Below are 72,089 nucleotides of genomic sequence, written 5' to 3' on the forward strand. Positions count from 1 at the left end.
GCTAGTTTCTGGAGTATGGGAGATAAGCCAGCCAAGATAAATGAAATCATTCCCCCTTAAAGGGATACAGGGTACAAAGGGGGAACTGGGGAGGCAGTGCAGCTCTTTGTCTTACACACCGTAAAACACTGAGGATAAACAGGCCCCCACTGGTCCCCGCTCTGTATGAGCTTCTGGAATATCTGAGGGTGCTTCTCGGGATGCAGACCCAGCAGGCCACCTCAGTGCATGCAGCCACTGGTTCTGAGCGTTGGAGCGTGTTAAGCCCGCTGGGTGAGGTGGACACATGTCCTGCAAAGCTGCGTGTTCAGCTCTGACATCGACATCATCGTTCACTGCGCTAAAACGTGTTTTTAAAGCTTTGTTTTGCACTCTTTTGGTTAGTTTAGGTTCTTGTTTTGGTGTAATGCCGCTCACCAAATCATGCGTCCAGCCCATAATGGAGAGCGTACTAATCTCTGAGTGTCACACGGTCTCACGACACACAGCCCGTCTGTGTTTGTTAGGCTTTACTATGCCGTTCATTGGTGCTTGGAGAGCTCTGTACATCAGACCAGAACACAGTCACTCAGCTATGTGCTCCTGCCGATTATCCCTGTGCCAGATGCTGCCTTACCTATGGTCCATTGTGCTGTGGGCTACAGCTTATAGATCAGAATCTTTGGGCTACAGCTTATTGATCAGAATCTTTGGGCTACAGCTTATAGATCAGAATCTTTGGGCTACAGCTTATAGATCAGAATCTTTGAGCTACAGCTAATAGATCAGAATCTTTGGGCTACAGCTTATAGATCAGAATCTTTGGGCTACAGCTTATAGATCAGAATCTTTGGGCTACAGCTTATAGATCAGAATCTTTGGGCTACAGCTTATTGATCAGAATCTTTGGGCTACAGCTTATAGATCAGAATCTTTGGGCTACAGCTTATAGATCAGAATCTTTGGGCTACAGCTTATAGATCAGAATCTTTGGGCTATAGCTTATAGATCAGAATCTTTGGGCTACAGCTTATAGATCAGAATCTTTGGGCTACAGCTTATTGATCAGAATCTTTGGGCTACAGCTTATAGATCAGAATCTTTGGGCTACAGCTTATAGATCAGAATCTTTGGGCTACAGCTTATAGATCAGAATCTTTGGGCTACAGCTTATAGATCAGAATCTTTGGCTACAGCTTATAGATCAGAATCTTTGGGCTACAGCTTATAGATCAGAATCTTTGGGCTACAGCTTATAGATCAGAATCTTTGGGCTACAGCTTATAGATCAGAATCTTTGGGCTATAGCTTATAGATCAGAATCTTTGGGCTACAGCTTATAGATCAGAATCTTTGGGCTACAGCTTATTGATCAGAATCTTTGGGCTACAGCTTATAGATCAGAATCTTTGGGCTACAGCTTATAGATCAGAATCTTTGAGCTGCAGCTAATAGATCAGAATCTTTGGGCTACAGCTTATAGATCAGAATCTTTGGGCTACAGCTTATAGATCAGAATCTTTGGGCTACAGCTTATAGATCAGAATCTTTGGGCTATAGCTTATAGATCATAATCTTTGGGCTACAGCTTATAGATCAGAATCTTTGGGCTACAGCTTATAGATCAGAATCTTTGGGCTACAGCTTATAGATCAGAATCTTTGGGCTACAGCTTATAGATCAGAATCTTTTTTTTTTTTTTTAAATCCACTATGCGCCAAGCATATCTGCAGTAGCAGCTTGTATCTAATGACGTATGATTAGTAATAATTCATTTTTAGCTAACATATGTTGGGGGGTATGTCTTTCCAAAGCATCCTTAAATGGTAAGGTGTAGATTATTCTGATTATGTCGTCACACCCCGCTTGCACCTAGCAGCCTTAATGTCTCAACAAACATAGAAATCACATACTGTACCGTGCACAGCCCACCGATGCCCCAGTATCGTTTATTAAAGCAATACTGGGCTCTGATCAGTATCTGCGGTAAATTCATTAACTAACTCTTCCACAAGAAGTTAATTTGGGAGTCTCTCGTTACTCCTTCTGCTTCGACTCCTCGTAATTGTTTTCGATATTTATGTGTATGAGTGAGTATGAATATTTATATATGTTTAGCTGAGTTTTGACTTTGTCACTTAATTATGAAGCTAATTTGTAGTTGTGCTTTAATCAATGTGGCTACGTTCAGGTAAAAGGGAATCCAATCACTGCAAAATAGCTCTGTTCTTTCCGCATGTTGCATTATTGCTTTCTCAATATACAAATCCTCAAACCACCTTTCATGTTCCGGGCACCTTGATGTATGAGCAATGCGGTGAACTGGACCGGAATTTGTGGAAATGATCTGCCTAGTCAGATATGAAGTGGGGGTGGGGGTATTTCTGATACCTGATTGCTGCCCCCCCCCCCCCCACCAACCCATGTCCACAGTGCTGGTGAGATCCTGACTAGTGCTGCCAGATTGCTCTGGGAACAGGAGCCTTTGCTGACTTGTTATGGCAAACCCCCCCCCCCCCAACAAATAGTTTCTAGCCCTTCCACACGAGTTATACAGAGGTGGAATCTTTGTGTTAAATGTCAGCCCCGCCCTATGCGGTGACTTCATTGTCTCCTAATTCCGGTGACACAGAGGGGCCCCCGTGGAGCCGGCCTTGTTGTCAGGGGAACCATGTGGCAAAGCTCCCACCCCCGCCCCCCCCCCCCAACTCCCCTTCTGATACCGATGTTCAATGGTTTAAAAACGACATAATCATGCACATTTCATTGCTTGCAATACACACTAGTGCACAAAAGCAGTTGCGACGTGGAATGCAGGCAGCAGGAGGAGATGTATAGACGCATGCCCTCATCCTTTCACATCGCGAGGTGGAGCGGCGTTACAAATGATGGCGCTGTTCAGCGCGCGCATACTGCAGGTGTGTGTGTGCCGGTTCACTCGCACACCTACGAGGCTGAGAGGAGTGCGGAATGTCCATGGCTGTCCTTCAGCTACAGCTGTTTCACCTTGTGTCATGTTTCCACGGCCATGCCTGCTGACCTTGTTCTGTGCAGTGTTGAGTGCTCTGTGCAGTGTTGAGTGCTCTGTGCAGTGTTGAGTGCTCTGTGTAGTGTTGAGTGCTCTGTGTAGTGTTGAGTGTTCTGTGTAGTGTTGAGTGCTCTGTGCAGTGTTGAGTGCTTTGTGCAGTGTTGAGTGCTCTGTGTAGTGTGGGTGTGTGTTCAGCTCTGCGATCGTTGGGTAGCTTCACTGCTCTTTCTGCATGTCCACAGGTAGACTCTAACAGCAGTCATTAATGATGAGTCTTCATATATAAATCAGAATCTTTAAAAAAATGGGCTTAATTGAGACTGAATTAAACTTTAATTTCAGTATTTCAAAAAGCAATTAAAGGCTAAAATCTGGTATAAACGTATTATCTTTTTATCGCATTATTTTTAACACTAATTTAAAGGCATCATTTCAACTCTTTAAAATATTATTTATCATGTTAATATTACTGACTGTTTGTTAAGACAAAACAAGTTTGTAGATTAGAGGTTTATCATCATTTTAGTCTCTTGCGTCAACAGTGTTTGTGAAAATTGCAAAGTTGTTGGCTTAAACGGTTATTTTCCACCCACAGACAGAAAAAGCATTTCTCGATGCGATGCGTAGTGTATAAATGATCCATGCTCATTCCACAGTTGAGTTTGACCACATGTGGATGCTTATTTTGGCTGATGAGGTTGTTTAGTGCTCTTCCTCTGTAGGAGCCATCTCCTGCAATGGGTTCCATGCTGTGGACACCATTCAAAATGCACTCTGGTTGACGTCTCTTCTCTCTGGGTTGGGTTGATGGGTATCTGGCCTGCCTCACATGCTGTCTGTACCGTACCACACTGTCACATTATCTGTTTACTTGTTTTCTTGGTCTATTTTTGAATCTTTGTGCCAAACTGAGGCACTTAGCCTGGTTGGTACCTACCAAACACACCTGGTCGCTGTCTTGTCACGCCAGCCCTCGCCGCGTCTCAGGGCCGCGTTTCTCCCTATGTCCGTCCAAACATGTCACACTTTCTGTTAGCTGTGCTTCTGCTATTTTGTTTTTTGACTATGATTGTTCGATCCTGGCAGCAGCGTGGGAGGAGAATTCGAGAAAGCGCTTTGTCCTGCTTGGTTTTCTGCCAAAAGTAGTAAAATCGCCCCTCCCTGGGGGCCTGGAGAGGACCAAAACACTATTTGTCTTTGTAAGAATCCAAATGATTGTTGAATGGTACCCATCTCTCAGGAGAAGCTGGAAGGGTTGAGATGCTGGAGCCCTTGTTTTCCCAGGGTCAGCCAAATGCCAGCCCTAACCCTTGGATACCTCATTTCTCTCCTACAGTGCTTTCCTTCCACCAGGCAAACCACAGTACCCTCCATTTTCTTCAGCTGGCTTATCGCTGTTATGTTCGGTGCTGTTGTAGTCCGGTCACTCATCCTTGAGTTAGCTCTAATGTCTCACATAGAGTGCTGTAGTAGTCTTTGTTGTGTTGGCCTGTGTTAGGCTGAATTAGCTTGACTTTGCTAATGTCTCATATAGAGTGCTGTAGCCCTCTATTTATATGGGCCTGTGCTACTGTAGGTTAAATTAGCCTGAGTTACTTAATGTCTCACATGCAGTGCTGTAGGGCCTTAGTTAGCTAATGTCTCACAGTGCTGTAGTCTTCTTGTTATACGGGCCTGTGCTAGCCAGAGTTAGCTCATGTCTCACATACAGTTTTTATACGGACCTAAGTTAGGCTGAATTGGCCTGACGTTGCCTGAGCCTGCTCAGCTGTCCCAGCTCTAGACCCTCATCTCCCCCAACTCCATTAGCAGGTTCTGAGGGCTTCCCTGCAGTGCGCTCCTAGAACGGCTCTTCCAGGCACCACAGGACGTCCACTCTCAGCTCCTTCTCTCCTGACATGATTTACTCACTCACAGCAAGCCCCCTACCCGCAGCATGAATGGAAATGAGTTCTCTGGATTTTTCTTATTTAAGTTTAGTTGAAGGATCAGAAAAGTAAAGGTAACGGAAGTGTCCGTTTTTTTAAATCCGATTTTGCTGTAGTGCAGGATAGGTGCTCTCTGATCCTGATACTATCTTGAGGAAAACTCAAGTAATTAAGTAGACTCATAAATATGAACATGCTGGTGCCTTTGTGTACTTTATTAATGAAATTGCAGACCACTTGTATTTCAGGCCCCTTGTTGGTATTCAGGCCGAATGGGAGCATCACATGTTACCCATGCTGCAGTCTCCATAAAAATATTTTGCAGTAATCACAAGTCGCTGTCCCCCCGTTTAAGCAGCTGCAGGGGGGCACGCACTCTGGAAATTTCTCTGAAGATACTCTCAGCTAAATTACTTATGTAACAATCTTCCTGTTGATTAATAGCTGAAATGGCGTGGACAGAGGGAACCTGAAACCTGCTGTATGCTCTTGCTTTAATGAGGTTCTCGGGGCAGCGTTCATCCGGGTCGCCAAGAAGCACCAAAGCTCACCGCTCTTTTGCTCGACTGTTATTCCTTCTCTTTCTCTGCAAGTAAAAATAACTTCATCACCTGAGCATGATCACTGTTCTCTCATCCATCCATTCATCCATCCATCCATCCATCCATTTTCCAAACCGCTTATCCTATTGGGTCGCGAGGGGGTCCGGAGCCTATCCCGGAAGCAATGGGCACGAGGCAGGGAACAACCCAGGATGGGGAGCCAGCCCATCGCAGGGCACACTCACACACCAGTCACTCACACACACATTCCTACGGGCAATTTAGCAAGTCCAATTCGCCTCAGCATGTTTTTGGAATGTGGGGGGAAACCGGAGTACCCGGAGGAAATCCCACGACGACATGGGGAGAACATGCAAACTCCACACACATGTAACCCAGGTGGAGACTCGAACCCGGGTCCCAGAGGTGTGAGGCAATAGTACTAACCATTGCACCACCATGCCCCCCACTGTTCCTTCAGTATCAGCTAAAAGTTGTGGATGTAAAATCCGGCCTGACCCGTCCAAAGCCCTGCTTTCAGTTTGTCAGGTTTCTCTTCAATTTCCCAACATGCCTCAAACTGCTCCCTCCAGCCTCCAGCAGCCTCTTTATCAGAGGACTGACCTGTAGGTGGAGGACATAATGTTTGTCTTGCCTCTGCTCTGTCATTCCCTTGTTCAGCGATCCAGTGGCCTGTAGCCAGCCGTTTGAATGAAAGGGCTTTGACTGAAATGTGTGCTGTCCTGATGGTTGGAATGGGCTGTACTTTTGTCTGTTTGTCACTCAGGGCATCCTTGTGGGGACAGGTGGCCTTTTTGCTACAGCGAACTCTATGGCCCGAATGAGTGATGTAAGAAAGAACTGCTCTTCATGAGTCAGAAATGGACAAAGAAAAGCCATCAAGACCCCTCCATGGTGGCCAGTGAATTTGCCCGAAAGCCTGACCAAGTCTCGCGGTCTTTATTATGCCTGCTGCATGTCTGTTTTTGTTTCATCTTGCATATTTTCTCCCATAATTCTTGGTTCCATTTAATCGAGGATCGATTAGTATTCCTTCCAAACAGCAGAGGGGGCTGCGTCAGGCTGGGCCAGGCCAGGTTGAGCTTGGGTGGGGGGCTCAGGGTGGAATGCTGCAGCGGCGCTTTTGACTTGGGCAGGAGGCCGGTGGCCCCGGTATGGATTACCATAGCGATAGGCAGCGAGTCGCTTAAAGCAGGATGACTAATTGCCTGACAGAGCTGTGCTCTATTCCACTTGGTCACTGAAATTAATTTCTCTTTTCCGCATCGCGGTGTGAACGAGCCGTGAGATTTTGGTTCAATACTCAAATTAACTGGGAGTCTAAATTATTCCTCTTCATGAGTTTGAGTAGTTTTCATTAAGACTAAGTGTATATTTTATCAGTTTGCATTTGCGAGAAGTAGAAATATAGGCCCACTCTCAATGGTTGGCTTAAGCGCAGTAATCCAGCGAGCCGGGTGAATTCCTGGAAGCTTCTCCAGTTTCTTGCTGGCTTTCTCAGGATCTTCTTTCTCCTGTCTTTTCTTCCATTGCTTCTTTGATTTAGTTTTTTTTTTTTTTTTTTCTTTGGTGAAGAGCCCAAAAATATACGAATTTTAAAGTTGCTATTTAATATGTTTTATCCTTCATATGCAGTGGCTCTCTCAGTGTGATCCATGTTTCTTGACGTTTCCTTCATCTCCTCCGACATTGTGGTGGTTAGTTTGCAGTCCCCCATTACCCTGGGGCTCACGCTGGTGTTAAAGATGGATGCTGCCGCGCGACGTACTGGGTTCTCCCGTTGTCCGTATTCCCTTATGAAGTAGAATATGATCTGTGAGCATGTTCTGGGTTGTGCTGCGATGTGAATGGCGCTCTCTGTCAGGAAGCATTGTTGTGCCTGGGTGGCTGGTGAAGTGTGTCGAGGTGCGGCCTCAGAGGGCTGTGTGCCTGTGGATGGTGGTGCTAGCTGGGTCCATGTCAGGACATTGTGGATTTACCCTTGAACTTCAGGTTCGCCTGTTTGTATTGATTGACTGAGCCACTTACATCTGGATGACTGATAGCCAGTCATTCCTTAATAGCAGATCAGGACGCTATACCCGGTTCCCCCAGTAGAACGTGCGCGTTTCCTTACAGGCCTCTTAAGTGGCCCCATATTAATGGCAACATTCACCTAATTCCTCATCTGAGCAAGTGTTTCCTCACATGTCTTTGCTCAACCCTCCTTGCCTTCAAACAGCTATGCGTGATGTTAGATGTCCTTCGTCACGTTTCGCCTCACCTCTTGCCTGTGGAAACACAGCCTTGCTCTGCACCCTGTCCAAAAACAGGGGACGCCCTAAATGCACGCCCCCTTAAGAAGAGTTTTCTGAGGCTGTGTCCATTGTTCATTAATAACACGGCATTTCCCTGCCCTGGGGCAGGACGCCCCCCTTTGACGGGGCATTGATTTCCTGTATGACTTCATCCGCCTAACGTGGCATTGGCTCCAGTGCAGCATGGGTTTCATCCGCTCCTGTCAGGTGCCGGAATGGCCTGGCTTTCACGACACGGCCGCTTTCCCTGCGAGTTCCGGTGCTGAGACAGGTGTCATGATCCACCGGAGGCTGAGGGATGCAGGGAGCTGCAGTTTCGTGTGACTTATCTCCTCCTCATCCGGTTTTTTCCGCTGCCTGTATGTTTTTGTGACCATTTTTAAAGAGCGCAATATAATTTGAGGCAGTAGGTTGCAGTGCATATTTCCTTGCCGTTTTGAGGCGTCTTCACAGCAAAGGCTAATTTTATAATTGGTTTCACTTTCTCACGTACTGGCCCACGTGGACGGACGTGTGTCTCGCGGCGATCGGGACCTCGTTCTGCTTCTGACTCAGCTTCCGTCCAAGAGCATCCACATGCGGGAAAGGCAGCTAAGCAGCACCGCTGCGGGTAGAGAGAGCGAGCAGATCCAGGGCTTCAGCTTTTCGGAAACACAGCTGCTACGTTGCCGTGAGTGAGGGTGTCATCTTGTCAGCTGTCCTCCTGCCAGCAGCAGATCCTCGCATTTTCACGTGGGTGTGGATTGACATTTCTCACACCACCAGGGTTTCAGAATGCATGCTGCCACGAAGTCATGTGGGGGCCCAAGACCACTAGGCGCGCTCGTTAATATTGCCGACATGCTTAGTTCAACGTACAAAAAAAAACGAGGTTTCCAAAAAGGTGCTGAAAAATGTCTTTGAGGAGGAACAGAGTAGATTATTTCCGCAGTGCATTAAGTTTGAGGCCCCCAGCTTCTTGCCGGAGAATCGTATTGCTTGTGATGATGTAGATAAATCATTTAAAGTCTCAGTCATAGATATTTCCTGACAAAGAAGATTAACAGTAAGAGCGAAGCAGGAGGAGAAAAAAAAAATGAAAGGCGAGCTTCTGCAGATAAAAATGATTTGGCGTTTTCGGCTTCCTTTTCTGAGATGGCTTAAGATAAATATTCACTTATTAAAGCGTAACTGAAATTGACTATGCCATGCATCAGACTAATGGCCAAAGGCCCGGTTCAATACGGCAGACTTGGGGAAGGTTTTCTTAATGAAAGAACTGACGTTTTCTATGTTCTGGCTACATTCATCAGACTATATACATGCCAATGTGAACGGTTAGAGCCATCTGTTAAGTGTACATGATTGGTCCTAGAGGTTTATGGAAATAACCCGTTTAGCAAAATAGGCCGGCGATAATCCATCCGTACAGAAAAGATCCATACTGGGTCTGTGTTTCCAATCCCGCTTGAAAGCATGGAGTCGGTGTGGTGAGTGGAAACAGTACTTCGCAAGGGCCAAGGACCTAAAGGCACGCCAATAGAGACGGGCTGGTTCAATATGGCCAAAGCTGCTCAGTTAGTGCACGGAAATTGGGTGCGTTTTCTCTGAATTTTCTGAAAAGGAGTTTCAGCGGAATGGTGCTCCAAGGCCTTAATACCACAGCAGCTGCACCCACCTGTTAAAGTGGAGGAGGGGCCCTTAAGTCACATCAGGTTTAGCTGCTTTTGTATTTTTGCTCAAGGGAAACTTGATTGGAGTTTTACTGTGTCTAGAGCAGAACATCACTGTAGCGCAGTTCTTTAGCTACAGTGCTACACCTGTCAGGTTTCAGAGAGATGTTCAAACGCCAGGCACAGGGATGTGCTGGGGATTGAGTTATGCCTGCCTTCTCTACCTTAGACATTGGGTTTGATCTAACTTCTCTAACTTCTGCCTGAAGGCATCCTTAGTCTTCAGCTTGGACTATATTCAGGTCACTCCTTGTACATCGAATGATAAACTTGCCATCGATTTCTTGTCATCCTCACATCCAGGCTGAAGTCTTTAGGTGGCCGTCGGAGGCCAGAGTGGGGAGTCGGGCCCTGGGTTTTTAGAGCCTGATGTCAGCTGCTCGGGCTTCACAGAACCACCACCCGCAAAACTGGAATGGGGCCCCCGCTGCCTGACCCTCTAATTAGATAATTGGGAGCTCAGTGTCGCTTGGCTGGTCATGCTGATAGAATGCGATCAGAATGAAAGTGACGCCCCAACAATGAGACAATGTGGCAGAGGCGAAGCTCGCACTGCGACCCATCAGAACTTTCGCTGCCTCTGCGGACACAAAGGCATTTATTCAGTCCTAGATCCTGCGCTGGCCCACAGGCGGCCCACAGAACAAAGACAATGTTTAATCAGCAGTACGACAGGCCCCATTAAGGCCTGCAGCTCCTGCTACAAAGCATTCAAAGCCAAGTAGCGTTATGAAGCTGCCTCTTCATTCAGCCCCCCCCCAAAAAAAAAAAAAAGGAGAGTGGGGCTGCTTTTGAAGTGGTAAAACGTTATTAAATCAGTTAACAGGGAAGGAAAACCATAAAATGAAATAAATAGTGACCCCCACTGCTTTCTCCTCTAGGCAACGTGAACGATCGCCCTCCTGCCCTCCAAGAACAAGAAACATTTGAATAAATCATTGGCTGGAGCGTTTTAATGGTTTTAACGCTTGCAGGACGAGCTGCGGCGTGTACCATGCACATTGGCTCCTTTGGTTTCCATGTGGCTTTCTCTTTTCTTCCACATGGTTCTCAGAAACTCCTTGGTGCCCTTTTATTGGCACTCGAAAGTGACTCATACCTCGAGGCTTTGGGGGCTGTTGGGTTTTGGTAGAGAGGATCTCCCCTTACCACTGGGCTCTCATGGGCGCCATCCATCTCCAGCAGTCGCCGGCAGGCCCCGCCCCTTTCTGTCTACAACTCGCTCACCCTGTCTCGATTAGTCCCTGCACTAAGAATCTTCTGGTGTAGGGCACAAGGCACTTGCTGCCCACTGTCTTCTGCTCTGCCGTTTCAGGTTTTGCCTGCCACCACCCTGGCTGATCTTTCCAAATCCAAGTCCATTGTTGTGGATTCAAATGCCCCTAATTTTGAGAAACACTGGAATTCATCCACACTTCCCAGAGTTGTTTTTAATTGCCTTAGGCAGATATATGCTTTGTATTATCCTATTTCAACTGTGGATGAAACCTTTGGAATCACTGTTTTGGGTTATTTCCTCAGTGTTTATCAAAGCGTGGGTACAGTGTGAGACACCAGGGGGTGCTGTATGCCATGCAGATGTTCGTTTTAATCACCAGTAAATCAAGTCACCAAACACGCCAGGACTCCATATCCATTTTAATAAATCCAAAGAGTTAGTTAATGCAGTCTATATGGTGACTCGTTTTGTGCAGAGCAAAGCAATCCAGATCCTAGTTAGCGAAACCTAAATTGTGATAGACTGAAGGGTACAGAGTTTTTCTGTGAGAGACTGTAGTTCGTTAGCCTTAGCTACTGCTAAAAAGGTTGCGCCCCTCCTGACATTCGGTCATTTCCTCCGGCACTGAGCAGCGTGCACTCGAGCTGGGGTTAAGCCTGTCCCAGATACTGCCCTTCTTCTCCTTTCTACCCAGATGCATCGGAGGTCCTTGCCTTTCCGGTACACCGGGATTATATAAGTTCAGAACAGGAAGGATGATAAGGGACATGTATCATAATCCATAGCTTATCCGTTCTCTGTCTGTCACTAAAGGTGATGGCAGTGATTTAAGAGCAGCCACTGATGGAGCCCGATGGCACCTGTAGCAGGAGCACAGTTCTTGCCAGCCTGTTATTGGTGCAGACTCTGGGCGTTGGGTCATTTTCGCAGGTCGGCCCGTTTTCTCTCTCTCCCTCTCGATTCTGGGCAGCCGCTCTGGTAATGCAGCTGTGGCTGAAAGCCAACCCTAGGAATCTCTCTCTGCTTTTTACGGCGCCGTGCCTGGCCGAGGTGACGTCACCATGTGGGTGAGGTCGACCGCCCCTCCCACGGTTCCGGAGGCGGCATCCCACCGTCTTGGCCCAGGGGCCGTTTTTGTGTCTCGCTGCGGTTAGCCGCCGGGCCGGTCACCAGGGGCACCCGCCTCCTGCACCGACCCACGGCTTCTCTAACAGTCTCCTCTGACTGAGGCCAAATAGACGGCTTATTTGTTTTGATGAGGGCCGAAAGCACAGCTGCCCTGGTACCCTGGTAACCTTACACCAGCTTGTGTGTAGGCCTGTGCTGATGTGAACGGCCTTTGGTGAGTATGCACGGGGCCTGCATTGTGCGGTGCCGACGTGCGCGTGCAGTGCGGCATAATTTCACTTTCTTAATGAGCGGAGCTGCACGCTACCAGCTCCATTGCTCTCTGTTTACCGCAGCCAGGCTGAGAGGTCGCCTTCTGCTGGCAGGACCGCCTCTGCTCCCGTCTCCATGGACTCTCCCCTTCAGACCGCAGTCGCTGCGCTCACCGGGAGGTGCCCGTCTCGAGGAAACGGCGGAGGTTAGTGGGAGTCAGCTGGCACCGGTCGCTCCCACCGGGCCAAGTTGGCACGTACGCCCCAGCGGTAGCCATAACTGGCCCCGTCTAGCCCACGGCTACGCTTTGTTCATTTAGCTCATACTTCGGATCTTATAACCACAGGAAAATTAAGACTTTTTCCTTGTTAATTCATGGTGTGGTTCCTCCGTCGCACTTAGGACCTGAATGGGTGCAGGAATGGGCCGCTGTCTCAGTGGGTGAGGAAATGTTCAGGTGGGCCGGAGTTGTACTGGGGGCTCGGTGGTACTCAGACCTTTTATGGCTCCATTGTCAGTCTAATAGAGTGTAAAAGTTTATCCTCCTCCTCAGTTTAACAGCCTTTATGTAATCTCATAAACTAACATTAAACAGACTATAGAATTGCTCCAGCCTCTGTCGTCACGTCTGAGGAAACCTAGGGGGCCGTGAGTGATCTGGTGCCTTGTGCGGTTCTCCCATTATTTTCAACCCCCCCATCCCAATTCTCCTCTCCCACGTGGCATTGCATCAGGCCAAGGACCTAGCATAGGTAAGTAGTTTGCCTGACCCTTCTGGCCAAGAGATTAATTAATGCTTTATGTAAATGGGCTTTTACCGCGCCTACTTCCTTCCCCTAATTATTTCTGTTATGGCGGTATCAAGCCCCTGCCCCAGTTCTGTGTTTAAACAGTGCTGCATGCCTGTCCTGTCCTCCCAGTGAGGCACTGTCCTGGGCCTGGGCCCAATTCTCTCCGGCTGTGCTGTGGATTTTTGTAATATTCTTGTTTGTAAAAGCCCTCTAACAAAATAAATCACTGTATTATAGTGTAGGTGGGCAGCTCTTCTCCAGACTGCATGGTTAGTCTGCAGACTCAAGGTTAGTGCATCTGATGCCTGGTCTCCCTGAAGATGAAACACACAAGGATCTTGGAGTCAGTCTGTGATGGACTTCAGTCGAATAAGAGACCAATCAGGCAATTGGCCTGTAGCTAATTATAGCTAAGAGAGGGAGTGGTGCTGTGTGGCACTGTAAGGCCACCGTAGAGACATGGAGGGCACTTCCAGAAGAACAGGATCCCATTTGTAACCGTGTGCACGTATTAACTCCCAAGTCCTTCAGCAGATTTTAAAACGTAGAGAAAAGAAATGAAGCAGGTTAAAGCTGCGCTTCGTGTACTGCGTGAGCTGTGGGAACAGTCACTGGTGTGAGTTTAAGCGGTGGTCACCTGCTGTGTGGGTCGCAGGCTCACGTGGAATCACACGCACGGGCACCGGCGGCATCTCCTGATTGTGTACTTAACACTGCAGCGCATCTTCTGTCCGTAATATGAATCGTCTCCATTAGATTAAAGGGATTGCAAGGGGGCGGGCCATATGGCAGTGTAATTGGCTGTAATACCCCGTGGTGGCGGGGGTAAGTGGGTAACCAATTTCTTAACCACTTAGCAGCACAGCTGAAGTGAGCGCTGTGCAAACGACAGCAGCCTCCGCATCCATCATGAGGAGTGCGGAGCGCATTGTGGATGAGGCAGGGCCCGCCGATCGGAAGAGCCTGTCCAGAGCAGGATGGCCCTTTCCGTGATTTAGGACCGGGGCGCCAACATTAATGCGTGTGTGTACACTTGCGTACGGTATCACTGTCACCATCAAACCTTTACAGGGCTCCTCCAACCCAATATCACCTGAATCCACACATGCGACATTTCTGAGCTGCTGTTTCTCCCGCGGCAATGTTAATTAGGGGGTGGTTTAGCGCGTGCATGTCGGAGGGGTAAACAGCCCGGCTGTTACTGAGCCAGCCGGCGGTCCTCGGGCCGATCCCGTACCCCCGTCTGTGCATCTCTACCGGAGCGGCCCGTCGGCACAACCTGGAAAAATTATGCAGCGTAAAACCATCATCATGTATTTTCATAAAGATGAAATATTGGTATCTGTGCTCAGTTACAAGCTTTTATTAATGACGCCCTGTCAGAAGCTAGATGCTCTGCATATTCGCATATTAAACAGGCGAGACCAGAAACGCTCTTTTTATTACTACAAGGCATAAATCAGTTTAAAACATCTCATCATTTATATTCCCCCTCAGCTAAGTCCTCTTTTATTTAAATGAATTGGCACGCCGTCCTCCTGCTGCATTCAGTTCCTGGCACATTCAGAGTGATACAGGAACAGTTTGAATTGATTTACTGTTTTTCTATTAAAATAGCTGAGGCACCCCCCTTAATCCCCCCCCCCAACCCCCCCCCCCCGCATGCGGCGTTTACGGAATTGGAGAAGAGAACACAAATTGTGTTAAATTGTTAGAGCCGAAATGGCTCAAATCCAGCAGTCTTACGTCTCGTTGGATTTCCGTTATGTTGCTGTCCTTAAAATTGCATTTTTCTCTCTCCTGTAAGTGACTCCCATGTTATTTGGCCTGTTTGTTTTTGTTTTATTCCTCTTTGCTCTTCTAACGATGTATTGAATTGTGTACAAAATAATTGAAAGCGTGGAAATATTATTTAATCAATTAGAGGCAAAATTAATCTAGAAATGATATTGACTTTGCTTTAATCACAGAGGAACTCTGCATTTGCTATTTTTTATATATGAACACACACACAGACACACATATATATATATATATATATATAAATATGCAATATATATATATATATATATATATGTATGTATATATATATATATATATATATCAAAATGCAAATATATATAAAATATTGCATTTTTAAATTGCATCTCATGCTCTCTGGTCGTCTTTTTCTGACGAACTTGTTACCGAAAAAAAATAAAAAATACGCAGACAAGCATATAGACGATGATAACGGGCCCGAAAGGGTCAAATTTTACATTCAATTTGTCACATGCCTTAATTCAATAACGATTCTCTGGGCAAGTTCATTTGTGCAGCTGGCGAAATGAGTGCATTTTGGTGAGATTCTCTGTAAATATAACTGCATAACTGTCAATGTCCAGGGATATGTAATGTGTCTAATTTGTTTTGGATCGTTATGGTGCTGGACACTTACAGCACGCAATATTTATAAAACAAATAATTAACTCATCGCTGATATGGTGACGATGCTGAATGTGTTGGAGGTGCAGTACAGCAGGCAGAAAAGCTCCTTCAGCGAATCCCTTCATCCTGGAGCTAACGGCAGGCTGTCAGACGTATTCACCGTGACCTCGCTTTGGTGTAATTATGAGACAGACATTTACAAGGGAAAGGCTGCCGAACAGGTGACCTGCACTGCATATTTCCTCAGAAGTTGAATGGCACCATCTCACCTGTCCCAGTGCATTGTGGACCAGCACTGGAGGATAACAGACTGAGGTTTGCTGATGCACACAGTGTGTGAATCACTAAATACCCTTCTGGCAATTGAACATGATGTGTTTTTCCCCAACCCTGGGGGAGTGGAGCTGTCTTCATCCTGTCTTCATCCCAAAAACACCTTCCCTCCTATCTGTGCTTCATCACTCACTCAGCCTCCGTCGTCCCTCATGGATCTCATTCTCAGGCTTTCCTAGTGCTGCTTGTTCCGCCCCTAGAGGAGGTATGTGTGCTTATGGGGGTTCAGTCTTTATTCTGAACTGCGGCTCACATGACCAGCCAGTCGTCTCGCACCTTTAACACAGAGCTACGATGCTGGCACCTGATGTCTATTAGAACAAGCGTCTTTGAGAGTCTGCTCCCGTCCCTACTCCTGCTGCTGCCCGCCCCCTTGCTCATACAACATGATAGGATTCTCTCCTTTACATAAATGAATAAGCCCCTCGGATTATTTCCAACCCGGCCCCAGAAGCAGAGACCAGATCCCTTCCAGGTCCCGCAGAGGCAGAAGACAGATGAAGCAGACGGCCTTCTCTTTAAAGAGCCGCTCTCCCAACACCGGCAGAAATAATATTAATCTGGACTGGCTGCTCCTTCCATTTACCGCGGGCTCCGCTCCGGGGACAGCAGCCGGCGGCACTCCATACATTTCAAATGAAATATGAACGTTTCTTGTCAGAACGCTTCCATTTGGTAAAAGCCGCTCTCGGTAGCGTTCTGTTTATTTTTAATAAAGTGCAAGCGCTGTTTCTGAGGGGTGTGTGAGGGGGTGCACTGTACTCCCAGTGTTGGAGAGGCTGCCGTGCCCTTGGGAACCTATCCGGCTCCCCTCCTGTTTCCCTCCTAACAGAGGGCCCCCCCGCTTCCCTCCCCCTCGTGCCTTTCTCATGCTGCTCTCCCCGATTCCTCGAACCGCGCTTGACCTTCGGGGGCTGTCGTGTTACTCCACTTTGACTCCCCCTCCCCAGGGCCTCTCCTTTGTTCCTCCCTGGTCGTCCTTTTGTTTTCTCCTCTCGCTCAATGCTGTCCCCTTCCCTGTTGCGTCAGTCATGCACCTCAGCCTGGCCCAAGAAATAGTCCATCCAGGAGAGCGAAAGCGGTGACCCTTGTTTAGGGCGCAGCTGTTCCTCCCTCGGTTAGTGTGAGGCGGTGCTTTGGACACACGGGCTGCTCCACCCACCCTTCAGTGGAACCGTAGACTCACTCGATGGACTCTGTTGACTCTGTGGGTGAGGGCAGAGATGAAGCCGAACTCCCAGCTCCCAAGTTCTTCATAATAATGATGTCCCTCGCACGTTCTTCTGTTGTTCTGATAGAGGGACCTATTCGGGGTCCCCTTTGCACCTCCTCCACCCCCCCCACCCCCTTGCTCATTTTCTGTCTATCGAGTCTCTGTAGTCAGCCAGGACCTCCTGTGCAATGAACAGGAAACGGGAGATTTTACAGCAGCAGCCTGACGGAACGGGATCACTTCATTTCTGAGCCTGACACCTTCCATATGCTCCGTTCCAAACCGGGGCCAGGGGGGCCGGGAGATTGGCATCGATTTCCAGTGTTCACTCAGGTGAGAATAGCGGAGAACTATCTGAGCTGTGATCAGTTTTTAATGGGTCGATTTTCTGAGGTAATGTTTTTTTTTGAGGGGGTTTGACCAGGGGTACCAGCTAAATGTTAGCCGCGACCTGCTTCCTGTCCTTGCTGTCATCTGGGGAGGTTCCTCTTGAAGCTGCGGATTCCTCCTGGGGACCTGTGAAGGAATCTCAATACCACCCCTCCCCCCAAACACTCTGGCACCTTATCTTTATTCCTAATGACACCCCACAGGAAACCTTGTGTATTCAGTCTGAAAAACAACACAGACCCGCGCAGGCCGGTCCCCGGGTCTCAGGCCCATGCGACGGCCTTATCTGAGCGAGGGGCGACAACACTGAGATTTAGGGCAATTCTGGGTCACAGGGGCCGCTGCGGGGCCCAGGCCTACTGGCTTGATAAGCACGCGGCTCCCAGCAGATACGCTGCACACAACAATGGCCCATTAATCACTGACAGCTTCCCGTCCCCTGTCTAATAGGGATGTGGTGGGGCGGGCGGCAGGCGGCGCGGGGCGGCTCCGTCTCGGGACGGCTTCCCGGACCCATTATTAATTAGTCTTCTGGCCCAGTGGGCCCAGGTCATCATTCGCAATGCCAGTGCACCCAGGCACCCTCTCCTCAGCCTCCTCTCTTCACGCTCAGCTGAGTGTAGGAATGAGTCGCAGCAGTCCAGAGCAGCTGAGCTCTGTGAGAGTCACGCCGGCGGCTGCGGTTCCTGGAATCCCGCCGCCTGTCCTAACCGCACCGCCGGCTCCCCCTGCCACCCGCTTCCGTTTCCATCCCCTGTCGCCATTTTACGTCACAGAATTCGTCCGCGGCGGTTTGAAATCTGTCCACTTCTCCGCTGATTTGTACTCTCTCTTCCCCGGTCGTCTGTGTCTTTTGGGTTCCTGCTGCACCCGCGAGTCGCCCGGCACGGCGTGTGGCGGCCTCTCGCCTATATGCTTCGCGAGAGGCCTACGGCGGCAGGCCGCGCACCGTCATTCACAGGGTCTCCAGGCCTGCTGCCGCGAAGGGAGCTGCTGGTGGCAGCCAGCGAAGAGGAATGAAGATATGAGGCGGTCCGTGTCCGCGGGAACTTGTGTGACTGTGGGGCCCCCTACCCAGTTGTTTCCCAAAACACCCCCCCCCCCCAACCAGGTGCAGACAGCTTTCCCAGCAGGCCGGTCTGTGACTAGTGCCCATATCCCCGCATGTGTGTGACTGTCCTCAGCCAGGTCTCCTAAAAGCCACCTCCACCAGCACCCCAAAGTCAGGCCCCGCCCGCTGAATGACTTATGGCGGGTTACTTATGCCTTCAGGAGCAGATAATGCATATTCTGACATGCCATCATTCATTATAATATTATCATGCATATGAAAATTGAATAAGTTAGATTTCAGTGACTACAGCGCTCAGTATTTCCGGCCATTGTACAGCCGAGACTGTCTCTTTGTCTTCAAGGGTCTAGGCGATGTACGCCCTCTGAAATTAGTTTTCTTTTTTTTTCCCTGACATATTCAACACATAAATGCAAAATGACCTGGGAAACTTTAATCAGCTGCCTTTTTGCTGACTCCGGGGGGAGGGGGGGGGGGGGGGTGGCACCCAGCTTGCTTGATGTTTGTGTTAAACCCGGGTTTTACGAATGTCCTTATGGACTTGCTTCTGTGCTGTGTCACGGCTGTGCGCGATGCTCTTTGGAAAAGCGGCCATTTCGGTGACATTGAGTCACTTCGAGCGTCGCTGTCGCCGTCTGTTGAAAGAGCATTTGTGTTTACAGGAAACTGTCTTGTTGTTTTACACGCTACAGGAAGAATGCCTGGTGTCGACCACCCTCACCCCACCCCACCAGAGAAGGTTGTCTGTAAAATCCCAGAAGTAATGTGCACACTTGTTTTCTATTGTTTGGGAAGCGGATCGCTCCCGTGACCCCATACATATCGCTCAAGACCTGAGGAGGGACGTGAATCTGGGAGGTTTGGGCGGGAAGGAGCCGCGTGCCGATGGGCTCTTCGCTGGAGCAGCCCCCCGGGACTGTGCTGGCCATGGGATCCTTTCGACAGCAGTGTTTAAGAGCCGCGCTCTGGTAATTTACTGTCCCCGTGGTGCCTCCGCTATTGCATAACATAGCTCCTTAGTAGCCGTTTTTATGTAAAGTAATGTGCAAAGCTTGCAATTTTCCTGCTTTATGGATATTTAGTGATGCAGTTCTGTATCCCGCTACTGGATATAAGAGCCTAAGTCCTGTCCTTTATCTGCTGTGCTCCCCTGGGCTCTGACGTCCCAAAGTGGCTTTTCTTTCTATTCCTTGACTTCCCGGGTGTCACCTTGGTGACCCTGCAGTGCCGTTTGCACTGTCTGTCCACGCGATTGTCACCTCCCTCTTCCCAGCATCCCGGAAGGGGAAGCTCATGCGAGCTGCCCGCTTGCGGGGCACAATGGCCCCTGCATTCTTAACGTCGTCCGTTAGATCACACTAAGGCTACCATAAGGCTGTTCAGCGGCACCACCTGTGAAATAATTGGGCTTTTTTAGAGTCAGCTGTGTAGGAGGGGCTTGCGAACAGAAAGAGAAGTGTCAGTGTCAATAAACGCTTTTTTCTTGTCTCTTTCCGTCCTCATCTCTGTCACGTTTTATTTATCTGTGGGGTTTCGGAGATGAGAGCAGCTGGACCTGCTTGCTTGAGCGCATTCATTTAAAAAGTTGGGGGATGGAGTGTTTCCCCCAGGGCGTGTTTGGGTCCCCCGCATCAGGCATCCGTGCCAGTCCCCGCTTTTACCGCCCTGGCATCGGCCACACTTCCCTGCGTCGCAGGGCAGCGTTACGACATCATTTTTACGGTCTCGTCTGCTTGCTTTTCAGACAGCGTTTGAAGAGATGGCTGACTTTAATTTTTTAAAGCGCTTTCGACATAAAAGCCGTTCTGTTTTTATTTGTCTTTTGTTATTTAGCTTGTGTTTCTTTTCATCTGAATTGTACTGCATGTAACTCTTTCCAGGGTTCAAGTCTCCGCCCTGATTCCATGTGTGCGGAGTTTGCATGTTCTGCCTGTCGTTGAGGGGTTTCCTGTTGGTACTCCAGGTTTCCCCCCCACAGTTAAAAAAACTTGTTGTGGTATACTGGAGATACTGTAGGCTCCGGTATAAGCTGAAGGATGGATGGATGGATGGATGGATGGATGGATGGATGGATGAATGGATGGATGGGTGGGTGGATGGATGGATGGGTGTATGAATGGATGGGTGGGTGGATGGATGGATGGGTGTATGAATGGATGGGTGGGTGGATGGATGGATGGATGGGTGTATGGATGGATGGATGGATGGATGGATGGATGGATGGCTTGTTTGCATAAGTTAGTAATTTTTGCTACCTCAGATTTTTCCTTAAATGCTGCCAAGAAAAATAAAAAAGAAATGACGCGATTCTTTGAAACCGAGCAGTTCTTTTGCTAAGTGTCTGAGATTTTGTTATCCTCAGTTACTGGTAAAATCTATTTCCGCTACCATTATCTGTGTAAACTGAAAGCTCTTGCTTTGACCCAGTTAGCCGAAATGTGAAAACTGCGATTTCGGCCGTTACAGCTCCGAATTATAAATCCACTGCTAAAACAGGTCTATAAAGTTCACTGCAGGGCCTGAGCTTTGATCCAGTGACCTGCCTGAATCCAGTTTTCAGAGTGTTCCTGCTTTTATTCAGCTTTATGCCTCTGATGCTGCTTACAGTTTGTCACTGGGAACATTGTTGGCTGGGACCCTTCTCGTGTATCCTCAGCCCTATCTCTTTCTGTCCGTTCACTCCTCTCCTGGCTAACTGGATCCACTCCAGAAATCCCTCCACCTTCAGTTAGCGCCTAGTGGGACTTGTGAAGGGCAGGTTTCCGTGTGGAGGTAGGGTGATAGTTTGGCCCCAAGGACGACACACCCTGAAATTTAGGAAGGAGCCACTGGAGAAAGCAGAGGCCGGTGGCCTTCATTCGGCACCTTGATTCTGCGAGGTTCCCTTCCACACACTCTGGGTGAAGTGCTCACCTGAGGAAGCGCTGAAGCTGCGGAACAGGAAATGTAATTACTCGCAAAAATTCTCTGAATGATTATTTGATGTCTTAATCAGAAGCGATAATGCAAGGATAGTTATGATAAATTATCTGTTTGTCTGTTTCAATATCGTGTCAATATGACTGAGTGCACACAAAGGTTAGCAGTGTAACATCAGGGAAAATTATTGCCCAAAACTAAGGCTCATTCCAAAAGTGCATCAAAGGCTGTTTGATTTACTGTCGGTTCAATGGCTGCTGCCGTGCCCTTACATCTCTCGGGTTGTGGCTTTGATTCTTGCCTTGGCTCTTTCTCCCCATGTTTGTGTGGGTTTCCTCTGCCTACTCTGATTTCCTCCCACTATCTCTAGATGTTTGGTTTAGGTGTATTAAGTGCGCTCGTGTATGCATGTGTCTATGCTGTGATTAACTGGAACCCCATCCTGGGTATCCCTCTGCCTTTTTCGCTTCATGCTCACTGGGATGGACCTCAGGCTTTCCGAGATGGCGAACAGGATCAGCAGTCATGGAAGATGGATGGAGTACTTGTCACACTTGTTGAAATCATTTGGCGAATTATAGCTCACGCATGTCCTTGCTAGTTTTTATATTTTTAAAAGAGGATATGTAGTCCTGGTAGAGTTTCTCCGTCTCCATGTAACATGTACTTGTGTGTCCCTCTAACGTGGCTGATGCCATGGGGTGTCATGGAAGCACTGGCTGCCACTTTGTGGGTGGAAGTGAGGCATGTGCCCAGATTGCGGACCTCTGCCCATCACCGGCCCACCTCCCCATGGTTTGTGGCCAGACAGACAGCTGCTGACCTTGCAGACATGCCCCCTGCACCTCTGAGGTCTTGTGATTGAGTTCTTGACATACTTGTCCTTCCGTCTCTCCCTAAGCCGCTCGGGTCATTTTCAAACTGAATTATTAACCATCTTGCGCCGGAGCTCTGAGCGAGGTACCAGCCCCCCTTTCTCAGCCGCCAAAAGGAGGGACGTGGCCCCAATCCTGGCCCCTTGGAGATGAGCTATAGAAGCCCCTGCTATGTTCTTGAAATGCTAGGCTATCGCTTTGTAAACTTGTACACAGAAAACAGGGGCTGCATCCCCTTGGCTGGTCCTATGGTGTGACGGTTAAATGCCTGACCGCAGATGAAGCGCTGGGATCCTGTCACCGCAGTGTGATGTGGTGAGCTGTCACACTCACTATCTCTGCCTCCGGGAGCAGCTAGAAGGGAGCCTCGTGACGTATAATGTTCTTTGAAGCATGAGTTTGACGTGACCCACATTTTCCACTTCCCCGAATGCTGAGTTTCAGAAATCCTGGCCGGACCCCGAAATGAATCGCGCACACATTCTGGTGAAGAAAAAAAAAAACCTTCTGAGTCATTTCCAAGACACACGGCAGCTGGGTCATCGTACAATATCGCACGTCACCCCTGCTGGTCCCAGGGTGGTGGGCAGGGTGACCGCAGCCGCTAAGCCCTGGGCTACGCGGGATTGCTCACTCTTACTCAGCGTATCTGCTTCGTCGTTGTACAGTAGTAAGCTCCACCTCAGCTCATCCTGTTTTCCAGCATCACTGCTTCTCAGAATCGGCACACAGGAGGCCTCAGCCCACGGCAGCTCTACTACTGTTTTGACTTGCCGCTGAGGAAGTGACTGGGTGAAGGTTTGTATTTGTTGTGCTGGATGCAAGCTCTGGTAAACCTGAGGGTGAAGGAAGAGGGGAGCTCATCGACTACAGGCTGCGAGCGCCGCAATGATAAGGCCGGCCTGAGGGCAGCACAGGCCACTGGCGGCTTCCAGAACCTTCCGCCTTTCCTCTCCGCCTCGTAGTGAAGATGCTGTTTAAATAGGAGCCAAGTTCACCTGCAGTTCCAGGTGTCCACATGCAGTAGAGGACATCTCTAAAGTCTACATACACCATCTTTAAATGGAGAGGGCCCCCCTCCCACTAAGACTAGTGCTGGTGAAAAGCGATCTTTGTGAAATGGGCGGAGGCGGAACCAGGGCAGTGGGCTGGAGTCTTCCTGCAGCTGCTGGGCTGGGACCCTTCAGACTGATGAGCGTTAATGACTTTACAGCTAAACAGCTTCTTCCGCGTGCCTGCCGCGCGGCACCACGCTTTCATCTTCTCGTTATCTACCCGTCGTCCCCAAACACCATGCCAGCTAAGTGCTCCCTTTTACTTGCAAATGTTATTGTTTTTAAATTGCGTTATTACGCTTAATCTCCTCTTGGCTGGGAGGCCGGGAGTCTGGATGCGTCTCTGAAGCCTTTAGCGGCTTTGCCCCCACGCACAGAGCCGTCACGCGCTCGGGCCCACACATACGCCCGTACACGCCCCCACAAAGACAGAGCCGCTCCACAGCATACATGCACACACATACCATACTTCTCACACACACGGATCAGTTACACTCACATACTCCAACGCTGTTGCACATAAACAAAAAAGATGTCTTTCTGGTCCGCTGATACGTGAATTTACCCGTATTGTACGCTCTGGGAGACAGTAGTAGGGACCTGATTTAGGACGATCCCAGTACAACTACAGACCTTCACAAGGATGGTGGCGCAGTGCCCGTAAAGGCCTTGTTACCCCGAATCTGCTCCTGGAGACAGGAAGCGACATGTGGGGCGTGATGTGATGGTTGGACGGGATACATTTACACCTGCTGTGACAGTAAAGGTGTGGCACAAGCGTGACTTTTAGCGCTCCAGCAGTTTAAGAGCCGGCCGTGTGTATAGGTGTGTCCTGCCTTCTGAATAACATGAAACAGCGGTTTTAGGATCACATAAAGCAGAGTCGAGGAGATAAAAACCAAAAGAGCATGCGAATCAGTTGCCGTGACTACGTGTTTTGGCAACGACAGTGATATTGATTTTACTCTGTGGCTGACATTCCGGGAGCCTGTGTGACGGGGGAAGCTGGGGGGGGTGGGTACCTGGAGGCAGATGCCTTTGCCTTTGTCCTGGGCGGCCCCCGTCACGCAGTGTGTGAGGGGACTGCCCACTCTGCAGGTGTTACTGCCTCAGCTGTCACTGATAAAGCCTCAGTTGGACACAATTCAGAGCTGCAAGTCGCTGAAGAAATAATTACAAATGAAATCCAATTAACACGCTGGGTTTCACATTTCACATTTGCTACGGAGAATAAACTCTTAATCAGGATTGAAGACAATTAGCATGAATAATCCCTTTCATTGAATTCAGGGGAATTCCTTCAGATTTAAAAATTCCCTGTTTCGTTGTGGTTGTGTGTCCCGTCAGGTATAGTATGGGAGATATGGGAGCATTATAATAATGTAATCCTTAGTGTTGTATTCCTCCTGTAATTCTGGTTTATATGTGTTCAGTGTATCTAGTTCGGTTTTAAATTTAAGGCACATACTATTGCTTCCTGAGGGAATGGTTTCGATAAGAAAAGTTGCTTCGTTAATTATTTTTCGATGATTTTTGTGGAGGCTGCAGCCAATGGGGCTCTCCCGGCCCTCTGCTCTCCCGGCCCTCTGCTCTCCCGGCCCTCTGCCCTCCCGGCCCTCTGCCCTCCCGGTCCTGTGCTCTTTCGGTCCTCTGGTCTTCTTGTCCTGTGCTCTCCCGGCCCTCTGCTCTCCCGGCCCTCTGCTCTCCCGGCCTTCTGCTCTCCCGGCCCTCTGCCCTCCCGGTCCTGTGCTCTTTCGGTCCTCTGGTCTTCTTGTCCTCTGCTCTCCCGGCCCTCTGCTCTCCTGGTCCTGTGCTCTTTCGGTCCTCTGGTCTTCTTGTCCTGTGCTCTCCCGGCCCTCTGCCCTCCCGGTCCTGTGCTCTTTCGGTCCTCTGATTTTCTTGTCCTGTGCTCTCCCGGCCCTCTGCTCTCCCGGTCCTGTGCTCTCCCGGTCCTGTGCGCTCCCCGCCCTCTGCTCTCCCGGTCCTCTGCTGTCCCGGTCCTGAGTTCTTTCAGTCCTCTGGTCTTCTTGTCCTGTGCTCTCCCGGTCCTCTGCTCTCCCGGCCTTCTGCTCTCCTGGTCCTCTGCTCTCCCGGCCCTCTTCTCTCCCGGTCCTCTGCTCTCCCGGTCCTCTGCTCTCCCGGTCCTGTGCTCATCCAGTCCTCTGGTGTTCTGGTCCTGTGCTCTCCTGGTCCTCTGCTGTCCCGGTCCTCTGCTCTCCCGGTCCTCTGCTCTCCCGGTCCTGTGCTCATCCAGTCCTCTGGTGTTCTGGTCCTGTGCTCTCCTGGTCCTCTGCTCTCCCGGTCCTCTGCTCCAGAGAAGCCCCCCAGCTTTCCCTATGTGCACGCTGGGTGGCTGTGCTGACCTGAGCAGAGGTCAGAGTCTACCTGCTAGTTATTTTTTCCAGCTCTGTGTCTGCGACAGCAGGTTTCTGGTGCTGTATGGGGGGAGCTGCGCTGGCGTGGGCGTCTGGTGTCGGAAGCGAGAGGGACAGGACCGCGCCTCCTTCCCGTCGGCAGATGCTTCTGAAAGTCGCGCGCCACCACCGCTGCCGTCTGGCCTTTCGCAGGCAGGGTGGGGATGAGATCGCGGTGATGAGCGGGATGTAGCAGTTCGCCCAGGGCACCAGCATCGTCTGGCTTCTGCACAAGCCCGGCTTACGGTTTGCACCACATCCAGCACGAAGCTCACCCCGCACTCTCAGCAAGATGCCCATTCTGTTATTTTCACTCCTGCTGCACACTTGAAGTCGGCCGCCCCACTTGTTCAGAGTTAGGGACTCGGCTCCCGAATCGCGAAGAGAATAGCAGAAAAGGACAGTGGCGATGCTCTGCTGCGATTAAGTGGAAATCCAGATTAGCAGGCTGGGAGCCCAGCGGGTCCATGCACTCCTGTGCTCGTCTCTCCCGCACGGTCACTTTATCATCGTAAAATAAAATGATGCAAATTTTTTTTTTTGAAAAAAAAAAAGCTCCTTCCTGAACGGAGTGCGACGCCAAGGCGTGGAAAAGCAAGCAAAAGAAGAAAAAAAAAGGCACACGCACACAGAAGGGAACCTTGAAGGGGTTTGGATCAAAGATCAATAAAGACGAAACAGACGTGAGGCTCTCTCTGCTGAGGCGTTCTACTCTGGAGTAAATACATGCATTTAAATCAGCCGCAAGGAGGCTTGGTAACAATGACAAACGACGCTGTATGTAATTTTTTTCTATTAACATAAAGTAATATAAACTGAAGGTTACTAGTCTATAGACAGAGTTAGTGGCTAATGTTCCATATCAGATGTGGACAATGTCAGGACTGAATACAGATTAGGGTGTGCCCTTCTCTCCCTGGGGGAATTAAGCTTTGACATGGAGTGGGCTGCCAAGTGTATTATTATATCTTGCTTGTGCCAGGTCTGTCTCACCTGAACTGTTAACCCCTCTGCTCTCCCAGAAGTCCCCTCTTGCGGACCCTCCCCCATCCAGCGTAACCCCACCGGAGATTCCTCTCCCCTGCCCTCCTCCCTGGGGCGAGTGTGATTTAAGCGCTGTACCATCCGGAGACCCAGGCCCGGACAGGGAGGAGGGTAAATGGAGGGCTTGTGGCGCTTTATTCTTACTGCAGTGCTTGCAGTGACGTCTAGCACGTTTTCCGCTCTAATACGGTGTGGAAACCGCGAGTGAAGAAACATCTGGAAGGCCGAGCCAGACCTGTTATGGACGTGGCTTTCGGAGCTGGCCCTTGGTGTGATTTCCTGCGTTTCAGCCGTCCTTGTTAATCAATATTGGTATTTTTCATGTTTTTGCGCTGTTATCTGTACAAAGTGCCCCCCACCTCCCCAACAGAAGTCAAGATGTCACATTCCCTGCTGTTTTCTCTTTTGGTTTGTATCTATTTACAGGCACCTCCCGTTGCCCTACAGATGACGAGGAGTTTTTCCTGCCATAGTCCTTTTTTGCTGCACAGATGCGTCTTGGAATAACCCCAGGTGATAGGCCTGCCACAGCTAAGGTCCAGCCTGCTTTTGAGTCTCACTGGCAAACTGTGCCTGGGACCTGACTGGGGCCCAAACCTCCAGGAGATGAATTTGCAAGTCTGTAGTGAAAGACAGTAATAAACTAAGAAAGCCAGTGCCAACGAAGTATTTGTCTTGAACATGACAATAGCCTTCTCACAAAGACAGCGAATGACCTATGACCTATTACCTTCACATAGCCTTTGTCGTCACATGTTTAGTGGTTCCATGTAGATTTGGATTTGTCTTGTTTCTTTACTATAGGGTTAACTTGGTCGCTCAGTGAGTACACCGCTAGGGTTGCAGGTTTGAATCCCACCCTTGAAATAGGAGCGTGGGGTTTGCTAGTTCTCCCTCTTTTATGTTCCGGATTCCTCCCACGATCGGAACACGTTAGATCATATGTGTACCGCTGTAGGCTTTTTTGCACCCTGTGCTGCTCGGCATGAGTTACAGGCTGCCTGTGACCCTGCTCTGGATTAGTTGTTATATGTAAACTAAGGACAAATCAAAAATAAGCCTATATTCTTGAAGATCATACATATGTCCATTAGTGGGAGAACAAGGTAAAAGGCCGAACAGGCTGGAATGGATTTGTGGAGACACAGAGAATGCATTTAGCAGATTTCAGACACCGTTGTAGCATCCAAAGATATCCCACTGTAGGCAGTTCACATGTTCAATTGCCACTGAGTTTATTTTATTAGTAGTGTTTTTTAACCTATGCAACTACTGCTTTGAAAGGTCTTCGTTTTTCCGGTCTTGGAATTCCGCAAAATATTTCTGCTCTGGGGTGACATTTATCTTTGTTAAAAACAAAAATAAGGCCTCCAAAACCATAAAGGAACTTGGGGACAAAGGAAGGAAACTCAGATACTTCCCAGGAACATAAAATCCTCGCATGATATTGCCAGTTCATGCTGAACATTTAAAGGCAGTTGACCTATGGAGGCATAGAAGAAACGATGTGAATACAACTGCATTTCTGCATTCTTTGATACCATATGAAGCCAGTGTGATTGAAACAATCCAATCAGAGTTTTCACAAGAACCTCCTTTGTTACATTTATGCTCCGGGTTGAGGAACATCTGATTTATCCCAGTTTTTGCACAAGTTTTGTTTGACAGCATCCAAGTACTATAAAAATATTTATTACTAAAAGGAGAGTTCTAATGAGAAGGGGAATTCAGTGATCTCTGTAGCCTGCTACATTTAAACTGCCACCTTTACCTGCCAAAATTCACTGGTGTAGAGTTTCAGTTTTGGACTCCAGTGTATCCCACTAAAGGACGTTTCTGTGCGTCTGCCCTATTGTGCATCCTAGAGTCGATGTTTTGTTGGAAGTGGCTGGCAGTTTCGCCCGTTGACACATCTGCTCCATCCTGTGGCTTCACATGGAGAACGAGTGTGAACCGTTTTGGAAAGGGAACTTTGTGGGAAACTAAGCAAGTGATATTATCTGTGCAACAAGAGTGACCGTGAATTGTTGTGGTTGAAGGTTGCAAAATTCTGCATCTCAATTGAAATGAAAATTCATGGCTTCCATGAAACAGGGCAGCCCGGCTCCAGGCCTCGGAGGTGTGGACTACCATCAAGTCGCGAGTTGATTCATCTCTGTCTACAGTTCAGATACTGGTTTAGCTTATCTTGTCCCTGTTGAGCCATGTGTGACATCTTAGATTAGATATGGAGACACGGCATTGACGTCATCGCCCGAGCAGAGCTCTGGAGACCCCAGTTTGTTTGCCTCGCCTGTCTTGTCAGCGCCTTCGTTTTCCTTCTGGTTTCCTTTCTGACAGGATGACATGTATAGGGGTGACGTTCAGACAGTGTTCAGGGCTTTTATCTGCTGGAAAATACAAATAGATAAAAGTAAGTTCCTGTGTCTTGATAAAATATCAGGGAGTGCTGGGGGTTTGTGATTCAGCATTGCATAACTTAAGAGAACCTGCTGGATTTTAATGGACTCGTTGGAAATGCCCGCCCAGTAGATATCAAGATCAGTCTGTGGGAATGTGGCAAGCTGGACAGAGACCTTCTGAGCAGAACTTAAAACTGGCCACGTTCTGAGCTTCTCTTCTGGGTGCCGTGAAGTTAGAAGCACCGGCAGGCTGTTAGCTGCTAAGTGGGTAGTTACAGCTCACTCGTGTCCAGGGAAATGGAGAGCAAATGTGTTTAGTGGGCAGTGAGGAGTCACCTACCCAGGGCTTGGCCAATCGCTGTTTCAGACTTCGCGAGATTGTCCTCCTCACTGCTCTTTGAATCGGATCCATTTTCTTGGGAGTCTTTCAGGTCAATCTTGCTGCGCAGATATAGAATGTGTTATGATGCTGAAAAGAAAAGTTTTACAAAGGAATACATTACGATGTATTCGAGATTATTACGACAAGCTTGTTATGAATCATCTTGCAGTTTTATTTTAAGATTCTTTCATGGAACACCTTTTGGACGCATTTCGTTGCCTTTTCGGGACTTGCAGACCTGTGCTGCTCTTGAAACCTGATCCTAAACTCTTGTGCCTTATTAAATTAAGACACGGTTGTGGTTTTGAACCTTAGATTTCAAGCATATGCAGTTTATACTGATCGATCCCTTAAAACTGGGTCTCTCGTGTTTTATTTCGTATCCTAATCTCTCTTGTAACTGTCCATCTTCGACGCTCTTTTCCACAAGTGAGCTTGGCGCTTCTGACAGGCAGCGTGACCCGCGTGTATTCCCCTCTGTCCAATGAAAAACAACCCTGAGTAGCCAGCAGGAAGATGTCAGCATTCCTGGATGCTTCTGGCAGGAAGCGGGACCGCTAAGGGCCCAGCGGGGAGACGTTTCCCCCGCGTTTCCACCCGGCTTCAGGCATGTGTAGACAAATAGCAACGGAACGGCCATAAATACGGCAGATAATGGGTTCTTCATGCGAGCCGCGCGCTCCGTCCCCGGTGTGGTGATGCCGCGTGCCTCACCAGCCGTCTTGTTGGGGCGGCTCATTGTCGCTGTCATATCGGGAAGCAGAGAATCGCACGTCTTATCCCTTTTCTCATTCCGCGTCGGCTGTCCAAATCCCAGCGACATCTGACGTGTTAAAATCCTCGGTGCAGTTAAATGCTCCGTCGGCCAGGGATGGGAGCGTGTCCCCATGTAATATGTGGTTCCGAACAAGGACTAGATTTGGCAAATCTTCAGATCTCTGGAAATCTAAACCAGACCGTAGTTCCATTCTGTCCCATTTCTCAGCTGCGGATTCAATTACTTTGACCGTTCCGAGCGAGGTCTTCCTTGTTATTACCGTTCTAGTGCAACACTGAACACACGTCTCTATAACAAAAGCCGAAAAGGCCTGAATCGCTGTTTTATAAGCAGGGCGTTGCATCATCTCCTGTTACGTTCGGTGCCTTGACAGTCAAAATATTACATATGTGTTTGGAAGAATGACGTTCATTTTTGCTCGGCTTGAATTTATAAATAAAAGTAACCTGACCTGTAGATCGTTGTGGGAAGGGAAAAGTGCTTTTAACGAGGGGCCGTTTTTATGATGTTTAACAGTAACCAGCATGTCTCCAGCAGCCAGGTCCTGACCTCCTGTGTCTTGGGTTACTTCAGCGTGGTCGGCGTTTGGTGCCGGGGTTCTCTGCAGCATTACTGCACGTGTTCTTGCTGTCTGTGATGCTGTGTGGCAGGTGTTATGGGTGGAGCACCTACAGAGCAACCTGTGCTCTACCCCCCCCCTTGCAACCTCTCCCCGGCCCACCCCCCCTGCTGCACCGTAGCACCCGGAGCAGCCTGAGACGACAGACAGCTGATATGCAAGCTAAGCTATCATGTCAGTGAGCTGTCAGATAGGGAAAGCTGTGGTTACTGTGGATAGGCGTGGAGGCTCTGTGCCCCCCTGGCTTGGCCTCATTGCACACATGGTGGACACTGTCCGGCCCGGCCGACCCTGCCTGTGGGGGTGTTATCAGCTGCACGCCTGCCGTCACATCCACCGCTCAATTAGTGGGTGTGCTAACCTTGCAACAACTGGGTGACATCCTCATTTTTCATCCGCTTGCTCTCTCCTGGACAGCGCCCTCTGCGCAGCGCAGGAGGTGAAGAGGTGACTGCGTGTCACCCAGGAAAGAGACTAATGCAGTCTGGGAGTCGTAGGATTTTTAACCGGTGTCCCTCCCGCCTTCAGCCTGCTCCTGGTAGCAGAGAACTTGCCCAAATGTGTCCCTTGGAGGGTGCAGGTGTGCCTTCACCTTTGGGGTGGGTGGGGGGAGGGTCGGGACTCAGCAGTAATAATAGACTCAATATCCAAGACTGTGGGACACTGCGGATGACAGCCATGCGTGTTTCAGACGTAGGAATCGCTGTGCTTCGATGACATGGACGCAAGGCAAATATCACTCGGTCGCCTCTGAGTTGCAAAATCTGATACAGCTTTTAATATTTTAGCTCTTTCTAAAACATGCATCTCCTGGGTGTTTTTAAATAACCCGGCATTCAGAAGTTCAATAATTTGCCCTTCGACACGTTTACGTGTCATGACCTCAGATTAGATTATGCATGTACTCTCCTGTGCGGCAGCTCGGAATTTCAGCTGTGATTTTTGTTTGTTTTCAGTGACTGAGAGAGTCGGGGTGAATCACACCAAGGAAACCCTTCGGAAGGCATTTAAAAAATAAATAAATAACGCGGAATAGCAAAACAAAGGGCAGCGGGTGATGCTGTTTGCGTACTCGGCATGTATATTTATAAGCGGGGATCCTTATTGAGTCCTGGGTAGGGAACGGCCCATCCTGGCCTGTGCATTACAATAAGAGGCGTGGAGGCCTGCTCCGCTCTCTCCGGGAGGAGACGTGCTCATTAAAGAAACATTAAAGGCAGCATGCTCTCCTTTATTGAGATCTCCTCCTGATGCTGTTTGGCTGCCTCTCCATGCACTGGCCCCTACCTGATGCTGTTCCCTGTTTGATCTGCCTCTGTCCTCTTCCTCCTTGGGAAAAACGTGCCTTTTCCATGAAGAGCATCCCTTTTGGTTTTTTTTTTAAGGCCAAGCTTGGAGCTTCTTGTTAGCTCTGCACAGATTAAGGGGTCTGCTATCTGAGACCCCGCCCCCTTTTTTGTCCCAGGTCCCTGGCATAGTCCACTGATGGTTGGATACCTTGTTTGATCTTCTCTTTCACTTGTGGCCAACAGGTGCTGTGCCATTTTCCCATCAAGGCTTCCAGTCGCTCTTTAGAAGGCAAACAGAGTTAAACCTGTGCACCCATGGTGTGTGAGTTATCCTGTGTCCAAGCCTGCATTCTGGGCAAGACAAAGCAGGGTGTATCAAAGAAGATGTGAGGACCTCTATGTTTTTGTTGCTGTCCTTTTCGGGATGAGCACTGTGAGTCTTGGGACGTCCCTTTGTTGCGGAGATGAGGTCTTTAGCAATGTGGCAGGACTTCCCATGTCCTGTCACTTTCGGTGTATTGATTGACAGAAAGTAGGGTCCCCAGTCACAAGAGGCCTTTGCCACTGAGGCCAGTCTCATTCCAGCAAATCAATCTCCATCCCTCACGTTCACACGCATTTTGCTCTGCCTGACGGAACCTCCCCTCATCCCCGCTACACCCCGGCAGCCCGGGCAGACCCGCAGATGATTAAATGGATGTAATGTATATGCTTCCTGTTTGGCTGTGGCACAGCGCGGCGCCTTCCTTTTCATCCCGGATGTCTCAGTTATCCATCATGTGGCGGCGTGATAAATGGCAGCTGCCGGACGCTTTGCTCACTGCGTCCCGGTGCCAGTGAGGAGCGGCGGGGCGGGGCGGGGGGGGGCTGAGCCGCAGCGAGGGAGGGAGGACCAGAGAGTGAGAGAGAGAGGAAGTTCCTCTATGGAGCAGAACTGGCACCCTTGACCCGGTAAGACCAGTGTTACATAACGGAAGAGCCTGAGGGTTGTCATGACGGGGACCTGGGTGACCTCGTCAAGGAATGCGATGCACAGATAATGGGGCTGTTCTATTGTCTTTTCTCTTGTAGTTTTTTAACTGTCCCATCGGATGTTTTTTTGTGTTTTCTTTCTTTCCCAGAATGGCAACTGTATACTGTGTGTTGCAAAAGGGGAGGGGGGTTTTAACCATTCTTCACTGTCTATTATAAATACAACTTTCACAATAGCTGTGCATGAATCTTTATAACAGTGACAACCTGTGGCTCGTGGGAGAAAGATATCGAACAGAAAATAACCACTCAGAAAATAAATACGTTGTAATATGATCAATAACGCATTATTTATGTTTGAAGTTCACTTTGTCTGGCTATGTGTAGTTTGACAAAAAAAAAAATACAGAAAAGGATTTAAAAATGGATGGAAAAGTGATCTTGGATTGTATTATGGATGGTGCGATGATGGCAGAGCAGTTTGTTTTCTCGTTTTTTTCACCCGAGTCAGACCCTGTCCTCCTTTAGCGTGCCTTTTCAAAAGAGAAACTAATGTGCGTCCTTTGCAGGGTGTGCCGGCGACAGTGGTGCACCTGATCTATCCCCGGGACAGTGATAGTGCAAGCTCAGCACCCCCCGCACACACCCACATCCCCCGGGCAGCTCTGCCGAGTGTCCCGGTCGTTTTGGGCCGCTAGGTGATTCCGAACGGAAGGTGCAGTGTAAGCAAAATCACCTTAAATCAGAGAAAACTGCCAGTTATCTTTTTCGTTGTAATAAGAATATAAATTGAGGCTGAATTTTATTATGAAAAATTGACCTTATCGGGCATGCCCCTTATCTGCCGACCAGACTCACTGATAAGGTTGCATCAGGTAAGGTGACAGATCTGATCAAATCCTCTTTTTGTAAGCGCTATATTTCAGCAAAACAATACCATTAATAATCCTGGCAGGCCTACTGCCACGTTGGTGCCTGCCCGCCCTTTCAGCAGGCGCGAGAGCGTGTTTAATGAGGCCCCGAACCCCGTTTGCAAAGCAGCCTGGCAAACTGCTTCTCCTCTCGCTTGTAGATGGGAATGTAAGTGTTTTAATAAAAGGTCTTTAATAAAAGGCTTAGTACGGAATATGGAAGGTCTACAGATGGATAAGCTTTTGATTCTCCGCTATCATGGCACCTTAATCTTGACAAACACTTCTGACGCAGCTCCAGCGCTTTTTAGAGCTTCTGAATCCCAAGGCCTGTGGCCTCCGGCAGCCGGAGATCAGTGTGGTCGGGAGTGAAGGGAAGCGCCGAGCTCGAAGTTCATACCTCCAGCCAGGGGGCGCTGTGGAGCGCCTCACTCGCATGACACCGATTCCCACATTTTCTCTATCCTCGGGGGTGTCGAACGGTTAGAAGCATTTTGAATGGCCACATCGTTCGCAGCACTGATTTTATTTAGAGACCAGCAGTTCCCCACTGCACCTTTTTGTGTCCCCCGCCACCCCCACAGCGTGGGAACATAGACAGTGTCCTGAGTGCGAGCTAGCAGCAGGGTCCTGTGCCGTCATGCAGGCTGGGGGAGGTGGGCCGGCTGCAGCGCCCGCTGCTGCTTTTCTGTTCCTTTGCCGGAGCTCTTGCGTGAGGCCAGGGAGGTGGCCAGGAGGGCTGCCCAGAGGTGTGCCTGGCTGGCAGGTGGCATTAAACGAGACCATCTGCAAGCCTGCGCCCTGTCAGGCAGCAGAGTGCGCCGGAGAACCGTGGGTGGCCCCAGCATCCGGCGGAGCGCGGCTGGGCACTGCTGTAAGGCTGGTTTCATGGGCTCACGGTTAAATGTGCGGGACCTGCGGCCCCTCCTCCAGCCTCGTGGTGTCCTTTGGTTTTCAAGTTCATATAAAGAAAGGCCACACACCAAACTGTTCCTGCAAAAACTGGAAGACAGCATTTCCCAGCCGTAGGGGGTCCCGGCTCTTTGGACCTGTGCCGATACTGCAGCCGCGGCTCTGTAGCCGTGTTCCTCTCATTTCCCATGTTTATCTTTCAGCTTGCTAACATTTCGACGGAGCCTGCCTTCGGAACTGCTCCTCTTTTCGCTTTCATCGTTAGTTATTGGACTGTCGTTTTATTTCAGATTTTTATGTTCTTCTTCTTCCCTCCTCTGACTGCTTTCATAATATGGTCACAGTGGATCCCATGTGCCTGAATAATATCGTATTTATATGTAACGTTATGATTGTGCCTTGTTTCTCCTGTAGAGGTCAGGTTTATCCGCTCCAGAAATTAATCAGACATACACCCATAACCCCAGGGGCACCCAGAAGTACACACACACACACACACACACACACACACACACACACACACACACGCACACACACACACGCACACATCCTTATCTAGCCGATGGTCTGTGTGGATGGAAGTTGGTACATTGCTTTTCTGAATATTACCGGGTAAAAATAACCAAAGAAGAGAATTTATGATCTTTATATAGAAATGTAAGGAACGAGAGAATGGAAGGATATTTTGAGTGCAGCCTAGTTTGATGGCGACATATAATAGGTGCTTGGAGATGGGTTTGGGAATTTACTCCCAGTAGGCCCCCCTGGGATGGCCGTCCTTTGTCACCCTCCTCCGCCTTTGAATAAGGGGGCTTCTGTCAGTGTGAGATGGTGTGGCTCTCCCCCGCATGCTTGTCCATAGCAGGACACGCACACACTGGGTGTCAAGACTGCAAGAAAAAGTCTCCTCAACTCAGGCAGGGCATGCAAACTCACACAGGACAGCGGCAGGATCTGAACCCCCAGGCTTTCAGGCAACAGCGCTGCCCACTGAGCCGCCACAATCTTATGTGTTTAACCAAACGAGATCTTAATTATGACACTGGAGCTTGTAGAGTTCTGTGGTGATAGAGGTTAAGGTTCTGTACTCTTTCTTCCTCCCGTCGCTTTGTGGAAAAATGCAGCTTGTATCAAAGTTGAATATTCATAAAACAATTGGTGCTGGAGTGATGTTAGTTGGAAATGTAAAATGTCCACGGGGGAGCCTTCCTTGCAGGGGATATTCCTTACATCTGAAACTTCAAGGGCACCCTTTAATTTAAAGATCTACTATAAATGATTAATTTAATATCTATGAATATTTTAAATCTCTTGATAAATGATTATGTATGCTATTAAGGACTACATAGATCTGCTGATCAGGAGGGCTGGTTTTGGGAGACTGTGCGCACGGTGTGTCAGATATCTTAGGCTGCTTTTTGAGAATCTGAATTATGTTTGTGTTTGACAGTTAGCGGCGTGTCAGTCTGCTAAGCCTGTCAGGGTGTGGTACTGAATGTAACTGCATTCAAATGCCATCCCTCCCTCACAGAGCTGCCGGGGACTTGAGTCGAGCTGACAGTAAATGTATATAAATGTAGCCAAATGGCCTTTTGCTTTCTGGGGAATTTGCAGTGCCTCTACCAGTGGCTTCCTTGTATTAAAGATAATATCAGATAGGTCTTCTTAAAAGTGTTTTGAAATGCTTCTTTAGGTTGATATTCATGCCTTAGGCCATATGTTTACTATTAGAGTAATAGATTTGTCCTGGAGCAGTGTCTGTGCTCATCTCCTATCTGCTAGATGCCCGCCATGCCCCAGGAACAGCAAGAGGACCAGCAGTTTGAAGAGGCAGTGCTGTCAGACCAATCGGAAGCACGTTGTATGTCAAGTATACATGAAATAGCTGAAATAGATCTGAGCAATTTATTAAAACAGGTTTGACCTACAAAGGATATACAAGCACTTCAATGATTAAAACCCAAAGTACTAAATAATAAATTAGAAGAATTTGTTAGTCGTCTTCTTGAAACTAGCTTGCCGATGTTTCTCCTTATCGTAGCGTGTGTCTAATCAGGACTGAAAACGGAGTACACAGCATGGGTAGAGATGAGAGGATCGTCCTTTTCCCTTTCATTTCAGGACAATTACATTTAATTTTAGTCATGAGTAACCAGATAGCTAACCTGATCCCATGTTTGAAGGATTTTGCATGGCACCATGGGTAATGGGAAGTGAGGGGTACTCTGCCGGTCCTCCTGAGACCGCCCGCGGTAGGAATAGCAGAGCAATCTGTTCACTCAGTTTCTCAAAGTCACTCTGCAAGAAGTGAAAAGGTGAGAATCACTTGCTGACATTACAGCAAAGGGTTCAGCGCATCCCTTATGCGTGCAGGCCAGTGCATTACGGCATCCCATACATATCCAGTACAGTTTTATTTGTCTTTATTTCACAGTTTGCATTTATTTTTCATCACGAACCTTGTGGAGTCTGGGATGACTGCTCGTGACATTCGAGAGCCTCTTGGTTGATACGCAGTGTGGTAACAACCTGTTACCTCGTGGGAACATGATTTTTCGCCCGCAGAAGTATAACTTCAATTTTATAAATAATAAAAAAAAAAATCTGTGAATGCGATCAAAAAAAAATAAAAATGCCTGAAGTCTTGTGTTTTGTTTCGTTTATAAGGTTGTTATAATTGGGATTAGGGTTTTTTGCCCATAGAAATGAATGGAGAGTCCCCACAGAGATATGAATACATGGACTGTGTGCGGATGTAAGTGTGTGTGTGGTGGTATGTGTGCCAGGGCTTGTGGCCAGGAAATGTTAGCTCTCAGATACAGCATGGTGTAGCAATCAAGCAATTACGGCGGAACAAATGACCACATTACTCAACAATATTTACCGTTTCATCTCCTGGGTAATACACAGCAGAGCTCTCTTATTTTCTTCTGTGGTAAATATTTTTTTCACCACAGCTGTATTGTAGCGGTTGGCAAGATGTGTTTGTAGTACAGCATCGAGAAACTAGCTGCTGAATACGGGTACAAAGTGACAAGAGTGGTACCCCTTGTGGAAGGAGGCCAATATAGAAATAGGCCAAGATAAAAATGGGGAGGTGAGACGGTTGGAGGGGTTAGAGAAGCTGGTGTCCAGGTCCTGCGTGACTATTTAGCTACGTTTGGCCCATTGTCACTGTCTGCAGTTTTCCCAAGTTTGATCAGTTGGATTATATCAATATATATTTTTTTTTTGTCAAGTGGGTGGCGGTGCTGTTGGGGGTTGGGGGTGGGTGGGTGATTTTGGGATAAATGAAATGGAGAGCTGTGGAAGACTTGGATGATGTAGACATAGCACTTAGACAGGGCCCATTGAAGTCTCTGAATGGCTGTGTGGCTTGGGAGTGGAGCTCAATACCATCTGAAACCTTTTAACTCTCTCAAATGAGATTTAGGTGCCCTTCAGGAGCTTGGGGCTATTCATCTCCCCCATTGTTGCCATTGAAAAGAGCTGTCTTTTACTTCACTACTGTAAGCAATACAACGTCTATTAGATTACACTGTGGGCCCCCTCGCTTTCGAATAAGTTCAGTTGGTACGTCTGCCATTGTTGTTGACGACTGGTGGAAGTGGCGCACAGAATGGGGGTCTGTTTTTAACTAGAGCTGCTATTTGTTGTCAGTTTGTGATAAACGAATGTATGACAGACAGGGTATAGCTACAGGGGAACGGCGTGGTCTGTTAGCTGTCCTGGTAAACTGTGTGCATTATTGCTCTGTATCAACACATATTTTCTATTTATTGGATGGTTGGATGGTCAGTAGGGAGGGGTAGTTCCCTGAACTGACATGTGTGATGTTGGATGTTCAGGCACTCGAATGCCTGCCTTCTTTTAACGTTCAGGCATTTTGCTCCTCTGTGCTGCATCATCCTCCCTGTGGCCTGATGCGGACGCCTCATGCTGTGTCATGCGAAATGCATATATTATTTGCACCCTGGAAGCATCTTGTCCTGCGCCTTTTGATTCTGGTTCGGTCTGGTACAGTGTCCTTCCCTTGTGATACTCTTCATCTGCACTAGTGTCTCTGTGAAGCTGTGATCAATGCCTTTGTGTTGATCTACTGATCAGGTTAAGGGCTCATTGAACCTGCAGGCTTCGGAGATCCTGTACCTTCTCTGGTTAGCAGGATTAACTTTAAAAACCTGCTTCCGTCGGCAGGATGGCATTTTTCTCGATTATTTTTGCGGCTTTTTCTTGCATTTAGAACAAACCCCACTATGTGTCATTCTCTATCTGTAAGTACTGTTCTCCTGACACGTGTCACACGTGCAGGAAATATCCTGTTAAAGGAAGATAGGAAGGTGTTCTGTGTATAAGTGATTTCTCCTGGAGGATGTGGCTGTGCTTCTGAGCTTGTCTGCTTGATTCTGTCTGTCTCTCGGGAGCTGCCCTGTGACAGTGTGCCGTAGCTGGAAGTGATCTGTGCCGCTGCCTTCTTTAACAAACACCCCCTCCATCTGAGAGCTGTGTTCACCGAAGACAACACAGGTTAGGATTGTGCTTGTATCTCTAATATATGTGTTGGGGTTTTTTTTTAACTCATTAAAAACTGTTTTTCTTTTTTCTTTTTGTTAAATATCGGTGGGGGTGGTTTTAATTACGTCTGAGAAAAATCTAGTGGCCTTTGACACCACATAGAGAAGACTGATGTTTGAACATCTGAGCTGCAATCATGCAGCCTATCTTTATTAATATTTAATTTTTTATTCATAATGTTGGAAGGATGGACCGTTGGCCAGCTTGATGTGGGCAGTACGAACTCCGTTGCACCTTTTTGATTTGGGTGCTGTTACGTCACGCAGCATATGCGGCAAAGAGGCACTGAATGACACGCTTCTACTCACCTATTAACTTTGGATTTATAAACGTTAAAGTTTTTCCTTGGGGGTTTTGCGTTGGTGTTAAGGGTTGCAGTTAGGTGCTGTTGCAGTATGGTTTATGGTATTGGTTAGTGGTAGATATGCGGTTCTTCGGAGACCTAGATACCTGCATGCCGTCCCACATAGTAGCAAGATGTAGATGCACGATTGCTATACTGTCAAGCAAAGTAATTATGTGCGAAACCTCCGCCTCATTCAGTCATTTCATTCTACCTAATTCCTTTTCCTCAAAACTGACTCTTTATGCTGTGAATCGCTGTTATCAGTGTCCTGATCACACCCCGCCCCCCCCCCCCCACTTTTAAAGTTTCACGTCCCCCGAACATGTCAGCCGTGGCGAGCACATGAGATGGGTGTGAGATGCAGCGTCTGCGGGCTGGTTCGCCGCGGTGCAGTGCGGGGTAGGACACCGGGGTCTCATCGGCTTTGCTGCGCTGCTGTGGGTTTTTTTTTTTGAATAACAGTCAATAGCAATATGATTATACTCACATGGCCTTTATAAATTATTAAAAGCAGGGCCCCGTTTTAGTGACTGGTTGATTTCAAATTAAATTCTGTGTCAATAATTAATGCGACGGATTAATCTGTAAGCACCTTTGGATGTCAAGTGTTGGCCGTGCATATGGAACATTTCACTCCATACTGACTTGGAGCTGCTCCTTGTGACGAACATGGAGTTTGGAGTCTCATGATTCCCCAGGACAGGCACTGAGGGCATCTGTGGAAGATTCACTCCAACCTGTCGTGGTGTCATGTGCCGTTGCACCTTATTTGCTGCAAGCTCAATAAAAAGCAGAGCGGCCTGACTATCCGTATAGGTTCTGGGTGGCCTGACCTATGCGAAGAGATTTGCTGCTTTATCTGTTGTCTAGGCGAGTGATCTACAGTAAAGTGGGAGAAGTGATTTGGTGCTGAGATGTGATATTAGCCCACAGAGATTTGACACGCATGTACGGTTTCAAATGTAATCCGGTCCTTATCTGCTAGCCACAGGGGTTTCTCACCTACTGCTCAACACGCCTGTTTGCTGTGTGTCAGGCTGGTAGTTAAAGACTCTGACTTGTGATGAGTCTCAGAGGTTCGAATTACCTGACAGGAGCTGTAGGTTCCGAGCTGAGAGAAGCACCTTGCTCCTACTGCAACTAATATTCAGCTGTCCATATGGGTTATAGAGCTACTTTGCTACATTTCCAGTCAGTGCTCTGTCGAACCCAAAAAACTGCTTTCCATAAGACCATGAAGGCCTGTTCAAAGGCAATAAACACCTGTATAAACTTCCTGAGTATGTCATACCTGCTCTGTCACAGCGTACCTCCTGCTTTGCTGGCCATATGGCTCTCCCTCAGAGTTCAAAGGTGTATTTGAAGAGTTCTATTCAGTAGAGAAGAATACTGAGAAAACCTGCAAGCAATGTACCAAAAAAGAAGACTACTGATTTACATGGTCAAGAAGACCATTAAGCAAGAGGGTTGAGAGAACTGCCCAGAAGCATGTCTAAGAAGGGTGCTAAGAAGACTGCCCATCAACATGCCCAGGAAGGGAACCAGGAAGCATATCCCGCAACACCTTCAAGAACAGTGCTAGGAAGGCTGTCCGGCAACATGCCGGAGATGAGAATTGGGCAGACTGCCCAGCAGCACTCTGGAGATGAGTACTGGAAAGCATTCCGGAGAAGAGTGCCAGGAAGACTGCCTAGGAGCATGATGGAGAACAGCATGCCCAAGAAGAATACTGGGAAGACTGCCCTGCAGCATGTCAGAGAAGAGGGTTAGGAAGACTGCCCAGCAGCATACTCATGAAGACTGCCAGGAAGACTGCCCAGCAGCATACCCATGAAGACTGCCAGGAAGACTGCCCAGCAGCATACCCATGAAGACTGCCAGGAAGACTGTCCAGCAGCATACTCATGAAGACTGCCAGGAAGACTGTCCAGCAGCATACTCATGAAGACTGCCAGGAAGACTGCCCAGGAGCATACCCATGAAGACTGCCAGGAAGACTGCCCAGCAGCATACCCATGAAGACTGCCAGGAAGACTGTCCAGCAGCATACTCATGAAGACTGCCAGGAAGACTGTCCAGCAGCATACTCATGAAGACTGCCAGGAAGACTGTCCAGCAGCATACCCAAGAAGACTGCCAGGAGCATGCCAGAGAGCGGCATGTCCTAGAAGAGTACTGGGAAGACATGCCCAACAGCATTTTTGAGAAGATTGCAGGGCTGACTGCCCAGCAGTATGTCCAACAAGAATGCCAAGAGGATCTCCCAACAGCATACCCAAGAAGTGTGCTGAGAAGGCTGTCAAGTACTGTGCGTGAGAAGAGTGCCGATGACCATCCTGCAGTGTGCTTGGGAAAGGTCTCAAGTATTTTAAGTAAGTCCAAGGTTTTTTCACGCCTTAGAAGCATAAATGGCCGAACGAAATTTTTTTCTGTTCGATTTAGATCCAGCATTTGGCTTTACATATCCCTAAGCCCTTTAGGCATGCATTGGTAGCACTTCATCATTTGTCTGATGAAGAGTATAGAAAATTAGCCCAGGAGGCCTCCATGGAAAAGTGAAAAAAGTGCAGAAGTTTAGCGTGAAACAACAGTATGTGGTGTGAAGCTCAACATTCAGAGAATACAAGGTGAAAAACACATTTTATAGTCTCTGAAATTACCACAAGAATTGCAATTGTCTGAACTGATTTATTTGTTTTGTTAGACAAGTTTTTAAAAGTGCTCTCAGGAAGTAAGCACATTATATTTAAAATTGGTTCTGCCTGCAAATGGTAAAATTTTGGAGTATTTTATACTGCTTTTGTATATGGTTTCCTGTTTGGTTTCTCTGTTAGTGCTTAGCCTGTAATCGTGTCACGTCGAGGGTACCGGCACCAGAACAGGCCTGCTGGGACACGGTGTCGTCTTCCTCCCCAGTAACCACGCCGCAGACAGACAGGGCCTCCTAGCGCACAAGCCATTTCTGCAGAGGATTGTGGCTTCGTTTAGAGCAGCCCTCCGGTGTCGTTCGGGCCAAGGACCCAGCTGCTCTCCCCATACCTGAACAGTTCTTGTCCTCGCTCCCCCCCCCCCCCACGCTGACGCTCTACCTGTTTAAGAATAGATTGTAAGCGATGGGAGTGGTCTCCAGGTGACTGTGCTCCTGGTGAAGGACACAGAGCTCCATGTGGTTCCATGTAGTTATTCTCAGATCCTGAAGCACCACCCTTAGCCAGACGCCTCTCCCACAGCTATGTCTCCATGAAGGAGAGGCCTGATCTTACCCACTATCGTTTCCTGGATGACCTCTGCTTTCATTGCCTGATGGATTATCTTCAGCTCATAGACATTAATTTTCCAGCACAAGGCAAAAAAATAGATCTTTCCTCGCAAGCAGGGGGTGTTGTTGCTGGGTAATTTTCTGAAACAACAACAGTGATATCAAATATAAAGCTAGCTGGTGCTGAGAGTGAGCAGCTAAAAGGACCTGAAGGCAACGCTGTTGGTTGGTAACACAAAAAAACTGTAAAAGTGACACATTTCTAAATGACAAAATTTCCAGAAACACATAGCAATTTCTGCAGTTGTGTCTAGGACAAATCAGCTGCAGTAAAAGGCTCATGGCAAATCAAAATATTGTCTTTGCAGTGCATCTCAGAAGCACACACATACACACACACAGACACACACTTAGAAGCCCAGTGGCCTGTACTACGAAGCGGGGTTACTGGCTTATCGGGGTAACTTGTCGGATTTAATGTACCACAGTTTATATGGACTTCATATTCGTTCACTTACATTTCGCCCAGACTACCTTAAATCCGACAAGTTACCCCGATAAGCCGGTAACCCCGCTCCGTAGTACAGGCCACTGGAGTAAATGCTGTTCGTACGAATCGAACTGTCATATGTTTAATCAGCAGACCGAGAGTCAATGCGTTTGCCTCACTTAGGGAGCATCTTTATCTCAGCGCTCTGTGTTATCAGCAGGTGGCCCAAACTCACCCACGCGAACGTAGCAGGGATGAAACCTACTCCGGGGCCTTGGGTACGGTGGATGACAGAAGCTGGTATCGGGTCATGAGTAAGGCCCGCCTCACTGCAGTTCTTGACGTAGCACCGGATATGCGGGCGATATTTTGATGACCATGGAAAATGCTCTGCAGACTTCCAGGCAGGCATGAAGCTGCCATGAGGTTTAATTAAAAAAATGTACACCTTATTTTTGCTCTGCGGTCACTGACTTGCAAGCTCACGCCGGATGCGCAGTGTCATTTTGCACGTCCGCACCATCGGTTACCGTAATTTCATAAAACCATTTGTCTGGTATACATCTTCGCCTGAGGTACGCCATGCCAAGATAATTATCATAAAGGTTGCTGGGAAACTACCAGGCCAAGGACTCTGAAACCCTCAGCGTGTATACAAGAAACCAGCATTGCACTTCAGGAATTGACATGGCACACTGGTAGGAAGAAAAAGTGAAACAAGCAGAAGAACTTTGCACCAGATGTTACGCAGCACTTCTGCAAGCGCTGGCTCATGGTGGCAGCCGCAGTGCTTTAACGGAGCCCCCATGTTAACACACCCTGGGACTCTCATCCAGCCCTGTGCCAGGAGCACCTCCAGGGTTAACTGGGCACTGACACTTGTCCTATTTCTTGAGCTTGCAGTGGCATCGACGCAATGAAACAAATTCCTTAAACCTGTTGTTCTGCGTGGGTCCTGAAACCTTGCTAGTCGATTTTATAACAAATCTTCTTCCCTTATGTAACATGATTTTAAAAATAAAATCAGTTACCCAGACTTTTTTTTATATATATGGCTGCTCTACTTTATCTGGTGAATCAGGGATACGTATTTGGGGTTAGCGCTTCCTGTATTTCCATTGGAGTTTGTAGTCCCTGAACAGTGGAAGGTCCTGTAATTACCTGAAGCTTTCTGCTGTTATGAATAGCAGTGCTGATGAGGTGAGCGTTCTCTTGTTCCCCTACCACACTTTGGGGTATTATCATAAATACAGCACATTAACACTTGTTCCTCTCTGTCAGGATATAAATTAAGTCTGCTCGTGTCCAATGGAGGCTTACCCTTGGTACTAATTAAACCGCGATAATTAGGTTTGTTACATTCAGTCCTTTAAACTGAGCTGCCCCTTTGGAATCCAGTAATGACACGTTGTGGGATTTCCCGATATGTCCCAAAATCTCAGGTACGTAAACACATCAGCCACTTCAAGTTTCATTCAGTAAAAAACATATTTTTGCAGCTAAGCCAGGAACTATGAGTGTAATGTTTGTTGACCTTTATATGTGCATTAATACCGGACTTTCCATATGCAGTGTGTTTTCTGAGACAGACCATAATGTTGAAAGTACAGTAGGTATGACAGTAGGCGAAGACATGGACTAGCCAAAATTATAACCAAAAAGTAAACTGTACTTTTTGGAAAGTGATTTCATTATGGAGATGTCGTAGTGTGTCAAGGGGAAAAAAAGTTTTCCTGAGTTTATAATTAGTTCTAGTATTGCACTGTGAGTGATGTAAATATTCTTGCTAAGCATTAGTCCACTGTCTGTGTACTGAGTTGCCAGTGGGCCAGCTGGAGCCGTCTCCCCTAGAGTCACATGACCAGCTGGAGCCGTCTCCCCTAGAGTCACATGACCAGCTGGAGCCGTCTCCCCTAGAGTCACATGACCAGCTGGAGCCGTCTCCCCTAGAGTTACATGACCAGCTGGAGCCGTCTCCACTAGAGTCACATGACCATCTGGAGCCGTCTCCACTAGAGTCACATGACCAGCTGGAGCCGTCTCCCCTAGAGTCACATGACCAGCTGGAGCCGTCTCCACTAGAGTCACATGACCAGCCGTGAGCTGTCTTGCACCCTCTACAGACCGATCTTCCAGTATCGCCTGTAGCCTCCTGGAATGCGCACTTCACCTTTGTTCGGATTTCTCTCTATCTGGTAACTGGTAAGAAGTAAGAAAGCATGTTGCAAACAGATTGATCGTTATGGTTGTTGTTCAAGGACTTGTTCACTTTTAATAGAATTCTATGTTTTTGTCATTTTATTTTTTTCAGTAAATGAGATTAGTGCTTCATGTACACATGACCAAATCTCCAGACTCACGAGTGATTAATTATCTCAAGGACGTGATGACGGTCACTCTCTCTTCCTCATGAGTGCAGCACCTGCATCCACGCATCCGGCAGAAGAGGTTGTGCGCGCTGTGGAGTGAAGGCCCTGGAAAAGCAGGCGTGGGGGTGGGGGTGTTGAGGGGAGGGGGGGCTCCCTGAAACGCGACCCTGGCAACCCCCCGTTGTGCCCACGTCAGTGCCGCAGTGCCGCATGCCCTAGCTGGGGAGCCTCGCACTAGCACATATGCCGGGAAGCCTCTCTCTGGTGTTTTTATCGCACATGAAAGTGGGAGGCCAGGTTTTGTTTACGTTGTGCTTTTTCATTTCTCCTAATGACTGTTACTTGGCTGTCACCTCTCTTTGTAATTTCCCTGCTTTTGGCAAGAAGGAATGATACGTTTCGCCAGAAAAGTCTATTTGGCTAATAATCAGATTCAAATTTATGCCTATTCTTGTAAAGGCATGTCCGTAATGAGGCAGGCACTGAAGGAGTGTTCTTCCCTCTGATCCCGTTCTGGTGTCAGGGGGCAGCCCAGCCCCTGGGTTTTTTTTAAGGGAGGGTCTTTTAGCCGCCGTACCAGACGCCTTCTTCCAGGTGGACAGTACAAAGGTTCCTCCTGCAGTCACCACTATCACTGGCACTGTCCCCGCAGAAGACATGCACGGCGAGCTGTGGGGCTGCTGGCACTTTTTCTTGAAGTACTTTCCAGTCTGTACTGCTAAGGCCACAAAGCTGAAATTTAGACTCGGCGTGTCTGAGTGTCGTGTGAAAGGAAAGGAACCAGGATCTGCCGGTTCTGGCCGCTGAAGGCGCAGCTTTTCCGTCTTCATTGTTCTGTGAGCGTAAGACCAGGAGCAGCCAGTGGGACAGCGGACGGCTGAGGCATTGTTAGGCCTAATTATCCCCTTGGAGCCTCGTATTATCACTGGGGACACAGGCCTGTCCTGGTTCCTGGTGGCTTTTTCCCTTCGGAGATAACCCGGTAAGACCTGTGTGAGGCTGGGGTCCTCTGACCCATCGACCGCGGAGAGCACAAGTGAGCAAATAAAGGGGCAGTGGTCCGGAAGCCTTAATCAGCGGCTGCCCCAGTAATTAGAAGGCCTGTTCCCTCTGACATGAAAATGACGGTGCAGTCGGGACGTGGGGTGGCCTGGTTTTGGGAAGGACTGATGCCATTATCTGGATGGGGGCGGGGGGCTTTCTTTCAGAACGCTGCCCTGTGCTCACGCTGTGCCATGTCCTCCGACCCAGAGGGCAGTGCTTTATCTCCAGCTTGATGTTCGGCCTGCTTCCCTTCAAAGGGTAGAATCACCAATTTTCACGAGTCACTCCCTTCTGTTTTCACAGTGTCTAACCTCCTCTCCCCCCTTGACCTCTGAAGGTTGCTTTACCAGTTAATGGAATTTGACCTTATTTTAAAGCACAGATTCCGAGTTCAAGAATCTGCTCTGCCTTTATAAGACTGTGGATTTTCTAATGAACAGTTCTTGCTGAAGAATGTTGCTTAGTGACTTGCTCTCAGTGGGTGTATCTCTACTGGAAGGACTTATGGCCTCTTAATGTCCTACCCATTCCATGCACTGAAAATTCCTGCGTCACAATGGAAGTGTTGTACAGCTTGTGTAGTATTTTAAACTTAACTTTGTTTAATTCCATACACAATACCCATTTTTCTGATAGATTTAAATGTCAGCCCATATATACAACTACATAGTCATTTTTTATTTTCTTTTAGTTTAATTCTTCTAGCAGGTCCTGATTTCAAAGCTGTCCCCCGGGCTGTAAAATAGATATTTGGGTTAGCCACGGTTCTTTTTATTTTCTAAATATTTTCCTTATTGTCCCCACCATTGATTTATACTTAAGTATCATCCAGGAAGAGATGGCAGGGTTTGAAGGGAAGTCATAGAGAGTGACCACAGGAAGGAGATAAAGCAGGCGATGTGACCGCGATGCCTCCCAAAGGGGTGCCACGGGTCGGGCGAGTACCTGGGGCTCGCATTGTGTGTGCATGCATGTTTGCATGCATGTTACATGCACGGTTGCATGTCTGTATGAGCCCCCCAGGTGCCTTGCCTAATGTCCCCCCTCCCCTTTCCAGGTTCCATGCTTTCATGGTGATCAGCTCTCACACATCCTCTGCCTGCAAACCTGCATCCATTTTCACGTCATCTCTCCAACCTGATTCGTGGGTTGGGGGCATCTCTACATTGCCCCCTACCCCCCCCATAATTCATTTCCTCCGCACCTCGTAAAGTACTACCTGGAGCCTGGGCGTTATGAACGGGCATGCCGCTTTGAGGCTATGCACGAGCTGGGGTGGGGCAAGGGGGTTGTTGATTGTGTCTGGCTTTTGTTTATACAAGCTCCTGTGTTTACAGATGCACTCTGTTCATACAGGGGTGGTGGGGGGGGGTGGTGGTCCCAGAGAGGCCAGTTTTAGCGCTGGCCCCTGCTTTACTGCATCATTACCCCTGCAGCTCTAAACAGAGTCCCCTTGTTTCCGTGCCGACGGCGGATGCGAACGTTATTGGGGTTCTAAGGAGGCGCGGTCCTGTGTTCAGCAGGGGGAAGTGGAGGCTTGCATTAGATTTATGAAATGAACCATTTCAAAAGGCATTATCTTTCCACGGTGAGGTGCACCTTTCATAAATCACGGCAAGCCAGCAGCAGAGGAGAGTGTTTGTTGTTTCTGCTACATGTACATATTTGTGTACGTGCTTGTGAGCGTATGTACCTGTACGAGTACTTTTATATCTTTGTGTTATTGTGTTGTTTACCCTTGTTTACATACTATATACCACCAGCTATAAGCGTTAGAAGTCACTTACAAGGACAGTGCTATTTTGAAACACTTATGTGCCCAGTCATTTTCATAAAAAAAAAATATATATATTTTGCCTATAATCGTTCCTCTTGTTGTGCGTGTCCTCACCCCTGAAATGTATATATCTTCGGAAGCCTGGCTGGCAGCCTGACACGTGAGCGCTAAAGGCGTTCTGTTAGCAGGACAGTGGTGTGGGGCAGTGCAGGAGGGGCCGGGCTGCTAATGATGGGCGGAGCTGGCTGGGAGAGGCCGGGGAGACCTTACGGGCAGGTGGCGCCCGGCCTCAGGAACGCAAGGCCATTCGGCACAGGGACACAGTGTGCCCAGGGCCCAGCAGGAGGCGCCGGGTCCCTGGTGGGCCCCTGTTGTCACCATCCTCCGGAGCTGCCCTTGCTGGGGGAACTGTTCCCATTCTGCAGCTGCGCAGCCGATTCTGCAGCTGCGCTTCTCAAAAGCCGCCTTTCCTGTTGGGTCCGGCGCTCCTACTCTCAGGGTGCGATTTCTGTAGCAGGATGGGCCGGGGCGTCCCCTGCCTGTGTGCTAATGCGGGCTACGCAGCTCTGTCAGGTGACTCCGCCACTGACCCTTAGGGTTCGATACAGTGATGCGCTGCGCGGTACGCAGCTCTGTCAGGTGACCCGTCTGCTGGTGGCAGTGACATTTTCGGGTCACCTGATCTAGCCCCTCTTGTCAAATACCCGGAAATAGCCCCATCCAGTAGGGGAGAGCGGCGGAGACAGGAACAGTCTGCAATTAAATAACCCTTATCCTAATGAGCTGGAGGAGATGCCTTTAAATATCAATAAGATAACTGCTCTTTCGTATTTAGCTAGAAGTAACACAGAGACGATAATGTCATACCCAGACGGTCTGTGAGGATATTAACCTTCTGTAATTTGTTTTAGTTTAGTCTATTTTCCATTTTTTTTTTTGTCGTCTAGCCACCTTTTTCTATTATTCTGATTATGAATACAAGCAATGCAGTGAAATTGCTGTTTGTTTATATGTTTGCTTGTATAGGTACAGCCTAGCTCTGTGGCCTGCTATTTCCCTCGGCGTCTGTGGGCACAGCTGTAGGCAGCCGGCTTTGAGGTGCCATCCCAGGGCTATGGGCCTTCATGGGGGGGGGTGTGTGCATGGGGGGGTGTGTGCGTGGGGGGGGGGGGGGGGAGGCTGTGCGTGCGAGAGGGGCGGCTTTGCTTGGAAACATCCCTTCCGGTACTGTCAGATCACTTTCACTTATTGAGAAACGGAGACTCTGTATGGAATTAATTTATTCCAGAGAATATGACCTCATAAAAGTCTAATAGAGCAATAAAGAATACTGGAGTAATGATTGTTTAAATTGCATTTCCAGAATTTTGCCTTAAAAATGCCTCTCCATGGTAATTAAGTGGTCGGTTCCATTTTTTTTTTTCCTCTCTTGGAGAAATACATTTAATCTCTGTAATATCTGAGCGGCCTAACGATAAGTAAACTGTGTCTCTGCCATTTATTAAATACTAAAAAATATTACTATTAATCTGAGACTCATTGCTCATGTGACTAAATGACAGCTTTAAGAGGTGTGAGTTTCACTTATTTCTGAAATGTATCTGCTAGGTGAGTCCTTCAGTCACTGCGCCCCGGACAGTATTTCCTATGTATTTCACTACCATCGCATACTTGAGGAATGTGTCCCTTTCCCCATAATATTAAAGCTCTCCCCAAATAGTCCCTGGTGATGATGTAACGGTCTGGTCACTGTTAACTCAGCCGTCAGGGATGGGTTCGCACTGGTGAATCTCTTTAGCAGGCAGGTCCCACGTGCCGCTGTGGCACTGATAGAAACTTTAGGCGGGGAGGGTTTGCTGGTGACAGGTGGGAGCGGGTGGGCTGTTACTAAGCCAATGACGGTGTTCCCTCCTGCTGGGTCCTGGTGAGGCTTTCTGCTGAGCAGCACCAGGCCTGTCGGATCAGCGCAGGTATGCCCTCCGATTACGCACTGTGACCTTCCCCCTCCGTGTGCCTTTAGCATTTCCCCCCCCCCCTACATCCAAGCCACTTTGAATAACCTTGGGTGTCCTTTCCTGCTTAACATCTTCCTCTGTGGCCCAGTTCACCCTTCTGGATGCGAGCCGCAGTGCGCTTGCTGCTTTTGATGGCTTCTCTCACCGGGCCCTGAGGTGGGAGAGAAAAAGGCAGAAAGGTCACAGGATAAAAAGCAGAGAAGGAGCTCAGAGTGGCCTTTGCTTTGAGAGACGGCTTCCTGCAGGCGCGCCGCGTCCCCGCACCAGCTGACCGGCACTGGTCCTGACTTGGGGTGCAGCTGAAGTCCAGTGACCTGCCGAAGGGACGCAGCACATTTTCAGCCGCCTAATGTTCTGTGACTGGGTCAGTCATGCTTAATATAAAGACACCGAACATCTCGGGTTGAGTCTTGGACCTGATGCTGGAGCTTTGCCTTTCACTCAGGAGGACTGCCTGTCTCTCTTTGTCCCTACATACATCTTTAGACAACCTGCCACTTTTCATTCCTTTGGTTTTTAATGAAGCTTCATTATTAGTTCCCAAAAACATTCTGGAATGGATACAGGCAGAGCCTGACAGGGGGGTACCTGAGGCTATGGAGACGAATACCACGCTTGGGGAGATGGAACGAGACCATTGATTTGAGCACTGCACTGCAGACAGCCTGTTAAGGACATCTCCAGTCCATACAAATATTTAATTTGAGTGTGTTGGTAGGCAGGGGCAGAAAAGATAATTTACTGCTCGAGTAAATTATTCACCTGACAATTACAAAGAGGCAGCTGTAATTGACACTCTTTCGCACTGAAAAGGGTAAAAAAAAGGTAATTTTTCAATTGCTACACAAGGGCTGCCCAGTTTGAATCTTCAAGGGCCGTACAACTGGCAGTCCAGGAATGAAGAAAAAAAACAATTAAAGCATTGAAAGGCATGGATAGATGGGTAATTGGTCCATTGAAGCCACAGGAGACACCGGCGATGGAGAAAAGCTCTGGAATAAGAAAGAGTTCCACTTCAGCTGGAGCCAAAGCCCGGAGTATTTCAGACACACTGATGTCGATGACAGGGAGACAGGGCCGTTATTCTCCAAGCTGATGTGTGGATCCTCACGCAGGACGCCGGTCTGTCAGGGGGCAGCGGTGACTAATTCATCTGCACCTTTTATCTCCAACTTACTCCCCCGGATTCATCACATGCGGTAAGGAGCCCCTGAATGATCGTAGATGATGGGGACCCTGACCTTAGACGCCTGTGGACGGCCCAGTAACAAATCATCTCGCTCATATGGTTTATCTGTGTTTTTATTTATCTCCACGAGGTCACCCAACCTAAACGGAAAAACTGTCATAAATGTCCAGATTAGATTTATCTCTGTGCACTTGGATAAAAAATGTGAACATTTAGATGTAACTCGTTTGGAAGGAAAACCTAACAGGATTATAAAATGTCATGCATGTAGACACACAGACACACACACACATATGTGCATGTATGTGTATATATATATCTGTGAGTGTGTATAGAATGCACGTCTGCTGTAAAACATCCAATCCTGTCCTTCTGGTAATGTCTGCCCCGAGTTTCCTGTAAGAGCGGTACTTTTGGTATCGGATTTTTTGATCACACATCGGACGCCAGCCCAGGACAACTGTGAGGCAGCCCCCGGTTTGCCCGCAGTGCAGCCAAGTGCAGGTGCTGCTCCTGCATCATTACAGGAAACAGGACGGGGCCTAGGTGTCCCCCCCCCCGTGCCTTTGCGTCAGAGGACGGCCGTCGTCCCGGGGTGTCGGGGGCGCTGTGGCTGTGCTCCATCACCGCATTGTTCCAGACCTGAACGCACACCAGCTGCTCCACTTTAGCACTAATATTGACTCACTCAGCTGGGGTTCCATCACAGCAAAATGACAAAACAATTTCAACAAAGCAAAAGGAAGGCAGAGAAATAGATGTTCGCAAGAAGACTGGATCACACCCCCATTCCTGTTGTTATTACTGCTGTTCGCTTGGATTTAAAATTTCCCCTAATAGTGCCTGGGACGTCTCTGCTTCCCGAGCTGTGGAGGGAATTCCCAGAGTAAATAACACCCCCGCCCACTGTGAAACACACCCCCCCCCCCATGATTTATCTGCAGCACCTGGCGGCTGGTGATACCCCGGGAGATTTAAAAAAAAAAAAAAGAGAGAGAGAAACACGGATTGGGGGGGTCTTGGTGTGACAGAGAGGCCAGCTATGGCAGTCGTCCTATGACGCTGGGGTCGCCCGCTGGGGTCGCCCGCTGGGGTCGCCCGCTGTCCTCTGCTGCATCAAGGAGCCTTAGCATTGCCTGGGGCGTTACCCAAGGACCTCGCTTCTGTCTCAGGAGCAGCAAACACGCTGGGGGAGGGGAATCCATTGTTCTTCTCAGCTGCTTTAAAATGTCCGTATCCATTGCATCATTTGTGGCGTATGCATATATTTTCTATTTTGATCATTTTGCTTTAGCATCCAGCATGAATTGAGACAGCACAGGTTTGATAGGAATATGGAAGGAGTCGATTGGGAGGAGGGAGTTGCTTCATGCTGCAGGTATTCAAATTAACTAGGTTTGGGTGTAATTGGCCTGTGAATGCAGTCAGCGCGTCACCAAAGTGCATTCTGGGTGAGCAATTCACAGATGCAGAATCGGCCTTTATAAGAAGTCGTCTGTTAAGATGGACCCATATAAAATGGCTGTTAAAGAGGCAGCTACGTGGAGAAGAGTCTTAACAGATTGGGTATGGGGGGGGGGGGGGGGCTCATGCGTGATGGAGACCCAGCTGACATCTCCTCTGGGTTCTAGCAGCTGTCAGGACTGTACATTCATGCACTTAGACCCCCCCACCTTCTGCGCATCTGGAAGCGGTGCTGGGGAGCCCCGCCGTGCCCCCATCTGCGTGTGCGAGCAAGCATGGGGGCCAGGGGGGGGCGCCGGGGCCTCCCGCGCTAAACGGAGCTGCGGGGTTGGGTGTCGACGGGGGCACTTAACGAGTAATTAAGCGGCTTCTTACGCATCGTCCTCACGCAAGCGTCGCTACAAGTCGAGGGGTCTCAGTGGGGGCTGTCAGGTTTGGGGAGGTGGGACGGGGGCCCAGGGAGCGTGGTGGGGGTGGGACAGGGCGGGTAGGGGTGGAGTTACAGGCAGATAATATAAGCATAGCAGATGTTACCCCAGAATCCCTCAGGAGCATGACTGTGCTTCCGAATGTGTAGTGGGAGGTGCTTAAAGCTAGCTTTGCTCTCCCCATTCCTGTATTTAACATTTCTCGTGCTCCTCATGTGACCTGTATGTTTCCAAAAGCAGGGGGTGCTGTGATAAAGCTCCGCCCCCCTCCGTCTCCACGGTGACCCTTCTTCTTTGGCTTATTTCAAAGACAGCAACCTGCCATGAGACGCAATGGGCCAACCGCAAATCCAGATCTCTTTGAATATTTAAATGCTGTTAATTAGTCAAATGTAACACGCTGTCTTTTCCCGCTCGATTTCTGCTGCTCTCAGCGCCTGCCAGAAAAGTAATACACTGTGTGCTTCAAAAAGGCAGAAATACGTCATTATCGGATTCAGGCAGACTGTGGTTTATTTCAGTTAAATATCTGGAAGTATTTATAGGTTGGTAGGATCTGTTACAATATTGTGTGTCATTTACAAAATAGTAAAAGCTGATTTTTTTTTATTTAGATAATGTGCACAATTTCTGTTCGTATATTTTTTTAATTGAGTGTAATGGTAATCACAGCTGAATAGCATGACAGTAACTTTAATTGTCGTGTCATTAAAAGTCGCTGCCTCTTTGCCATCTCTTGCACGTCTCAGTTATGGGAAAAGCCGCCTTGAACTCTTTGTACTCCCTCAATGGATTTTGCAGTACAGTAAGTAGGCAGAAGAGGCTTCATTGAGTGAAATCTACCTAAAGAAATGAAGTTGTGGCATGACGATATCGCTTCTCAGTGCGGGGTGGGTGTGCCGGCCCCCCCCCCGCAGCCAGCAGCTCTGCATATCCTGAGCCTTGCCAAACTCAACACGGTGTCCCTTCATCTGTTTACCTCTTCCTCCTCCTCACAAAGACCATTACCTATAGAATAATATATATATATATATTTTTTTTAAGGGTGGGGGTGGTGGCTGGTTGCTTTATTATGTGATTCCGCTTCTCTCTCGTCCAGCAATATCTAGAAATTTGAATTCCGGTTAGGCAGCCTCTCGGAGGGACAGGGTGTCGTAATGGAGAGCACTTGGTTTACACCACCCTCTTACCAACTCCCCCCGCCCCTTCGCCCCGCCCCGCCCAGCCCTCCCTCCCCTCGGACATGACAGTGCATGGGGATAAGGGAAGAGTAATTATGGTTCAGTGGGGCTGCCAGGTGTGATGAATGAGTAATCAGCATGAAGCAGTCCCCGGTCCTCATAGAAGAACTATTACAGTGTTATCTGCTGCCAGCCGCGATACTGCACTGAGGCCAGGGACCGAGGCCCCCGCAGCTCTGCCCGGACGACCCCTTCAGCTGTGAGCTAGGAGGTGTGCTGCTGCTGGTGTTTCTTCCTCCTCCTCCTCCTCCTCTACTTCATCACAGACTCTGCTTTCCGAATAATCCCTGCCTGCTTCCTCTTAGATACATACGTATGTAATACACTGCTGGTTGGTCCTGAATCTTGTCTGTCTCCCGGGGGGACTGTAAGATGTCTGCCCCCGCCACCTGCCCTGTGGCCACGCCCTCCTTTATCGAATGACCCGGATCCTGTGATCATGCCGCTGGAAACACGAGCTTACCGTCTCCTAGTGTCCGGTCTACATTAATGTCTGTAGGAGTGGCTGGAGCCTGGGCGCGTGTGAAGATGAATGGTGGCGTGTTGAAGGGGTTATCTCTGGGTGACAGTCCCCTGTAGGTATTAAATGCAGCTTATGGTCGTCAGGAGTGCTGGGGTGTCCGTCAGGGCTGTCGTGGGCTCTGTGGGGCAATGTGCCGGGCCATGAGAGAGAGAGAGAGGGAGGAAGAGAGAGAGAAAGAAATCTCATTTCATTACAGTTAATGGCAAGGGAAGCAAGACTTTCTTATCAACCTCCGGGGGCACTTCATGAGTGGGGAGGGATTGTTGAATGGGGAGGCTTTAGATGAGTCTGTCTGGATTGCGTTTGCCTTTTGCACCCAGCGTCTGGATGGGGGGGGGGCAAGTTTGGCCTTCTACACCCACAAATTTTGACTTTAAAGTTGTTTATTTGAATAATTATCGAGGCTTCTCACTTGGCAATCAGTTCATTTCACATCTTACTGGAGCTTTTAATGAATGAATCGGTTTGTTTTATATTTCACAGGGATGTACAAGAGAGCAAAGGGCTATCAGTATCCCTGAAGTAATAGTTCAAGGCTTAAGGACCTTGCTCAAGGACTCAACTGTAATATAATCTTTGAACCCACAACCCTCTAGATATGGGCACAGATCCGTGATCTGCTGCATTATACGCCGCTCTCATTTTATATTAAAGTAAGAAAGAACTCAGAAGATCAGTTAGGGTCTGTGAATTGTGTTGTATGAGCACAGGGTGAGCACAGTGTGTGTGTGAGCCGGCACTGTATGGAAGAATAGGAGGGGGAGGGGGTGTTCAGCGGAGCAGAGGGGCCAGATCCCACCGCTAGGCCTGGAATCTTGTTATTAATTGATCAGTAACCAGACGTCTCCATCCATTCCAGCAGGACCTTTTCTAATATTGTTTGTGACACTTCAGCTACTAGTAAATAACTAAGCCTCTGCCTTAAATCTAGCAACACGTTCATACTGGTTTTTGGTTTGGCTGAGCTGTTAATTAGGCATGATTTAGATATTAATCAGATTCATCCATCCATCTCGTAATCACTTATGCTGGTCAGGATCACCAGCTGGGGGGGGGGCTCACCCAGGCCTCCCAGGCAGCACAGAAATGCACAGGGTAGCAACCATGAATGGGAAACTGCTCTATTGCAGGGCAGACAGTTATGCAATACAGAGTTTAGAGATGCCAGTAGGTATGACTGCGTGTCTGTTGACTGAACTCTGCAAACAGCAAGCAGAGTTGGAAACCCTCAACCCTGAAATTGAGCCCCCCGCCCCTCCCCAGTACTTACTAGAATGCGCGGCTTTAAGGGGCAGAACCTAAGATATAGAAACCTGTACTCATTTTTACTATTTCAGGAATTTCTGATTATTTAATTTAACACAGTTTGGCGGTTTTATCGGCCAATCGGTATTTCGTTTATTGTGGTTTTATTAGATTCGTAAAACTGTAAAATTTAAGGGATTTATCCAGTAAACATCTTGAAATGTTTAGGAGCAGAGCGGGACTGAAATCCAGTACTGAGAGGATCGGCCTGGGAGCTGTGATGTTTGCACAGATTAGACGACATTAAATGTGTGTTAAAGTGTCCAACACCATGCTAATTCTCACTTTTTCTCTTTTACCCCCTGTGCTCGTTCTGGATCCAATGTCCAACTTCCACAACACAGGTAAGAACGTTAAGAACTTTTCTCATTATTTCTCACCAGTTTCAGCTGTTTATCCTGCATCTAATGGAAATGAAACATTAAGGTTGTCAGACGTGACTTTTTCTCAGCCATTCCTGCTTTCGCCTTCACATTTTTGTTTGCCTTCCATCGCTAACACACGTGTTTTAGTCAATAAAGTGGTTTATTGGGGCTTCAGTTATTTTAATGGGTTGTTCTGGTGATGCTGCTTGACATGGGAGTGGCTGTTGGACCTTGCAGTGAAGAGTTTAGGAACCTGTGGGTTAGCGAGGCAACCAGACCTCACTCATGTTTTCTTGTTTTAGAGAGACTTACACTCTGTATCAAATTATTTCATATAACAAGACTTTCACAAATTAATCCCTGTGTGCCGTTAATTTTGATTTGTATTTAGGAAAATGTCTAATAGCCAAAAGAAATAATAAAAAAATCTTGCATCTCATTCGCACAATTCAAGTGTCCCCCCTTCGCTCACATGACCGAAACTCTGCCCCAACCCCAACCGTCGCGCTTAATTAAGCCTTAAAATAAGAATTTCACTTGTGGAGGTTTTATACGGATCCCAGCAGAGTTTATATATTTTCTCACTGTAGAGGGGTAAATAAGGAAAAAGTACGTCTTTGACATAAGTACAGTAACTGAAGCATTACTAACATGTGCATTAGCCCTTTAAAAGCTTATTTCCTGTAAATATAAATCGCAATCTATATCACACATTCTATTACTTAAAAGTGACTTGTATTTTTCAGAGTATTGTTAGCATACATCTTGGGTAATTGCCCTGGGGAAAGGCATTTATTTCCCTTAGTTTAGATAAATTAAATTAAATCTGAGCGCATAATCACGTGGACTGTCAGGTTTCAGGGCTTTAAACAGTGTGTATAAATCTGGAGCCCAGCGATTGCCTGCTCTCTGCCAGACCGGGTGTGGATTCCAGTGTATTCATGAATTAAAAGAATTGAAAGGGGACTGTTGATTAAAATACAGTAATTTTATTTCTTCCGGTATCATCTTTAAGGATCAGTGCACAGGTAAAGGGGGGTTTTGGAATCGCACTCAAGGGAAACAGTTATTCTCAGAGATAAGCGTTTGTGCAAGACAGAAATATATCACAACCTTAGAGAATTCACCTTGAATGGTTTCGAAGTGCGTTTATGTAGGTGGTAATTCCTTAACAAGCTCTGACTTCCATTATTCTAAGGCAGACATTTTCTGATTGACGTCCGTTGATTACAACTGCAGGAGGCTTCAGTTTTATACGTAAGTTTTATAATGTAGCAGCAAATTAGCACCATGTGATGTGTGTAAGGTATATGTGTTCCGATAAAGGGATTTAAAATGTGAAATTTTTTTCTTTAATTTTTTTTCGGTGCATGCGTGGTAATGCTGGGCATGAGATCACTTGGGGTGGGGGGGTCGGTTGTACAGTATGTCCCCAGTATAGCTTTTGGAGATGAGCTCAATCATTGCTGTTGCAGGTCCCATGAGCAAAGAGAGGACAAACGGACAAACAGAGACTCAGAGAGAGTGGTGCACGTCTTCAACCTTGCTTGCTCTTGGCAGAGTATGATGGGTAGTGGGGGGGGGGGGGGGTGGAGGAACTCATGTGTGCTGAAGAGGGATGGAGAGAAGGCAGGGAGGCTCACATCCAGCTTTGAGGGGGAGGTTACAGTTGGCATGTTTTGCTAATGAAGAGGACAGTCGTTCCAGTCATTCTGGAGATCCCTTGTGCTTCTGTTATAAATTGAACATTGTGGAAATATTTCTGGAAGCCCTATATCAAATGCTGTATGCCTCGGTTCTACTGCTGAGCTCCATGGTTTTAGTTGAGACTCGTCTGTTGTGGTTTAGCATTGAGCTTTGAAATTCTCCTTTTGGCTTTAGTTCACATGAACCCAAATGAGCAGCTTATAGCCATCAATCAAGAGACGACAAGGTGAGCATCTCACTGCCTGAAGTACCACCGAAAGTGTTTTGCAAATATTGCATGCTAAGTGAAGATGTGATCTAGGGGTTCAGAGAATCCGTCTATCCTCAACCAGGGTTGTCAAGTTAAACAGGCCCCTAGACCACTGTGTGGGCCAGGTCTTCACATTAACTGCCCTTGGCAATGATGGTAGAGATCTTTGCTGTTATACAGTCTTGAGCTTGTAACAGTTGCCTTGTGGGGGAAGCTCTCCAGAACACAGCGTAGCTACAGTACAGAAAGCCAGTCATCAGCCCATTAATAACCGGCTCCAATCCAGTAGAGTCCAGTGCAGTCCAGCGAGCAGGCAGACAGAGGAAAGGGTTTCGATAGGCGAGCAGACGGATTGCTCAGTTTTCAGGTGACTGGCTGTTGCTTTGCTGATCATTAACAAGAGATGTGCTGTCAGTCAACAGTTTGCAAGAAATTATCAACTGAAGAATGTAATTCATAGACAAATATAGCTGAATGTCAGAATTTGGTATTTCGTAGAGTTGTATACTTTATGATCACATTGTTTAGTGAAAGATATGAATGTAGCTAAAATGTCACAGACGTCACTTCCTGTCAGGCTTTGATCCTCTGCACCAGATTAGCGTTAGGTCTCATTAGGTATCGGGATGCCCTCTGTGTCCACTGTCTCCTCCTCCCACCCTCCCAGAACACAGCACCTTCACAGAGCGCTTGGGGGGGGTTGGTATTTGCAGATGCTTCTGTTGATCTGAAACAGGTGAGTCAGAGTGTCTTGCCTTTTTAAGTGCCCTTCTGAAGGGGGCAGTGGAAAGAGCACGAAGGTTAATTCCTCAGACACCTTTTCACGTCAGACAGTGTTTTCCATAAACAGAGGCCGCCTCTGTCACGAGATCCTGCTGAGTGAATCTTGCTTCGCTCTTCTGGGGGAAGGTTGTTGTTCAGTGTGAAATGGTGCCTGTTACCTTTAAGTGCAGCTCTGCTCTTAAACCCCCAGCCGTTCCTTAATCCCAGTGGCTCCCTGGAGATCGTTTTATCTCCCCCATTTCCTTCCTGAAAAGCGCCTGGGACAATTTAATGGGCCCATTTCATTGTCTATCAGATATTCAAATGGAAGCCGAGCATGAAACAATGACTGCATCGGGGTGACATACTTGTCCTTGCGAATCACCCAAGTCAGCCGTTACTCCAGCGGGCCGGAGGTGCCACGTGCTGCGACCCCTGCATTACAGGGGATTGGGCTTCGCAGTTCAGAAAATGCCACTATTGGAATCATCTGTGGGAGGCTTAGTATCTGTGGTCAAAACCCCTGGCATCTGCTGAATCAGGTCAGTGAAACACACACATCTGCCTTTTCTGTGCAGCCTTTGCGTAATGACAGCAGTGGCAGATAAGTCCCTAAGTACCCCTGACACTGTATTGTGACAAACTGGACGTGTGCACAAGTCCCATAGCCCACCCCGACTATCTGGCCTGCTGAACTGCACTGCCCGCCCTCTTACACCCTCTGACATGCTAGGATTGGTCTGGGCTGTTGTGGGCGGAGCCAAGCCTCTGCTGGCCAATGGCATTGGTAGGGGCAGTGCCCAGTGTGCCGCATAGGCCTTTCACAGAACACCCCCCCCCACATATGCTTGCACACCTGGTTCACATTGTTACCTGTTTATAAATGACCAGAAATTTTCTGCTTGGTTCAGCAGCCGCCTTCCTCCCCGGTGTCATAATTAGAACTTAAGAGTTCACGTCTGGTTATTACTCCTGCCTCTGGTGGATTGTCCTTCATGTTTTGTACACGTAATCACATCCCCCCCCGCCCCCCCCCCCCTTATCGGCACATTTTCCACTAAATTATGCGCGGTGGGCCACACTAACTGTGTTTCGGCCTGCTGTCTCTCATATGCGTTAGTGCGTGTGGGCTTCAGCTAATGTTTCCAAATAAATAATACTTTTGTGTGTTTTATACTTTCCTGCAGTTCACGGTACATTGAGGGGGTGTGAGACAGCCGGCGTGGCCGTCTCACACATGGGAAGGGTCAGGTGACCCAGGGGGGATTATGCAGGATTATACAGTTCACCTGTTCCGGGTTTACTTGTACCATAAATATCCCTTTCATCGCCATCCTTGTCCTCGCGGCCTCAGCTCTGGCCCACGCATTCCTGCCAGCAGACTTTCTTTGTCTCCGTCTCCTTCCCTGTAGTCACACCGCCACCCCATCCTGGTTCCCTCTGCCATCCCACGAGTCTCTGTTCCCCCATCATGACCAGAGTGTTCCTGACAGGGATATTATTCAGTGACCGTTTCCCTCTGATTTAGGACGAATTCACATGAAACTGAGATTAATCAGTTTGTCATTGTGCACTAATTTTAATATAAGATCTGCGATGACCTGTTCGACTCGGATTCCGCAGCCCATCCAGAAGTTCCTTAATGTTGTCATACTCTCTCCGTATTTCTTCAGCTAAACGATTACTGGAATTTAGACGGAACAAACCCTGGGAGTTGGAGCAGAGCATCTCGTTGTCCAGACCTGTTCCGTAAACATCATGCTGTTCTTCTGGCCAGTTCTTTTTGCTCATAAATCCAGTGAAACAATAAAAACTCATTTAGTGGCGTAGTCTCAGTGCAGCCAGTAACACTGAAAAATGTTAACAATAAGGTTAATAATGTTAATAATACATATTAAAGTCGTAGGCTAGAGCGTGGTTAATTAGGGAGCAGTGTAGTAAAAGGCAGTGACACAAACAGCCCCTGTGGCGTTTGGTCTCTGTAACGTGGCTGGGAGCAGGATTTCTCCTGGGGGAGGTGGGGGCCACGCAGAAGGTGTACGCGCTCCTGAAATCTCCTCGCTGCGTCTACAGGAACATGCTCCTATTTTTCTTTTTTTTATTTTATATCAGTTCAATTTTTAGCATTTTATATCAATTTTAGGATTTTACTTTATTCAATCTGTCAGGTGATAGGCTAATTGCTCCTGTCACCTGTGCCTTCATTCCTGTCTTTTGATGGTTTTACAGTCTGAACTTTTTATCTTTGCTTGTAGCCGCGTCTTTAGCCACTTGTTGCCTGCAGAGAGAGGGGTTGGGGGGGTTGACCCAGTGTAGGGGGAGTTGTTGCCAGTTATCAGCATTGGCTGGTAATTACATAGTACACAGTTTACAATTAATAGTCCAAACTAGATGGACAATCTTTGTCATTTTCTCTTTCCTTGTTTTAGTTTCTTTGTCTTTGTACTATAAATCAGTGATAAAAAGTACATGTTTATTAGCAATTTCCTGTAGTAAGAGAGTAGCATTATATTCTTCAATTACAGAAGGCTTCTTGTATACCTGTCTGCGTCTTGATTTATGCATCTTTCACATATCTATCTTGGTTTAATTTCTGCTTGTCTGAAACTGTGCAGATATAAAACCGGACCCTTACACCTCAGCTGCGTGAATATGTGACTCGATTTAGCTGGAGTAATTCCAGCGTAACCCAGGAAGCAGGTGGCTGAGGAGTTTGAGATGTTTCCCCACCATTCTCATGAATGGCTTGGTGAGCTGATCTCTAGCATGCTGGTAGCGGACCCTCTCCTGCACATGGTGCTGCAGCCAATGCCCCACCCCCCCTTGCCCGCATGGAGGCCGCTCCCTGTTTAATCCAGCCTCGCCTGGCATCTCCTCGCTATGCCATGGCCGTCGTACCCAAACTGCCCCGCTCAGCCGTCGGGATGGAACCTTCACGCTGCTGCATCCGACAGTAAATCGCCCTTCGTTTGTTCGCTTGCGCTGACGTGGATGCTTAAGCATGCCGCGTTAGTCCAGTAACACGCAGATCATATTATCTCCTCATGTCGAGAGTCAGCATCCCGAAATAAATCAAATTCAGCTTTAAACTGTTGAACTATACCAGGATTCCAACTTATTTAGAATGGATATCCAATTAGTTCATAATGCAAATTCCAGCTAATTAGTTTTATAATTCCTTTCATGGTCCTGCTAAGGCATTGGTTTTATTTAAATGTATGCCTAATCCTTTTGGGGTGCCCTTAATCTTTTTATATTAAAAGCCAAATTGTAAAATGTGAATATTAATCTAATTAGATGTGGCTGGTCCTCGCACTTGTGATCCATTAGTGCACGTTTGTAAACCCTCTTAGCTGGGAAATCGTGGAATCCATGTGAGGTTTTTTTGCCCTGATTTTATGGACCCGGCACTTATTTCTAAGCTGCTAATGAGCGTGTGAGAGTTTCCACGCACGGCAGTGCTGTTGTGACGAGATGTAGGTGCAGTGTTTCACCGAGGACACGAGCTCACTGCCGTAGCCGTCCCCTACATGTAGCCAACACCCTGGGTAAAACGCAGCTCGTACGCACGCTGGCCCCCCTTAAACCCTCTTGATGTGTCACTTCACGCTCCTGCCGAAATGTCACTGGCAGCGGGTTCACTGTAGCCAGTCGGGGCCCCTCACAGCCAGCTCGTGTTCTGCTCTTCTCTCCCGGGGGCCCTTGTAGGATCACACAGTGACTCTGATACAAGCGGCGCAGCAGAACGAATGCAGAGCCTGACGACTGTACAGTAAAGAAAAAGGGGCAGAAAAAACCTTTACAGCTGTTCCGAGTTCAAGGGCACGTTCACAGCGATGGACGAAGGGTTAACAGAGTTCATCTTCAAGAGGGAGGTTTTTCTCCGTATTTTCTTTCCCCTTTGTGACTCAGTCATGTGACCTTTTTAACTCTGTAATGTAACTTTTTCTCTTACTGTCTTTGAAGAGCAGTGATGGAAGACAGAGGCGCGCTTCCCTAAAGCCATTCATTCAGCGCGGCTCCCATTCGGTGCACGGCATAACCGGGGAGTAGGTTCCCGTGCTTTTCTGTCGGCGCTCTCGAAGGTCTGCTGCCAGCAAGCCTTAGGGCCCTACAGTGGCCTTTGGGCTGAAGTAAACATGCTGTGTCCAGTAATATAATTATATATACGTGTATATATTATGCTGACTGCAGTCATCTGAGCTAGTGAGATCGTCAGCCAGCGCCATGCTTTATGTCCATCTGATGAGATGTGGTGAGGTTTCTCTGATTACTGGTGCTCGTACTGGGATTACTGGTGCTTCAAGGAGGCCCCCTCAGCTTCCGACAAGATGCCCCTAACCCCCCACCCAGGAATCTTGTTATCAGTGATGGCTGCTTGCGTGTCTGTATCTATAGCTGTACCCGGCTTGGCCCTGGTCCCCCCCCCCCCCCCCCCCCACCGCCGCCTCCCCATCTGAAATCCCTCCACCTCAAACGACCACCAGTGGGTCGTTCCTTTCAGAGTGACGGAAGACGAGTCCGCAGAAGTTTATCGGCCTGCTCCTGATAAACGCTCATCCATCGAAAGCTTCGGATTGAACCCTGCGCCTTCAACCGCTTTAATTTGCGTTTTCCGAAAGCATCAATTTCACCACGATGGCTTCCCCGTGGGCCTGTACTGGCGTGCCGAAGATTTATGCAAGAAATTAGTCAAATGTGATCATATTCTGGCCCAGTTAATCTTCCTCAGCTGAGTTTATCCAGCTTTTTCTTGAGGCATAATTAAAGACAACTGTCTCCCTGACAAGCAGCTCCGGTCCCAGCAGAGCTAATATTAAGGGCCTACCCTTGGCACTGTCACGGTGATAAATGTTTACAGCGTGACACGGAGAAAGGGAAGATTGTTTTCTTTTTTATTTTTTAACAGGTACATGCTAACTCCCCCCCCCCATCCCCAATTGGTGAGAGCCATTTGACTGATTGAATGTAAACCTTGCTTTGAAAACCGATATTGCCTCATTTGTTAAACTTGACTTGTTAAAACGTCTCCAATCGCTCATTCGTTCCGAATTTGCCTTCTGTGTCCAGTTATGCATGAATCCAGGGTACGTTCCCCCTACCCCCACCTCCCCCTACCCCCTCTGTATTTTGCCCAGTGCTCTGACATGCCAGTAGGAACCTCCAGCAGATTTGTATTTGAGTGGCATGCTGTGATTTCACCGCGGTCGATTAGGGTCATTCTTTTGACAGTCAATTGAAGCAGTCGTATTCTCAATCTTTCTCCATATGTAAAAAATAAGCACCTCCCTCCGACCCCCCCCCCCCCCCCCCCCCACTGCCTTGGGATTACATGACTCCATCTCATTCGCATGACAGAATCAAGTAATTATATCCACATAAAAATGTGCAAAGCTGTTTGCTGTATGAAAAATGATAATGGTTTGGTTTTTAAGTGGTATATCTCCCTAGAGCATAATGAAAAGTACTTTTAATACGATTCTGAGGAATGAAGGCAATTGAAGCCTCCTTGGTATGGCGTGGACCACTCAGAGGCTCGGAGTTCAGCGCCCATCTGCATGGCTGATTTTACACGCTCCACAGAACCGTTCCAGCTGCTCACTCCTTCATCTTGGACACCGTTGCTTTTGATCACGTGGAGATGCAGAATTTGCCTAATTCACGTTAAGCGGACAGTTCAGAGGACCTCGGATTTTTGGGCACGTTATTACGTCGATACCGCGTAGTGGCGTGTGTGCTGCTTCTTGCTTTTCGTTTCGTTAAACCGTTCTTACTAAAGTAGTACAGAGGGAGCACAAACCCAAAGTTTATTAACTATAAAGAAACTCAGAATCCATCCCCAGCGGTGATCAGATGGGCACGGCTAGTTTAACTGCTGCCTTTATTAAGCTTTATATGCTGATGGTGGGACCTGAGAGACTGTGGAATGATTGGGTTGCCCAGAGGTGGCGCTGTGCTGGGCTCTGGGGTCAGCGGGGAAGGCGGGCATCCTCTGATACCAGCCCGGAGGAGGAATGCCAACGTGCCCCGTGTGGAGGAGCTTCATTCCCATGAACGGGACGCAGGATTCTGGAGAGGGTGAGCATACGCCGCAGACAGGAAGGGTCCCTCCTCCAGGCTGTGTGTCGACACCATAGCCAATCCAAATTCACCATCTCTGTCCAAAAACAACCTGCAAGCCGGCAGAGATCCTCCAGAGATGAAGAGGGAGCCCCCCTCATCGTCTCTTTCTGTCTTTTCTGAAGCATGTCACTGGGCTGTGCCCTCTGCTGGGGACAGTGTGGGGAGTGGGCTGGCAGGTCGTGGCAGTGGATGTGAGTCTGTGCTGGTGTGGAAGATCTCTGGGCAGTTACTTGGGATCGTTTTTTTCTTTTATCCACTTTATCCCGGTTTGATAGTGGGAGGTGTGTCGTGAGCTCCTTGCCCTTCCCACTACTGCCCGCCTTTCACACCATAGTGCCTTTACTCTCTAATTCCCCGTCCCCCATACCCCCTAAACCGCTCCAAAGCCCTCTTGATCACTGGCACGCCTGTTGCTGATTTGTGGGTGTATATTATGTTTACATGCATATGCCGTTCACATTCGCTTGATCCTTCTGTCAGCATCTAGGTCTGTGTTATGCGCTTCTCTCACATGCTCTCACATAATCTCTCTGTGTATATGGAACCCCCCCCCCCACAGTTCTGGGAGCCTAGCTCTGGATGGGAGGTATGCAGGCTTTCTATCTGATGTACCATCTGCATTCACCATGGGCTTTTCTTAAGGTGGGATTTGGGTTAACCGCGAGAAAATGTTCTGAGTCATGCTCTGGGGTCTCCAGAGTCTGTAGGAGGTGGCAGCACTGTTCTCCTGTAGCCAGTGGTCCTTACTGTACCACTGTAGTCCACTTTGCATTCCCATCCTACAGGGCCACCATACTTGGCCCACTGCACCTCAAAATATTTTTGATAACTTTCATCCAAATAACAGAAATTCTTGCTTTCTCTTTTTTCCCAACCATCAAAGGCTGTTCTCAGAGCCGTTGTTTTTCTGATCAGATGCCTGAGGCATCTTGTGCTGTTCATTCTCTGAGTAATTACTGAAGCCGTCCTTATCTGGCATGACAGGCATTTGTGTCAACCGAAGAGTGGTTTGTTCACGTCGCTGAGATACTGAAGACAGTGGCGAGTTGCCTTCACGCTGCTCAAGTCATTCCTTACAAACTGTCTAGTTAAGCTGGAGTTGCTCATCAAGGCCTCCATTCAGCGTCTATTCTATCTATAAAGGAGCCTGTTCTTTCACATCCTCTCTGACGGCTTATTTTTAACTGTCAGTTTCACCGCTTGTTTTTATTTTGCCTTTATGATTAATAAAATGAGCCCCGTTTGTGATTAAGGCAAAGGCGTCGGGGGCTGGGACAGGAAGTGGTGAGCGAGCAACACCCAAAGAGAGATGTGTGAAAGTTGGAGAGGAAGGCTGACTAGAGACGGAGAGAACTGCGGTGGCAGCATGGAACATGGTGGTTTCATATGGCGCTAAGAATAGCGTGTGTTTCTTTGAAGTTCTGTCACAGATGAACACGTTACTGGAATTCTCACCGGGGTTTAATAATTAATATGCGAGTGCGGCCGCAAGGCCGTTAGCACCGCGGAGGTCAGCAGTGGCGCACGCGGGCGTCTTCCACCCCTGCACGTGGGTCTGCGCCTTTGCCTGTCCGGGTAGGTGGATCCTCCAAGAGCTGCGAAATCCCAGCTGCAGGCCTCTCCGCTCTGCAGGCTGACGGGGACCCGGCGTTAAACGTTTCTTCTTGGAAGGCAGCTTGTCAGATATGTGGCGCGTGACTCCGGCGTCGCTAGTCGGTCGCTTAGCGCCTGCTTGCACGTCTTCTGTATCTTTGCCTGCAGCAAGGGGTCCTCACTGTACTGCTACACCCGCAGTGCCCTCACATCTGACAGAGTGACTGTGCCTAGTCAAACAGGAATTTGTGGCTGCTTTAAAGTAGCTTCCTCTGAGAGTTTCTGTTTGTTTATTATCTAGTTTGTACACACAACACGCTTTCATATACTCGTCGGACTCTAGGCAATGTGTCGTCACTTACTGCGCAGTGATCACAACAAACTTCGCTGGCATAAATTTTCCTTAAGGCCTCCTTCAGACAAAGCCGATGACTGCAGTAAACACTTCCGGGTAGGTCGAGACAACAGCGAAACACATCTTAGATTAAGTGTGAAGAAAATGTCTTCTGTTATGAGCAGAAGACATTATGAGCAGTTGAGAGAGCTCTGACGCTGAATTGATATTTGCTGAGATGGAGAACTTAAAAATTTGTGCAGCCTCTTAATTGAAATTAAGATTTAGCATGCAGCTGCAGTCAGAGATGAAAGAACGTGCGGATTCCACATATCCTAGCAGTCGCAGCCCAAGTCAGCGGTGTGCTCCACTTATCCGGGAGCTGAAGCAGGTGGTCTGGCATCACATGCAGCCCGAAATGGATTTGAGACTCAATGCCCTGGCTGTTTGACTCCAAAAGCAAAACACACTCCCTGAGCAACAAGAAAGTCAGGATGTACAACGACACGCTGCCAGCCGAGAGGAAGAGGGGAAACCTACATGGGCTCACCTTTCCACACTCGCGTACCCCACGACCACGCTGAATGTTTGGCCCCTTGATTTCATTTCCCTGATTGTTTGATGTTTTTCTTAACAAAGGAATATGTTTTCTTTTTATTGGTTTTGCAGGGGAAAAACATGTCTTGTTCCATGTCATAGCAGGAGTGTAACGACCAACGGAGGTGCTGTTTCTGTGTGAGTGTGCGTCACCTGCGTGACTTTCACTGCTGTTTTACAGCCTGACAGTTCGGAAGCTTTTTGCATATAGTCAGGTACGTCTTTAATGAAGCTTTGAAATTTGACGAATGTGGGCCAGGACACAAACAGGGTTACTCACACGGTGTTAAATTTATACCTGAAACCCCAATAGTTAGGTCGTCACCATGCCTTGTGCATGCATGTGTGCACATGGATATATATACATAACGTCCGTAGACTGACGCCAAATGACTCCCATCGAACATAAAGCTGACAGCAGAAGACTCTGCACGCTTGACCTAAGCTCACGGGTCTTGCCAGCGAGGAGGAAAATGCATCAATTTCAGCGACAAAAGAGCACGGCGGTTTGGAGAAGCGCAGCTGGTGAAAGGAGCAGCGTGGAGCCGTGGCGACGGCAGCCGGCGTAAACAGAGCGAGCCGCCATGAATCAGAGAGCGTCTCTTTGCTCGTTCTGGCTCCAGACAGGCGTGTCACTCGGGGCAGAGCCCGTCCCGGCCCGGCCCGTCAGTGCCCCCCCCCAACCCCGGCCTGTCAACAGGCTCCTCGCCGCTCCATCCCGCGCTGACGGATTTGTGTGCGTCCCACTGTCGGCTGACTGGCTGAGCGATGCTGGGGGCGATGGGGGGGGGGGGGGGGGTGCTGTGTTGGCAGGAGCCCTACAATTAGAATAATTAAGGGGGGCCAGGCAGGCATTTGGGTCTCCACCCTGGGGGGTTCTGTAGGGATGAATGTGGGGGCATAAGCACGTGCTGTTCACACACACATAGCGCTGCCATTACTGTCCCGTCATCCATCAACCCACCATCCCACCACTGACCCCAAAGGAACAAGCCCCTGCCCCCCCTCCCCTTACGAAAAGCTGCCCCAACACGCTTGAGCACGGTTCCTTCAAGAGGCCGCAAGCAAGCGCCAGGATGTGAGGTCAGCAGTGTCTTGGGCCCAAGCTTGTGCTTGGACATGAGCCGTCCAGGGTTACATCAGGTGACACTTAGGCTCTGGGGCAGTAGAACGGAGTAGTGAGGCAGGCTGTGGGAGGCAGTGACTGGGGGCTTCAGCACGCATTCAGCACTGCGTCCTCTTTTGAGAGTTTGTATTTAATACAAATGTAGATCAGGCTTTAACAAGCTGGCAGCCTACATAGCTGAAAACATGCAGAGAGACAGAGTCGTCCCTAATCCATCCAGAACTGGGCCCCCAGCCGTCTGTCTACTCAGAAGTATTTAGCTGCTATTCCTCTGGGCTCGCTGCCTCTTCCTTCCGGCCTTTAACCGATCTGTGAGGGCTCTTGATTTCTGTAGATTTTGTGAACGCATTCCTCACTTCGCAGTTCAGGAACGTGGGGAGTGACCTCTGCGAGAAGTAAATAAATCACGCTTCTGTACTGCGTGAGAGAGACGGTGCTTTCTGACAGCTCCACTTAACCCAGAAGATTAAGGAATCCAAAAAGAAAAAAAAAACGCGTCTGGTCTTCATTTCACCACAAAGATAAACAATTTGCTTGTATTGTGTGCTAATTATATCTGCATTCTCTTTCTTCTGGCTGCAGCTTTTAATGTTCACAGTTGCCGCTCGCTTGTTTGTGACAGCTTAGTGGATTTGGCTTGTTCTGTGCCGCTCAACCAAGTGTTTTAGCCAAAAGCAGCACCCAGGCAGCCCTGGGTGGTGGCCGGGCAGGTCTGCTGCCAGGCCTGCCCCTTTCCCTGCCAGGCGGAGCCCCAGACAGTACCTGTCTCGTCTGGGGTGCGGTGCAGACGAGGGCCGTACCCTTTAAAGCGATCTCTCAGTTCAGAAGCCCCCACAGCCTTGAGGGACCCAAACTGCTCCACATCTGAAATCCAGCTGGTTTATGTCCCACGTCCCACCCCCTCCTTCCCAAGAGGACCTTGCCGAGGGTCCCAGTTCTCTGCTCCCCCTTCAGTGCCCTCACTCACAAGCTCACCACTCTATCAATGTCACCCTCCCTCAGCTGGATGCCCCCCCCCCCCACCAAAAGTCCTTAAGGTGAAGGCCCCCCCGGCGGAATATGCCTTTCGCTTGGTTATTTAAAACACTAAGCTTGTTTCACAGGGAGACCCCACATCTTCCCCCAACCCTTAGCTGTTTGACCGTGACCTTCTGCCTCTGAGGAGAAGGACCTCATTGTTTGCCAGACAAACAGATGAAACGTTTTCAGGCAAAGGCCACCGCAGCATAGACTCTGGTCCTGCAGGCGCCATATTTCACGACAAGGCTTTGGCTTTCAGGAGTGCGGTTTGATAAATATTCACATATATTCTCGGAATAAGAGAACAGCTCTGTTTGGGGTAAGAGCTCAGTCTGGGGACATTTGCTGCATCCCAAAATTTCAGCTCTGTCAGCCATGTCTTTCTCCGGGAAATGACAGGCAGACGGAGTGCTGGGCACTGAGGCTCCTTGATAATTCCCTGAATGGCTGCAGCCTTCATTCACCAACCACTCTGAAGAGATTTCATAGTAAAGGTTCATAATGAATTTGGTTAATTCCCACAGAGGAAAATTCTAGTTTTTTAGCACAATAACTGTTTTTTGAACTACAGTAAGGTCACTGTGACACTGCAGTTTCTAATCGGCTGTTAGTTATAATTGATAAATTGTCCATATTGTGTATGTGTGAGAATATATATATATATATATATATATATATATATATATATATATATATATATATATATATATATATATATATATATATATGATTATGATTATATAGTTATCTGGCCAAACTTCTGGTTTATATAGGTTTATTCTTTATATTTAGATTTTCCAAATCAGGACAGCATGTTTTCTGGGTGTGTTGATTGTCTCATTGTAGTCCAGTGTAAAGTGTAATAGATTGATCGGTTTTCCTGCTTCAGATACAGCAATATCTCCAGTAGCTCCAGGGTTAAGCTGTTTTTTTTTTTTAGCAGATTCAGAACTTCTGACTAAACAGAAAAATCTGTCGTGCTTTTGTGCTCCTGGAATGACTCACATTTGAGGTAGGCATTTCCAACAGCAGAGCCTCAGTGCTGGTTCAGGGGATTTGAGTCATTTGAATCCTCAATCCCTGCTCCTCACACAGCCTGACTACTGATGAAGTGTGATCCAGCCACAGAGATCATTAGAAGGTGCTCCCCTTGTGGAGCGTCCTGGGTACGCCATGCTACCCAAACCATCTCCAAACTCTGAATAACGGCAGGTGACCGGCATTTTGCTAACAGCTACATGGTCCATTAGCTACTTTCTGGATCGGTCACACCTCATTGTGTG

This window comes from Brienomyrus brachyistius, chromosome 11 (genome assembly GCF_023856365.1).
Source record: "Brienomyrus brachyistius isolate T26 chromosome 11, BBRACH_0.4, whole genome shotgun sequence".
Taxonomy (NCBI): domain Eukaryota; kingdom Metazoa; phylum Chordata; class Actinopteri; order Osteoglossiformes; family Mormyridae; genus Brienomyrus; species Brienomyrus brachyistius.